Source organism: Oncorhynchus kisutch, linkage group LG23 (assembly GCF_002021735.2).
Source record: "Oncorhynchus kisutch isolate 150728-3 linkage group LG23, Okis_V2, whole genome shotgun sequence".
NCBI classification, from domain to species: Eukaryota; Metazoa; Chordata; class Actinopteri; order Salmoniformes; family Salmonidae; genus Oncorhynchus; species Oncorhynchus kisutch.
In genome coordinates, this window is record NC_034196.2 from 42,583,670 (window position 1) to 42,655,758 (window position 72,089).

Below are 72,089 nucleotides of genomic sequence, written 5' to 3' on the forward strand. Positions count from 1 at the left end.
GGCATGCAGTGTAGATGGATTGGGACATTTATGCATTGTATACTATAACCTACCTATTCAACCATTTTTTCTTAGTAGGAGACATATTGTTAATAGTGCTGTAATTATAACATTACCCAGCTAGCACATTTGATTCCTTTGGAAGTTGTAGGAACGTGCGTTTTTGGTTTCCCATTGGAATTGGGAACGAAGCCATACGTTTTTACGTTCTGAGAATGTTGATGAAAATTGCACCTGCTCTGGGATTGTACATTTCTAGGTTGCAGGAATGTTCTGAGAATGCTTTTCTATGGTTCCCTGAACGTTTTCCTGGGAGGTCTTTAGTAACGTTCTGAGAAAGGAAATTCTAGGTTATTTGAAGGTAATTAAAATAACGTTCTGAGAACAGACTTTCTATAACACTGTTAGCCTGTTTGGGTTAACTGTTTCGAACAGTCGTGGAAAAAGTATCCAATTGTAAACATAGAAAAAGTATTTGGTTTTAAATATTTTACTAGGCAAGTCAGTTAATTACAAATTCTTATTTTCAATGACGGCCTACCGGGGAACAGTGGGTTAACTGCCTTGTTCAGGGGTAGAACGACAGATTTTTACCTTGTCAGCTCAGGGATTTGATCTTGCAACCTTTCGGTTACTAGTCCAACGCTCTACCTGCCACCCCATACTTAAGTATCAAAAGTAAATGTAATTGCTCAAATATATTTAAGCATAAAAAGTAAAAAATAATTTCAAATTCCATATATTAAGCAAACCAGATGGCACCATTTTCTTGTTTTTTTATTTATTTAGCCAGGGACACACACTCAGACATCATTTACAAACGAAACGTGTGTCCACCAGATCAGAGGCGTGTGCGTCCTCTGGCGCACACCTGTCACCATCGTTACGCGCACCTGTGCGTCGTCAGACTCACCTGGACTCCATCACTTCCCTGATTACTTTCCCTACATATGTCACTCCCTTTGGTTCCTTCCCAAGGCGTCATTGTTTCATTTCTGTGTGCTGTTAGTGGTCTTGTTCCGTATTATGTTGTGTTTATTTATTAAAACACTCACTCACTCCCTGAACTTGCTTCCCGACTCTCATATCGTTACAGTATCTATTATTTGTAAACTCTGTCATTTGTGGGCTGTCATTGTAAATAAGAATTTGTTCCTAGTTTGCTAATTTTCCTAATTTGTTCCTAACTGACCGGCACATTAGACAGCCAATGCGTTGTTTCTCTATGAACGAGTGTCAATTTCAGAGTGAAAAACAAATCTAAACCAGAAAAAATGCAACTGAGAAAAAAATTATTTGGGAAAATATAAATTATATTGACAGAACATAGTGTACTACTTTCTCTTGTACACACTAAGGACCTGAGGAAGAGTTGCAGGGAGAGAAGAAGAATGTGCCTATTCAAAACTGGCTCACGCTAGAAAAGGTTGGAGACCCCTAGCTTAGGCAAACACATTCATTTTTTATTGTGTCAGTGAGATTTCAAACAATATGCTCTTCTGCTCTCGATCTATGGAATTAGTCCACTTCGCCACCAGGATGGAGTTAGCATACCATGTTTTGTTTTTTAAAACTAACACAAAGCGGTTCATTTCAGCCTACTCAAACAGACCTCATTTCAAAGCACACATTAAGATCAAGTGTGACCAATAACACACTTAACAAGATAGAGGACATAGAGTGTTTGGTTGATGTTGACAACGGAATGTACATGTTATAAAATAACATTCTTAGAATGTTCTTTGAACATTATACTGTTTTTTTTTTATGGAAAATTGTCTTAAATGTTCAGAGAACATGAATTTAAATATAACCACAAGGAAACCTGTAGAAAACATGATGTTGAAGTACTGAAATTCCCACAGAAGAACATTGCTTCTTAACATTCTCTGACCAATAAGTCAGTACTTTAAATAGAACAAATAGCGAAACGTTATAGGAATGTTGTATGTAAAATAACCATAGGACAGCCACACTCTCGCCAAGCTTTAAGAAATATATGGTTCTCAGAACATTATGTGCTAGCTGGGTATAGTCTTGTAATTATTACTCTATTGGTAGACTAAACTACAAATTATAGAATAGCTCCATCATCATCATACCTGTGTGTGTGTGTGTGTTTAGGTCTAATGCATTGCATTGGTGTTGTCGGTTTGTGTTTTTCATTCAACCAACCAGTCAGTCAGCCAAGCAAGCAACCAATCAGTCAGCCAAGCAAGCAACCAATCAGCCAGCCAAGCAAACAAATAACTTCCTATTAGGAGACCATTTTTTTAGTTTGTTCTACCTTAACTCAATATATACATTACTTCTTAGTCCAAGGATATTACATGTTCTGTTTAAAGGGTGAACTGGCTCTGGGAGACAAAACAGCCAAATACTCTATCTAAACATGAATTGATTCTCAAAAAAGTGGTATGGTTCGAGAAACATAAATCCCTTTACTTTCATATCACATCAAAATCTGCTTAACAGTAATATAAATGCAACAATTTCAAAGATTTTTACTGAGTTACAGATCAACTGACATAAGTTAATTAGGCCTTAATATATGGATTTCACATGACTGGTTAGGGGTGCCCCAACCACTAGGGAGCCAGGCCCAGCCAATCAGAATTTGTTTTTCCCCACAAAAGGGCTTTATTAAAGAGAGAAATACTCTTCAGCACCGCTCCTTGGATGATCCCGCAGGTGAAGAAGCCAGATGTGGAGGTCCTGGGCTGGCAGGTTTACACGTGGTCTGCGTTTGGGAGGCCTGTTGGATGTACTGTCAAATTCTCTAAAACGACAATGGAGTCATCTTATGGTAGAGAGATGAACATTAAATTCTCTGGTAGACATTCCTGCAGTCAGCATGCCAATTGAACTCTTCCCTCAAAACTTGAGACATCTGTGACATTGCGTCATGAGACAAAACTGCACATTTTAAAGTGGCCTTTTATTGTCCCCAGCACAAGGTGCACCTGTGTAATGATCATGCTGTTTAATCAGCTTCTTGATATGCCACACCTGTCAGGTGGATAGATTATCTTCGCAAAGGATAAATGCTCACAAACAGGGATGTAAAACAAATTTGTGCACAACATTTTAGAGAAATAAGCTTTTTGTGAATATGGAACATTTTCTGTGACATTCCATTACAACCCATGAAACGTGGGACCAACACTTTACATGTTGCAATAATACTTTGTTAAGTAGTAGTAGTTGCAGGCAACAGTATTTTTCAGTGACAAAACATTTGTGATGTGAATCTTCCGTTTACACACAGGTGTTCGGAAACGCAGATAGCTAATTAGCACAGGTAGTCCCTTCTGTCTTCCGTAAACAAGCGTTGTAAGATCAACTCAAAAATCAAATCAAATCAAATGTATTTGTCACACACACATGGTTAGCAGATGTTAATAGCTAAATGCTTGTGCTTCTAGTTCCGACAATGCAGTAATAACCAACGAGTAATATAACCTAACAATTCCACAACTACTACCTTATACACACAAGTGTAAAGGGATAAAGAATATGTACATAAAGATAAATGAATGAGTGATGGTACAGAGAGGCATAGGCAAGATGCAGTAGATGGTATCGAGTACAGTATATACATATGAGATGATTAATGTAAGGTATGTAAACAAAGTGGCATAGTTTAAAGTGGCTAGTGATACATGTATTACATAAAGATGCAGTAGATGATATAGAGTACAGTATATACATATGAGATGAGTAATGTAGGATATGTAAACATTATATTAAGTAGCATTGTTTAAAGTGATGACAATAAGGCCGTGTGGGAACCCTAACCCTATGAATCAAATCAAATGTAATTGGTCACATGCACATATTTAGCAGATGTTATTGCAGGTGTAGCTAAATATGCTTGTGTTCCTATCTCAAACAGTGCAACATCTAAAAGTAAAATAATGTAATTAAGAAATATATAAATGTCAGGACGAGCAATGTCAGAGTGACATTGACTAAAATACAGTAGAATAGAATACAGTATATACATATGAAATGAGCAAAGCAGTAAGTAACCAATATTAAAGTGACTAGTGTTCCATTATTTAAGTGGCCAGTGATTCCGTGTCTATGTCTATAGGGCAGCAGCCTCTAAAGTGCAGGGTTGAGTAACCGGGTGCTAGCTGGCTATTTAACAGTCTGATGGCCTTGAGATAAAAGCTGTTTTTCAGTCTCTCGGTCCCAACTTTGATGTACCTGTACTGACCTCGCCTTCTGGATGAGAACAGGGTGAACAGGCAGTGGCTCGGGGTGGTTGATGTCCTTGATTATCTTTTTTGGCCTTCCTCGCTGATAGGAAAGAAAAGGTACCACAGGTGATGCATGTTGATGTTGAGATCGAGCGTCGCGGCTCTGAACAAAATGCTGGGTTATGGATGTAACCTTGGTTTTAATGGGTCGCCAAACAACCTACGGGAACTCCTTCCCCTTCACAAGATGTGATGGAGATGCTTAATATCAAAGATGTTCACAGTCACGCCACACACTTACTGTACCCATGTCACCTGTCACTATAAAAGGCTGTGTGGAGTGACATACTGTCTATTACTTCACTCGAACCCCACGGAGGTGGAAGAACAACATGAAAGCTTGGCGACTTGTTACTCTTCTCAGAGAACTGAGGTTACATCCGTAACCCAACGTTCTCTTTCGTTCTTGTAACCAAACGACCTATCAGAGGCTGTGTGAAAGAGGTCGTCCGGACAACAGAGTAGGATAACTCACCATTTAAATTAAACCCAGATGAATCTCTGGGACGTCCTTGTATCAACCACAGGATGTAACGGAATATAATTACTCCAAGAGAGTAACACAAAATGAACACAAGATTTCAACTGTGGTATACACACGGCAAGCTGAAAGCTAGAACTTACAACACGAGGTGCAACAGCACCAAGAGTGGAAAGCCTTTGTATAGAACCACAGATCCCACTGATGGTTGATAAGTAAGTAAGTACAAGGTTCACGGGTACACTCACTTATCTGAGTTGAGAGAGTGTGCCAGAACCACAGATCCCACTGATGGTGTGAACATAACATTGAGTCTGTAGTACCTCATGAAAGTCATGGGTGTTGCCCAACTTGCAGCAGCACAGATAGAGTCTAGGGGAGGCCCCTCTGAACGAGGCCCATGAAGTGGCCATACCCCTGGTGGTGTGCTACCATTCCATGTGTGAAGTGGCCATACCCCTGATGGAGTGTGCTACCATGCCATGTGTGAAGTGGCCATACCCCTGGTGGAGTGTGCTACCATGCCATGTGTGAAGTGGCCATACCCCTGGTGGAGTGTGCTACCATGCCATGTGTGAAGTGGCCATACCCCTGGTGGAGTGTGCTACCATGCCATGTGTGAAGTGGCCATACCCCTGGTGGAGTGTGCTACCATGCCATGTGTGAAGTGGCCATACCCCTGGTGGAGTGTGCTACCATGCCATGTGTGAAGTGGCCATACCCCTGGTGGAGTGTGCTACCATGCCATGTGTGAAGTGGCCATACCCCTGGTGGAGTGTGCTACCATGCCATGTGTGAAGTGGCCATACCCCTGGTGGAGTGTGCTACCATGCCATGTGTGAAGTGGCCATACCCCTGGTGGAGTGTGCTACCATGCCATGTGTGAAGTGGCCATACCCCTGGTGGAGTGTGCTACCATGCCATGTGTGAAGTGGCCATACCCCTGGTGGAGTGTGCTACCATGCCATGTGTGAAGTGGCCATACCCCTGGTGGAGTGTGCTACCATGCCATGTGTGAAGTGGCCATACCCCTGGTGGAGTGTGCTACCATGCCATGTGTGAAGTGGCCATACCCCTGGTGGAGTGTGCTACCATGCCATGTGTGAAGTGGCCATACCCCTGGTGGAGTGTGCTACCATGCCATGTGTGAAGTGGCCATACCCCTGGTGGAGTGTGCTACCATGCCATGTGTGAAGTGGCCATACCCCTGGTGGAGTGTGCTACCATGCCATGTGTGAAGTGGCCATACCCCTGGTGGAGTGTGCTACCATGCCATGTGTGAAGTGGCCATACCCCTGGTGGAGTGTGCTACCATGCCATGTGTGAAGTGGCCATACCCCTGGTGGAGTGTGCTACCATGCCATGTGTGAAGTGGCCATACCCCTGGTGGAGTGTGCTACCATGCCATGTGTGAAGTGGCCATACCCCTGGTGGAGTGTGCTACCATGCCATGTGTGAAGTGGCCATACCCCTGGTGGAGTGTGCTACCATGCCATGTGTGAAGTGGCCATACCCCTGGTGGAGTGTGCTACCATGCCATGTGTGAAGTGGCCATACCCCTGGTGGAGTGTGCTACCATGCCATGTGTGAAGTGGCCATACCCCTGGTGGAGTGTGCTACCATGCCATGTGTGAAGTGGCCATACCCCTGGTGGAGTGTGCTACCATGCCATGTGTGAAGTGGCCATACCCCTGGTGGAGTGTGCTACCATGCCATGTGTGAAGTGGCCATACCCCTGGTGGAGTGTGCTACCACACAGGAGGGAGGCAAGTGAAATGTTGCTATGATTAAGGGCTGGTTAGCATGTGATGATGAAAACACACTAGGCCGAAGGGTAGAACGCAAAACAAACAAAAAACATGTTTTTAAAAAGTAATCTTGAAATGTAAAACATGTTAAAAATATATATATTTTACCTTTATTTAACCAGGCAAGTCGTTTAAGAACAAATTCTTATTTTCAATGACAGCCTATGAATAGTCATTCTGCCTGTTCAGGGGCAGAATGACAAATTTGTACCTTGTCAGCTCAGGGGTTGGAACTTCCGGTTACTAGTCCAACGCTCTAACTACTAGGCTACCCTGCCGCCCCTCCACTCTAACTACTAGGCTACCCTGCCGCCCCTCCACTCTAACTACTAGGCTACCCTGCCGCCCCTCCACTCTAACTACTAGGCTACCCTGCCGCCCCTCCACTCTAACTACTAGGCTACCCTGCCGCCCCTCCACTCTAACTACTAGGCTACCCTGCCGCCCCTCCACTCTAACGACTAGGCTACCCTGCCGCCCCTCCACTCTAACTACTAGGCTTCCCTGCCGCCCCGACATGAGTGAAGAAAAGACAGTATGTCACTCCACACTGCCTTTTATAGACAGGTTGGTTGTTTAGCAACAACCGACACGTGCAACTATGGGGCAAAACAGATGGATGGCATAGAATGTTGACAACATGTAAACTTGTTGTCTCTCAAATACATTGTTACAGTTGTTGGTTAAAAATCAAATAAAATTTTATTTGTCACATACACATGGTTAGCAGATGTTAATGCGAGTGTAGCGAAATGCTTTAGCTAGCTAGCTAGGGAATTTTTGCATGTTAGCATTGACATGAAATCAGTCAAAACACCTCGTAACAAGAAATGGTATCAAGAACAAGATTAACTAGCTGAAACGAGTCACTTACGATTCCCCACATGGCAGTTTCTTATTATTGTTGGTAGCTATCTGGCTATCCAGAACCATGGCAGTTTCTTATCATTGTTGGTAGCTATCTGGCCATCCAGAACCATGGCAGTTTCTTATCATTGTTGGTAGCTATCTGGCCATCCAGAACCATGGCAGTTTCTTATCATTGTTGGTAGCTATCTGGCTATCCAGAACCATGGCAGTTTCTTATCATTGTTGGTAGCTATCTGGCCATCCAGAACCATGGCAGTTTCTTATCATTGTTGGTAGCTATCTGGCCATCCAGAACCATGGCAGTTTCTTATCATTGTTGGTAGCTATCTGGCCATCCGGAACCATGGCAGTTTCTTATCATTGTTGGTAGCTATCTGGCCATTCAGAACCATGGCAGTTTCTTATCATTGTTGGTAGCTATCTGGCCATCCAGAACCACAACTCAAGCAGACTTTTGGGCTCCTGAGTGGTGCAGTGGTCTAAGGCACTGCATCTCAGTGCTAGAGGCGTCACTACAGACACCCTGGTTCAAATCCAGGCTGTATCACACCCAGCCATGATTGGGTGGCGCACAATTGGCCCAGTGTCGTCAATTTTAGCCGGTGTAGGCCATCATTGTAAATAAGAAGTTGTTCTTAACTGACTTGCCTAGTTAAATAAAAATAAAATACTTCTGCCCCCCATTGAAGCTGTCCTTCCATGTTTTACTGATGTTGTCAGCTGACCCGTCCATAGTGACAGGTCACGTGGATATAGTAAGGGTGTGACGTGACTGTAAAGTTCTTTGATATTAAGCATCTCAATCACATCATGTGAAAGGGATGTTCCCATAGGTTGTTTGGCGACCTGTTACAAAACACAGTAACTCCACCATACAGAAGATGCCTTTGTCCAACGACTCTTATGTGTAATGGAACTGAGTCATGATCAAAGGCTAGGTCTAACTCAGATTGTAGCTGAATATGCACATAAACTAATAACGGGGAACAAAATGATTAGGACTCATCTCTTCAGTAGGTCCTATGATTGAGTGAAGTCTGGCCCAGGAATGTGAAGGTGAATGGAAAGGCACTGGAGCAATGAACCGCCCTTGTTGTCTCTGCCTGGCTAGTTCCCCTCTCTCCACTGGGATTCTCTGCCTCTAACCCTATTACAGGGGCTGAGTCACTGGCTTACTGGTGCTCTTCCATACCGTCCCTAGGAGGGGTGCATCACTTGAGTGGGTTGAGTCACTGATGTGATCTTCCTGTCCGGGTTGGCGCCCCCTCTTGGGTTGTGCTTTGGTGGAGATCTTTGTGGGCTGAACTCTGCCTTTTCTCAGGATGGTAAGTTGGTGGTTGAAGGTATCCCTCTAGTGGTGTGGGGGCTGTGCTTTGGCAAAGTGAGTGGGGTTATATCCTGCCTTTTTGGCCCTGGGGTCTCCCGACCCCTCCTGCCTCAGCCTCCATAATTTATGCTGCAGTAGTTTATTTGTCGGGGGGCTAGGGTCAGTCTGTTATATCTGGAGTATTTCTCCTGTCTTATCCGATGTCCTGTGTGAATTTAAGTATGCTCTCTCTAATACTCTCTCTTTTACTCTCTCTTGGAGGACTTGAGCCATAGGACCATGCCTCAGGACTACCTGGCCTGATGACTCCTTGCTGTCCCCAGTCCACCTGGCCGTGCTGCTGCTCCAGTTTCAACTGTTCTGCCTGCGGCTATGGGACCCTGACCTGTTCACCGGACGTGCTACCTGTCCCAGACCTGCTGTTTTCAACTCTCTAGAGACAGCAGGAGCGGTAGAGATACTCTGAATGATCGACTATGAAAAGCCAACTGACATTTACTCCTGAGGTGCTGACCATCCTCGACAACCACTGTGATTATATTATTTGACCCTGCTGGTCATCTATGAACATTTGAACATCTTGGACATGTTCTGTTATAATCTCCACCCGGTACAGCCAGAAGAGCCTGGTTCCTCTCTAGGTTTCTTCCTAGGTTTTGGCTTTTCTAGGGAGTTTTTCCTAGCCACCATGCTTCTACACCTGTTTTGCTTGCTGTTTGGGGTTTTAGGCTGGGTTTCTGTACAGCACTTTATGACATCAGCTGATGTAAGAAGGGCTTTATAAATACATTTGATTAGATTTTTTTATTAAAAGGAAAACAATATGACAGTACATTTTTCATCAGAAGCAAAGAATTCATAGCGGGCTCATTTATAGTTCTTAACTACATGCACTGTTGATATGTCCGTCACAAAACAAAACAAACATGAGCAGGGAGGGAGGGGGGTATTACCATATCACTTCTGCCTTGGTACACTCCCTCATTCTCTCACTGCAATGTCCACAAATGGCAGCTATTAGAATCCGCTAGCTATAATCTCAGTCACCTAAATGCTCAGTAAATCAACTCGTTGGGGGGGGGGGGATTAGCTAACATCCCACAAAGGATGCATTTCTTGCGGCTGTAATTCCCGAAAAAGGGGGAGAAGAGGAAAAGAAGATTGTTAAAAAAATAAATAAAAAATCTGAATTGTTGGGCCTCACTGGGTAAGAAATCGATTAGTTAGCTTGCAAACTAGCTAGTTAGCTTAGCTGCTTAAGTAGTTAGCATCTGCTTCTCTCCGCGGTGGCCTCGAACGAGACCGCGGCTTGTAGCACTACTGCTAGCCCCCCCTGCTGCTTCTGTGGTCATGAAAAGATGCTTTTGTCTGAAAAGGAGGGACACTGTGCCGCGAGTAACAGTTAAGTCTATACGAGAGATTTAACGAGATGATGACACATTTGGAGTAATATATATATGGATTGTATATTGTTGCTAATTTTGCTTTGCATAATTAACCTGCTAACGTAACTAGCTACCGATGGTGCATGCTAACTTTGTCTTTCGTTGTCTTTTCTTTCGGAGCGAAAGATGCTAACGTTCGTTAGCTTGCTATCTTTGTTTACTAACTTAATTAACCAGTTCTACTATTACCATATTATGGCAAGCCGTGTTGGTTATTTTAATAGACTTTTAGTTACCTCGTTAAGTTAGACATGTGAATGAACACGTTAGCTAAGTAGCTAGCTAGCACTGCCTGTGTTCGTTAGCTGCCTGCCGATGTTTTGCTAAAGTTAAGCTATGTGCCAATGTCAAGGACTCACACAATCAGCTAGCAAGCATTCTCTTACCAAAGAGTAACTTTCGCTGCTAGTTAGCAGCGTATGTCTTTCTACAGCCATATATATATATTTACTAACGTTACCTAGCTAATGAACTAACTATATTTAGTTGGAGGAAGCTAGCTAGCTAGGTCTGTAGGTAGGCTAGGTTCCCAGTCAATACAGCAGGCCACTTATTTAGCTAGTTTCCTACACAGTGCATTCAGTCATACAACATTGTTGTTTTTTTTCATCCAAGGAAATTGTGCTGGCTGCACACCCAATGGAGATATTTACTCTCATGCACACCAAGCAAGGTATTCTGCAATCTTGTGCCTATTTGTTGGCAAGAAAGTGTATATAGATAAGCTATAATGGTATTCCTTTGCATGGCATTCGGGTCACTCAGAATATTGTTTAGAGGCCTCAGATAAAATAGTAAACAGCCAAGAGATGCAGGCATTTACTCTTGAGTTGAGTGAGTCTACAGCTAAGTATAATTGCAGTTTAGTCTCAAACTCTTTGTATCAGCCACCTAACTTTTAAAAACAGAAACGCATACTTCTTCCTATCTAGGCCTATGGAATGTGATTGGCACATTTTGTAAACAGTTTTGTAAGAATTAAAATGTAATAGCCAAATTGGAGTCATTAAATTCGCAAAATGCAGGGATAGCTGGTAAATTCGTTTTTGGTCTGGTATCTGTAGTCAGTGCTTGGTGCTCTGCCAAGGCATACAGAAGACGTAGTTACTGTAACTTTCTTACTATATTAATTTGTTCTGGGATGTTGTTGTTGCTGGATTTGTTCAGTTTGAAAGGTTTGATCATCTTTACTGGGGTGTACGTGTTAACTTGTCCTACATGAGGTAGGCAAGGCTAAATGCTTGAGAACCATCTCTGTGCAGAAAAGTAATTAAAATCTGATGATGGACCCTGCTAATTTTAGCTGACACTTGTTCAGCAATTCATTGGATTTAGCCTCAGATATGATTCTTACATGAAGAGAGAGGAAGTTGTGCGTCTGGTAAGTCATTGTCCGGGATTACAAATGGGTAAATAAATATGAGTTACACATTGAAAGACCTCAATATACAGATTTTAAACAAAGTAGCCACTACTTTCATTTAAGATGTGTTGGTAGCCTAGGCCTTTTTGTTTGGAATGCTGAGACATTTTGGTATTCCTCCCCTTCCATCTTGCGTGCGGTAGTTTTCTTTATGTTAATTTTAATCATATGCGAGAGGAGGGAAGCTAAATGAGGAACTGGTTCTTGAGGAAGTGACCCATGATTTCACATACCTGCTTTGAGCTAAATGAGGAACTGGTTCTTGAGGAAGTGACCCATGATTTCACATACCTGCTTTGAGCTAAATGAGGAACTGGTTCTTGAGGAAGTGACCCATGATTTCACATACCTGCTTTGAGCTAAATGAGGAACTGGTTCTTGAGGAAGTGACCCATGATTTCACATACCTGCTTTGAGCTAAATGAGGAACTGGTTCTTGAGGAAGTGACTCATGATTTCACGTAACTGTTGTGGAGCATAACATTTGGGTAGTTTCCGTTTACTACATTTGCCCAAGCAGTTGACGTAACACTTAAATTGATGTTTGTTTGAGTTTCTCTTCAGAAAAAGGGGGCAAGGAAGCCAATTGTTGGAAAGTCCTACTGTATTAGGGTATGTAGGCTGTTTTTGTTTTCTTCATCGGCAGGGTAGCCTAGTGGTTAGAGCGTTGGACTAGTAACCGGAAGGTTGTGAGTTCAAACCCCCGAGCTGACAAGGTACAAATCTGTCGTTCTGCCCCTGAACAGGCAGTTAACCCACTGTTCCCAGGCCGTCATTGAAAATAAGAATGTGTTCTTAACTGACTTGCCTAGTTAAATAAAGGTTAAAAAAAAAAAAATGTGAGGACCAAAGCTAGCCTAATGCAAGCTGACTACTTAACTCACTACCTATTCTAACTGTCCTTGCTCTCAAACTAATCTAGGCCTGTTAATGACACATTCCAGGCTCTCTGTGTGTGTGTGTCAAGTGTGTTCACTTGCTGTTCAGCTCCTGTTACTGTAAGCAGAGATACAGCGCCTAGATGGTCTCTGCAATCTTGGCAGTCGTGTTCCTCCCTGTCTCCTTAGCAATGTCTTTTTTCACAAGAGGAATTCAGATAGGACTCTGCTCGGTATGGACCTGCTTCGCCCCATTAGCGGCCACACATGTGAGTGGTATGTACATAGTGAACAACAGTGTAATGTGTGGCGACCATGGCCGGACCACCCCTGCTTGTGCATGTATGGGTGAGTTGTGCATTTGAGCTTCTTGGCTAGCCCAGCGACCCACCTAACCTCTGCTGTTGACAAATGCTGGATTCCTACATGCTATACCAGGCACTATGCATTTGTTCTCACTGTTTAGGCACATGCTTGTGTGTACGGCTATGATGTCCGGCTTCTCCTGGTTCTGTGAATGAGTGAGTTAACTGGTTGTACAGTAGCCTAATATGTCGCTGTCAGGTGCCTGCCACTAAGTCACTTGTCAGGTTGCTCTCTCTAGCCTGTCACCATCAGCTGCTTCAACTCCAGTGACTTGGGAGGGGGGTCTGTCCCCTCCTAAACCTGTGGTATACATTTCACATCAGTTGTTCCCTTTGCCTCAAACTGCTTCTGTTTACCTCACCAAGTTGACACAGCCTCTTTATGTCAGTTGTTTTGGCAAGGGAGCCGGGTAGCCAAGGAGATGCCAGGCGGGAGGGCCCCGGTTGCCTAGGTAGCCTCCAGAGTGTGTTGCCTGCTCTGTGCAAACTCCAAAGAGTTCAGCTCTCATTAATATGCTGCTATGTTTTGATGCCCCCCCCCCCCCCCCCCCCCAAGTCTCAATATTCAGCCCACTTAAAAAGAGAGGACAAAAGGGGAAATCCAACATAAAGTATGTGAAATCCTATTGCCTGGAATGACAGCTGGGATGAAGTACTACCACAGTCATACAGTAGGCTTGTGCATCTGGACACTGCTTCGACAACTGACATGAAAAATAGACCTAGCCAAGTGTTCAGTTCTCCTCCCTACATTCTCCTTTTCCCTCCGTTACGTGTCTCAGTCAGATTGGATCTGACCACTCCCTCTACAGACACCAGCGTGCTGTGCACCCAACCTCCCATTGGGTCTATAAGAAAGGATGGGATACACAAAGAAAACTGTAGACGAGCTACATTTCTACCAAATCACCACAGCTTTAACTCCAATTAAAAATGTACTGGTTTATAAAAGTAGGGAAATATGTGTTCCAACTAAGAGCTGTGGTTTTTGCAAACTGCTCTAGTGTGCCTTTTTTAGAATAGGTGACAACCCCCCCCCCCCCCCCCCCCTAAACCTTCCAGACTGAAATATGCAGCAAAAAATGTTTTGAAGGCAAATCCTGTTTCCGTTCGTCAAGGAGCCTACGTTGTTTCATGTTTAACAAAAGACCACCCAGATTAAACTCCCAAATCAAACACAGGGCAAAAGAAACCACCAGATGTGGGTATCTACTGATTTAAAAAAAGGGGAAGAATATTTGCTAACTAATGCTGTTTTTGTCTCAACTCCCATTTTGGTGAAGGCTAATAACAACCTGTTGAAAAGAGAGTAAACGGTGCACAGCGATATTGATGAGGAAGACACACTTGTTTCAGAGTAAACGGTGCACAGTGATATTGATGAGGAAGACACACTTGTTTCAGAGTAAACGGTGCACAGCGATATTGATGAGGAAGACACACTTGTTTCAGAGTAAAAGGTGCACAGTGATATTGATGAGGAAGACACACTTGTTTCAGAGTAAACGGTGCACAGCGATATTGATGAGGAAGACACACTTGTTTCAGAGTAAACGGTGCACAGCGATATTGATGAGGAAGACACACTTGTTTCAGAGTAAACGGTGCACAGTGATATTGATGAGGAAGACACACTTGTTTCAGAGTAAACGGTGCACAGTGATATTGATGAGGAAGACACACTTGTTTCAGAGTAAACGGTGCACAGCGATATTGATGAGGAAGACACACTTGTTTCAGAGTAAACGGTGCACAGCGATATTGATGAGGAAGACACTTGTTTCAGAGTAAACGGTGCACAGTGATATTGATGAGGAAGACACACTTGTTTCAGAGTAAACGGTGCACTGCGATATTGATGAGGAAGACACACTTGTTTCAGAGTAAACGGTGCACAGTGATATTGATGAAGAAGACACACTTGTTTCAGAGTAAACGGTGCACAGTGATATTGATGAGGAAGACACACTTGTTTCAGAGTAAACGGTGCACAGCGATATTGATGAGGAAGACACACTTGTTTCAGTAGCACGAGTCTCAGCTCAAATGGCACATACAGTCCTTCATTTAGCAAATGACCTCGACTCACAAAGGCCATTGACAATGGCTGCATATCAACTGCAATGAAATCTGTAATCAGTGTATTTCCCCCCAACTTTTAACCACGGTGCACACAGAGGACTTTATATCCGTGGCAGACAACTAGAAAGATGCATATCCCCTCTTACTAACCGTACAGCGTTATTGCCTTAGGTAGACATATTTGTTGACGTTTTCTCCCTTTACGATGATGATGATGATAATGATCGGGACCTGTTCGCTGGGCTTAAAAATAAATATTGGGAGCAATGATGCGCCTAACTTAATTATGAAAACCACAGAAAATATATTTTTCAATATTTGATTGAGATACAGCATATATGAATTCGATCTAGGCTATGTTTAAAGCACGTATTGTTCCCCCAAAACTAATATGTAACACTTAAAAAAATATTAGTTAACTATGAAAGCCTTAACATTTACTATTAAAATACACTCGTATAGGAATGGGTAACTGTTTACAAGTTGCTAGCTATCCCATAAAGCCATAATCGAAAACCAAATGTTTTTCTTCTTCTGTGATCATCATCAGGGGTAATGACTAGCCAGCCAGGGCAACACCAGGGGTAATGACTAGCCAGCCAGGGCAACACCAGGGGTAATGACTAGCCAGCCAGGGCAACACCAGGGGTAATGACTAGCCAGCCAGGGCAACACCAGGGGTAATGACTAGCCAGCCAGGGCAACACCAGGGGTAATGACTAGCCAGCCAGGGAATCATCAGGGGTAATGACTAGCCAGTCAGGGCATCCAGGGGGTAATGACTAGCCAGCCAGGGCATCATCAGGGGTAATGACTAGCCAGCCAGGGCATCCAGGGGGTAATGACTAGCCAGTCAGGGCAACACCAGGGGTAATGACTAGCCAGCCAGGGCAACACCAGGGGTAATGACTAGCCAGCCAGGGCAACACCAGGGGTAATGACTAGCCAGCCAGGGCAACACCAGGGGTAATGACTAGCCAGCCAGGGAATCATCAGGGGTAATGACTAGCCAGCCAGGGCATCCAGGGGGTAATGACTATCCTGCCAGGGCAGCACCGGGGCATCATCAGGGGTAATGACTATCCTGCCAGGGCAACACCAGGGGTAATGACTAGCCAGCCAGGGCAACACCAGGGGTAATGACTAGCCAGCCAGGGCAACACCAGGGGTAATGACTAGCCAGCCAGGGAATCATCAGGGGTAATGACTAGCCAGCCAGGGCATCCAGGGGGTAATGACTATCCTGCCAGGGCAGCACCAGGGCATCATCAGGGGTAATGACTAGCCAGCCAGGGCATCCAGGGGGTAATGACTAGCCAGCCAGGGCATCATCAGGGGTAATGACTAGCCAGCCAGGGCATCCAGGGGGTAATGACTATCCTGCCAGGGCAGCACCAGGGCATCATCAGGGGTAATGACTAGCCAGCCAGGGCATCATCAGGGGTAATGACTAGCCAGCCAGGGCATCATCAGGGGTAATGACTAGCCAGCCAGGGCATCATCAGGGGTAATGACTATCCAGCCAGGGCATCATCAGGGGTAATGACTATCCAGCCAGGGCATCCAGGGGGTAATGACTATCCTGCCAGGGCAGCACCAGGGCATCATCAGGGGGTAATGACTAGCCAGCCAGGGCATCATCAGGGGTAATGACTAGCCTGCCAGGGCATCATCAGGGGTAATGACTAGCCAGCCAGGGCATCATCAGGGGTAATGACTATCCAGCCAGGGCATCATCAGGGGTAATGACTATCCAGCCAGGGCATCCAGGGGGTAATGACTATCCTGCCAGGGCAGCACCAGGGCATCATCAGGGGTAATGACTAGCCAGCCAGGGCATCATCAGGGGTAATGACTAGCCAGCCAGGGCATCATCAGGGGTAATGACTAGCCAGCCAGGGCATCATCAGGGGTAATGACTAGCCAGCCAGGGCATCATCAGGGGTAATGACTAGCCAGCCAGGGCATCCAGGGGGTAAGTACCTGTTCTTCAATGTGATCTGGCTGGCCTGAAGATGAAGGGAACAAAATGTAAGTATGCAGTGTCCGTCTCGCAACGCGGCCTTCAACCGCCGTTGCGTTTCCACTCCGTTGTGGACGTCTCCATTGACATCATCAGGGGTAATGACTAGCCAGCCAGGGCATCATCAGGGGTAATGACTAGCCAGCCAGGGCATCATCAGGGGTAATGACTAGCCAGCCAGGGCATCATCAGGGGTAATGACTAGCCAGCCAGGGCATCCAGGGGGTAAGTACCTGTTCTTCAATGTGATCTGGCTGGCCTGAAGATGAAGGGAACAAAATGTAAGTATGCAGTGTCCGTCTCGCAACGCGGCCTTCAACCGCCGTTGCGTTTCCACTCCGTTGTGGACGTCTCAATTGACATGCAGGACATCCGACGCAACGAAATGGGAGTGCTTATGGGTGTTAGTGCTCCCAAAATAAAACTTCTGGTCGCCCAGGAACATATTTTGTCGCACTTTAGAGCCCTGCCTGCTAGTTGTAGTTGTGTGATAACGGCACTGTGTTTTCAATGTGGGGATTAAACTTTAAACATTAAACTTTTTTAATGTTTAAACCGTCACACCCAGACTGTCAGGTCCTCCATTCCATGTCCTATCTGTGAATCAGTGGAACCTGTTTTTGCTGCGCTGTTCGAGGCAGTGTTCTTTGCAATCTCTAATTCTGCCAAGCATTTACAAAGCAATCTGATTCTGTTTGTTATTAAGGAGGCCAGGTTACCCTTTTTACCTCTGAGTAATTTCTGTCTGGAGCATTGGAATCAGCTTTTCCTTAATACATGTCAGGACCAATGTTGTTTCTCCAACAATCCAACTAACATTTTTGTCTTGTTTTGTTAACTAGCATTTGATCAAGTTTGCTTTCAGATAAACATCAGTGAAATCCTGCTGGTCTTGTCTATTAGGCAGTGGTAAATGGTCATAATCAGGCCACATCCTCTCTGTGAAACTGAGCTCTTCTCTGCTGACGAGGTCAAAACTAGTACCCTGTCCCCTCCTACTCATATTTGTTGCACTGTTGTGTCTGCAACTGGTGAGATGGTGTTCAAACATGTTCAGGTGCCGTTTGGCTCTAGTGGCTTTAGGTGCCTGTCTGGAACATAGGATTTAATGTTCTATTCATTGTTTCTGAGGTGCTGTCTTGAATCTTTGTTTTGTTGTATGAAGTCAGATTAGGAATGAGGCTGTGGGATTCTGTGGTCTGCACAGAGGAAGGGCGCAGTTTGTGTTAGGGCCTCGGTGATCTATTTGTCAGTGCAGACTGTTGAGACCAAAGATGAATATGATTTTTTTGGATCAAATTTCTCTTGGTTTGAAACCTGTCTTCTGTAGTCTGCTGAATTGAGGAGAAGCAGAGAGAATAGTGTGATCCAAATATTTTTGTTGTAGTTTTTATCATTTCAAAAATGCTCAAACAGTAACTTCAGGAAGTATACACTTTTTTTTTTTAAAGACTTTTTTCTACATTTTGTTGTTTTACAGGCTGAATTTAAAATGGATTACGTTTAGTTTTATCACTGGCTGGCCTACACACAATATCCCCATAACGTCAAAGTAGAGTTTTTCAATATTTGTACAAATGAATTAGAAATGAAAAGTCTTCGATGTCTTGAGTCAATAAATATTCAATCCCGTTGTTATGGCAAGCCTAAGTAAGTTGAGGAGTAAAAATGTGTACCCAAGTGATATATAAGTTGCATGTCAATAATAGTGTTAAACATGATTTTGACTACCTCATCTTTGTACCCCACACACATAATTAGCAGTGAATTTCAAACACAGATTATACAACAAAGACCAAGGAGGTTTTCCAATGCCTCGCAAAGAAGGGCACCTAATGGAAGATGGGTGTAAAAATACAAAAGCAGACATTGAATATCCCTTTGAGCATAGTGAAGTTAATTACATGTTGGATAGTGTGTCAAAACATCCAGTCACTACAAATATACAGGCGTCCATCCTAACTCAGTTGCTGGAGATGAAGGAAACCGCTTCAGTAATTCACCTTGAGGCCAATGGTGACTTTAAAACAGTTACTGAGTTTAATGGTTGTGATAGGAAAACAATTAGGATGGATCAACAACATTATAGTTAAACCACAATACTAACCTACTTGACAGAATGAAAAGGACACTTTTATACAGGATAAAAAATATTCCGAAACATCCATCCTGTTTGCAACAAGGCACTAAAGTAAAACTGCAGAAAATGTGGTAAAGCAATTCACTTTTTGTCCTGAGTACAAAGTGTTACGTTTGGGGCAAATGCAACACATTACTGAGTACCACTCTCCATATTTTCAAGCATAGTGGTGGCTGCATCATGTTATGGGTATGCTTTTTAATTGTTAAGAACTAGTGAGTTTTTCAGGATAAAAAAAAGAAGCGCAATAGAACTTAGCACAGGCTACAACCCTAGAGGAGAACCTGGTTCAGTCTGCTTTCCACTAGACACTGGGAGATGATTTCACCTTTCAGCAGTACAATAACCTAAAACATAAGGCCAAATCTACAGTGGAGTTGCTTACCAAGAAGACGGTGAATCAAATCAAATGTATTTATATAGCCCTTCGTACATCAGCTGATATCTCAAAGTGCTGTACAGAAACCCAGCCTAAAACCCCAAACAGCAAGCAATGCAGGTGTAGAAGAACGGTGGCTAGGAAAAACTCCCTAGAAAGGCCAAAACCTAGGAAGAAACCTAGAGAGGAACCAGGCTATGTGGGGAGGAATGTTCCTGAGTGTCTCAGTTACAGTTTTGACTTAAATCGGCTTGAAAATATATGGCAATACCTGAAAATGATTGTCTAGCAATGATCAACAATACATTTTGACAGAGCTTGAAGAATTCTGAAAAGAATAATGGGAAAATATTGTACAATCCATTGATGCCAAACGTGAATCTAAATAGGTTAACTTTGTCATTATGGGGTATTGTGTGAATCCAATCAGGCTGTAACATAACAAAATGTGGAATTAAATCAATAAGGGTGTAAACACTTTCTGAAGGCACTGTATAATGAGTCACTGCCTGGTCTAACAGTAGGCTAATTCCAATCCCCTTAATGTAAAATGGGATCATCATTCTATGAACCTGCTGGTTCAACACTCCAATTGAATAATTTATTCTGGGGTTCATAATGGTAATGGCAGTTCGCTTTCTCTCACACTGTCTCCTGTCAGTTTTCTAAAATAAATTATTAGAAAATTGTCTTTGGATGTGATTCAACCATTGACATGGACATCACATTTTAGTTCTCTATGAATAATTGTAAAATTGAGAGTAAAAAATAAAATTTTAAAATATACAAAGAAGGTCATACTGGAAAATACAAAAGACTGCCTATTTAAAAGCTAGGAAAACATTTTATGAGTAGCTCGTGACATGTGTCATAATTTTTTTAAGTAGCCCTCATGCTAGAAAAGGTTGAAGACCCCCCTGTAATCTTTAACCACAGACAGTGTGTCTTGCTACTAGTCATTAGCACTGGGTCCATAACCATAGATCTGTGCTTAGGGGCAACTTTTACATTAGACCTGTTTTCGCTTGACCTTTTCAGCCCAATCAGACAGTTCTTGAGGCACTGAACTCTAGCTGTTTTTTTTTTTCTTCCTCAGAACTCTCCCATGATGCCTGAGGTTCGGGAGCTTTCAGACGCACTGCCGGAGTTGCCAATGGACCCCATCACTGGTGTGGGGGTGGTGGCCTCGCGAAACAGAGCGCCTACTGGCTATGATGTGGTGAGTACATCACGGAGGTGCAGGACTCAGGAAATATGTGTTAATTAAAAAGAATATCGAATCAGCCTGTTTGATGAAGGATTAGCCACACAAGCTATTCTTGATGTTGGCTTGTGATGTTAATCACACATTTATTGCGTTGATTCTTACACTGATGCTTATACAGTTGAAGTCGGAATATTACATACACTTAGCTTGGAGTCATTAAAACTCATTTTTCAACCACTCCACAAATTTCTTGTTAACCAACTATAGTTTTGGCAAGGCGGTTAGGACATCTACTTTGTGCATGACACAAGTAATTATTCCAACAATTGTTTACAGACAGATTATTTCACTTATAATTCACTGTATCACAATTCCAGTGGGTCAGAAGTTTACATACACTAAGTTGGCTGTGCCTTTAAACAACTTGGAAAATTCCAGAAACGGTGTCATGGCTTTAGAAGCTACGAAAAGTGCAAATCAATCCCAGAACAACAGCAAAGGACCTTGTGCTGGAGGAAAACGGTACAAATGTATCTATATCCACAGTAAAAACGAGTCCTATATCGACAACCTGAAAGGCCACTCAACAAGGAAGAAGCCACTGCTCCAAAACCACCATAAAAAGTCAGACTGCGGTTTGCAACTACACATGGGGACGAAGATTTGTTGTTTGAGAAATGTGTCCTCTGGTCTGATGAAGAAGAAAAAAAAGATTTTTGATGAAACAAAAATAGAACGATTTGGCCATAGTGTCCATCGTTATGTTTGGAGGAAAAGGGGGAGGCTTGCAAGCCTAAGAACACCATCCCAACCGTGAAGCACGGGGGTGGCAGCATCATGTTGTGGGGGTGCTTTGCTGCAGGAGGGACTGGTGCACTTCACAAAATAGATGGCATCATAAGGAAGGGAAATTATATGGATATATTGAAGCAACATCTCAAGACATCAGTGATAATAGATGGGTGAAATGCAGTTTAGGCCTAAATGTCCTTTAGAAATGGCACTAAAAAATAATAAGTAGCATGGCCAAGTGTCTTAAACAGCCCGATTTGAGTCAACAAATTCATGAAGTTATGTTAGGTTGCAAATCGGTCTTCCCAATGGACAATGACCCCAAGCATACTTCCAAAATTGTGGCAAAATGGCTCAAGGACAACACAGTCAAGGTATTGGAGTGGCCATCACAAAGCGTGTGCGAGCAAGGAGGTCTACAAACCTGACTCCGTTACACCAGCTCTGTCAGGAGGAACGGGCCAAAATTCACCCAACTTATTGTAGGAAGCTTGTGGAAGGCTACCAAAACGTTTGACTCAATTTAAGCAATTTAAAGGCAATGCTACCAAATACTAATTGAGTGTCTGAACTTCTGACCCACTGGGAATGTGATGAAAGAAATAAAAGCTGAAATAAATCATTCTCTACTATTATTCTGACATTTCACATTCTTAAAATCAAGTGGTGATCCTAACTGAGCTAAGACAGGGACTTTTTACTAGGATTAAATGTCAGGAATTGTGAAAAACTGAGTGTAAATGTATTTGGTTAAGGTGTATGTAAACTTCCGACTTCAACTGTAGGTAGATATGTAACGAGTCACAGATTTTTTTCAAATGTTTAAGATGCAAGTGCATCGGATCCCAAACAAATGTAGAATGGTCTGAACTCTTAACTCTTCTTGAACTGCACTGTTGGTTAAGGGCTTGCAGTAAGTAAACATTTCACGGTCATGTCTACACTTCTTGTATTCAGCAAGTGTGTGACAAATAAAGTTTGATTTGATTTCAATCTTCTTTTTTAGCTCATTACCGTTTTTCTGGCTTCTGAAAATACCTAATTTTTGTGACAACTGATGTGTCCTCTTTCCTTCGGTGTCAAACTGCATGTACCTGTGTTAATTCATTAGTCTACAAATAGTTTTGCCTGGTGTCCCTTATGGCTCTAATCTGATAGTGGTAGTGTGGGGGTAGATGCCAAAACTCCCTTATGGCTCAGCTCAGGTGCCTACATACATACATACTCACTCACTCACTCACTCACTCACATAGAGAGTCAGCTCAGACGATCCAGCTCATGAGCTCCATCAGCAACAAATTTTAGTGTGACGAATCGCGCACCAACTCGTTTCAAATAAAAAATGTATGGTTCCTGTATCGGAGCCCATGTATCTAGATACGTATTGAATCATCTGGAAAGGGAAAGATGCACATCCCTAGGCCTAGTTGTACTTTTGAATGTGAAACAACATCCTGCAGTTTGAGTCTCCTTGAGCGTTGCAGCCTTGTGTTTATGATTCAGAAGGTGGCCATCTTGTTAGCCTGTTGAAGTTCTCTAGGCCTCCACACTGATGTAGCCTCTCGGCTGTGCCTCATCCTTTCTGCTGGCACCCAGAGGACCTAGGCCTAACTCCCAGTGTGCCCAAGTTGAACTGGAGAAATTTGCAGGTGCAAGTTTACATGGACACAGGCTCACACTGCAGGGTGGATGGGCAGCAGAAAGTCTAGCCCTGTGCCACTGGCACTTGGGAAGGCAGGAGTTTGTTTGTGAACTCAGCAAAGCTCAAACCAAACATCGGACTAGCGTAAGCTGGAGGGCATCTATCGCATGCCTTCCTTTACCAACAACAACGATATCTCCTCCCTGGGTATGGAGAAATTTATAAGAAAATTGATTTTAGATTTCAGTGCAGCCTTTGATATTATTGACTATAACCTGTTGGAGAGAAAAAAACCGTATGACTTTTCAACCTCTGCCATATCGTGGATTCCGAGCTATTGATCCAATAGAACTGTTATTTTTTTGTAATGGAAGCTTCTCTAATGTCAAACATGTAACGTGTGGTGTACCGCAGGGCAGCTCTCTAGGCCCTCTGTGTGTCCATGTCTTCTGATGATTCAACCACATACGCATCAGCAACCACAGCTAATGAAATCACTGAAATCCTTAACAAAGAGTAGTCTGTTTTGGAATGGTTGGCCAGTAATAAACTGGTCCTGAATGTCTCTAAAACTAAGAGCATTGTAATTGGTACAAATCATTCCTTAAGTGCTAGACCTCAGCTGAATTTGGTAATGAATGGTGTGGCTGTGGAACAAGTTGAGACTAAATTACTTGGTGTTGCCTTAGATTGTAAACTATCATGGTCAAAACATATAGATTCAATGGTTGTAAAGATGGGGAGAAGTCTGTCTGTAATAAAGAGATACTCTGCTTTTTGACACCACACTCCAAAAAGCGAGTCCTGCAGGCTCTAGTTATATCTTATCTTAATTATTGTCCCGTCGTGTGGTCTAGTGCTGCAAGGAAAGACCGACATTAGTTAAGCTGCAGCTGGCCCTGAACAGAGTGGCACGTTTTGCTCTTCATTGTAATCAGAGGGCTGATATAAATACTATGCATGCCAGTCTCTCTTGGCTAAGAGTTGCATCACTTATCTTTTATAAGAAACATTAATGTGTTAAATCTCTAATTGTTTGCATAGTCAACTTACACACAGCTCTGACACACACACTTACCTCACCAGACATGCCACCAGGGGTCTTTTCACCGTCCCCAAATCCAGAACAAATTCAAGGAAGCGTACAGTATTATATAGAGACATTATTGCATGGAACTCTGTTCCATCTCATATTGCTCAAATGAACAGAAAACATGTTTGTTTTTGTTTTTTAAACAGATAATGCAACACCTCGCAGCACAACGCCTCTCCCCTATTTGACCCAGATAGATTGTGTGTATACATTAATATGTAGGCTACGTGTGCCTTTTAATTATTTATTTTTTAGTTCTGTTCTTGTCTATTAATTATCTGCATTCAGTAATTCTTTGTGTTGGACCCCGGGATGAGTAGCTGCTGCTTTTGCAACCAGTAATGGGGATCCTGGTAAAATACAAAATATGGAAATTAAATTCAGCATTCTGCACTTCTGTAACTATTGACAAGTTAGTTTCTGTTCTGAATACACATCGTTAAACATTCCTTTATACTCTCCTAGTGCTCTCCAGCCTCGTTCCCCGAGTGCTCTCCAGCCTCGTTCCCCGAGTGTAGTCATTGACTCAGGCTTGTCATTGATGGTCACGCTCTCCTTCTCACCATCTCAAAGGAAAGGCACCCGCTGACTCATTGCCACGGAGAAGAGACTAATTTCTGTGTGCGGGCAGATGGCGCAAAGCCACGACCCGATGTCACGAAAGTCTGGGAGTGGCGCATGGATCCGAATATCCCCCAAGATTCTAACAGCTTGTGATTGGCTGTTGGCCATCGTTACCAGCTGCCACAGTGAACCCTTCCCTAGTAACAGTTCTTCTCAGCCTGGTCCTCTGCTGCTTGAGTTTTCCATTCTTGGGAGGCCCCAAGATGTGAATTTCTCACACAGATTCAACCACAAATACCGTGGAGGTTTTCCAATGCCTCGCAATATAAAAAGCAGACATTGAATGTTCCTTTTGAGTATGGTGTATGGTGAGTATTAATTACTTTTTGAGTATTAATTACACTTTGGATACAGGTGTCCTTCCTAACTCAGTTGATGGAGAGGAAGGAAACTTCCCCATGAGGCCAATGGGGACTTTAAAACAGTAACAGAGTTTAATGGCTGTGATAGGAGACAACGGAGGATGGATCAACAACATTGTAGTTACTCCACAATACCAACCTAATTGACAGAGTGAAAAGAAGGAAGCCTGTACAGAATAAAAATATTCTGAAATATGCATCCTATTTGCAACAAGGCACTAAAGTAATACTGCAAAAAATGTGTCAAAGCAATGGTTGTCTAGCGATGATCAACAATCAATTCGACAGAGCTTGAAGAATTTTTTTAAATAATGGCAAATGTTGCACAATCCAGGTGTGTAAAGCTGTTAGACTTGCCCAGAAAGACTCACAGCTGTAATCGCCGCCAAAGTTGCTTCTACAAAGTATTGACTCAGGGGTGTGAATACTTATGTATATTAGATTTTTTTTAAATAAATAAATGTAATACAAATTTGTTAACATTCTTGTTAGTGAGCATTTCTTCTTTGCCAAGATAATCGATCCTGGTGTGGCATATCAAGAAGCTGATTAAACAGCATGATCATTACACAGGTGCGCCTTGTGCTGGGGGCTCTAAAATGTGCAGTTTGGTCACACTGCTACAGATGTCTCAAGTTGAGGGCGCATGCAATTGGCATGCTGGCTGATGACGTCAACCAGAGCTGTTGCCAGATAATTTAATGTAAATTTAACCACCAACATCGTTTTAGAAAATTTGGCAGTACATCCAGCCGGCCTCCCAACCACAGACCACGTGTGTATGCCTTCGTGTGGGTGAGCGGTTTGCTGATGTCAACGTTGTGAACAGAGTCCCCCGTGGTGGTGGGGTAATGTTATTGGCAGGCATAAGCTACGGACACTGAAAACAATTGCAATTTATCACTGGCAATTTGAATGCACAGAAATACCATGCCGTGATCCTGAGGCCGTTGTGAGACCTTCAGTTTGTGATCAACAGATGCATAGCTGTATTTCCAGTCATGTGAAATCCATAGATTAGGCATTAATTCCTTTCAATTGACTGATTTCCTCATATGAACTGTAACTCCAGTATAATCTTTGAAATTGTTGTTTTGCTTTTGTTCAGCATATTTGAAGATACAAAAAAAAAAAAATGCATACTAATTCACAAAGTAAGTATCTTAAAATGCAAATACTTAAGCTAAATATGCTGGTCTAGTGCCTAATGGTAAACAGTAGGCCTAGAAATTCCTGTCATGTGACAGGATATACAGTAGATATTGAGCGGCACTGAGAAAGGTGGAGAAGAGCACACTTTGAATTAAATGAGTTATCCTGAAAATATTCCTCGGTTGTTAGTTCTGATCCATCCTTAGAATATTGTGATTGTTGTTTTGGCCTACCGGCCCTCCACACCTGGGCAGAGATCTAACAAAACTCCTAGTCTTGTTAGCTGGCATTTGCGCTTTTAGTGTGGACTCTTCACCTAGATAGTCCAGTCGTTGACTTGTTTATTGATTTTTTTTTCAACTTCCTTCCGCCGAACTTTTTTGAAAGCAGCTGGATGAATTTGCGTACAGCTAGTCTATTGCTATCCAATCATAGGTCTGTACGTCTCCTGTCTTCAATGGGATTGGCACAGTCTCTACTTCACTCGTAATGTTTGCGGCTACAGCTCTGCAAACACCACACTCTGACACACTAGTGAATTTGTTCAGGGTTGGATTTTTACCTCTGAATGCCAACAATTTTATCTGATTATATTATCAGGACTGCAGGAATGTGTTATTCCTGTATTGGTGCGTTTGCCCCCATCAAATGTACTTTTTAGCAGCACAGGCTATCTGTTCAAGGGCACACACACACACACACACACACCATACTTGTTCAGCATGTTCCTTCAGGCGTGCTCATTCAAAACTGCTCAATGACCCTTCCATGACCCCTGAACAGAGGCTACATATACAGCACAACAGAGGGCTGGCTTAGCATATCAACCCCCCCCCCCCCCCCCCCAATATACACAGACACACAGGGTGGCGTCCCTCCAGACTAGTGCCCAGTCCGTGTCAGGGTGGCGTGACCTCACTTCTCTTTGTCACGAGTACCCCTCGTCCTTAATCTTACACTGGATCTCTCCCATGGGCCCTCAACAGGATGTGGTGGGCACTGACCCTGGAAAAGAGGCTGAGAAAAGATGTCTTGTACGTTTCCTAAACCACCAACTTCAAACCCCAGGCACTTTCTCTCTTTCTCCTTCCATGTATGGTCCTTGCCAGTTGGTTAGTAGTACTCGGTCCATTAACTGGCTCGCTCCATCAAAACTCATTTTTGGAAAAGCAGTCCCCCACCACCACCACCAATGTTTTTTATCTCTCTGTGGTAGAGAAAATATCATTGTAGAGGCTTCGCTGACCTCTGGTCTGACAGGGAATCTACATTTCTCACTGATAGCCAAGTATAGACACTTCCCTCTGAACTCAATTATACATCATTGGGGTGGCAGTGGCTTCCAAACCAGCCTTGGTGGACCACAGAATTCCTGTTGCCACGGAGAAACCCAAGAATGTGTTGCTTTTGCGTGAGGGTCGCTTATCCTGCAGGTCGCTTATCCTGCAGGTCGCTTATCCTGCAGGTCGCTTATCCTGCAGGTCGCTTATCCTGCAGGTCGCTTATCCTGCAGTTTTTTTTTTCTTCTTCTCTCAAGTTAACAGGCACTGCTGGATTGGCTGGATACAGAAGACCTACTTTCATGAGCAGTGGTGTAACAGCCCAATATCCCACAGGTTCAAATATCCTCGGAGTTACTGAGAGGTGGATCCCTCAATTCCCGTTTGCTTAATCCAATTTTTTTGACATGAGTTTAATGTCGATGTTTAGTATTTGTGTTCACGTCTTTTCAAGTGTTGTGTTTTGACAATAAGTGTCTTTTTCAGTCTGGAACTTAAGGAAGAAAACTGCTATTGTCTGTCTCCAAGCTTGACCCGACCTCGTGTCAATCAGCCAGTAAAATCCTTTTATTTGCCAGCGTCAACAGATTCATCACAATCTTCCCTCAATGGTGATAGGTCCACACTGACTAGCGACGCCCCTCTAAATGTCTGTCCCTCTCCCAACCAACAGGTCTCCCAAACAACAGATGGTCTTGACGCTGACTTGTGGAAAGACGGCCTGTTCAAATCCAAGGTGACACGCTACCTCTGTTTCACCAGGGTCTTCTCTAAAGAAAACGTAAGTGATGAAAGTCTACGTACATTAATGATACCACACTGACACTAATGCCCACTGTGATGAAAAATCTGTGTTCCTGAATGGTTTGTCTATACTAAATCAAATCACAATTTATTGGTCACATACACATATTTAGCAGATGTTATTACGGGTGTAGCGAAATGCTTGTGTACCTAGCTCCAACAGTGCAGTAGAATCTAAAAATACACTACAGTACACACATCTAAATGTAAAATAATGGAATTAAGAAGTATATAAATGTCAGGAAGAGCAATGTCAGAGTGGCATTGACTAAAATACAGTAGAATAGAATACAGTATAACATATGAGATGAGTAAAGCAGTAAGTAACCAATATTAAATTGACTAGTGTTCTATTATTTAAGTGACCAGAGACTCCATGTCTATGTCTATGGGGCAGCAGCCTCTAAGGTGCAGGGTTGAGTAACCGGGTGGAAGCTGAATAGTGATGGCTGTTTAACAGTCTGATGGCCTTGAGGTAGAAGCTGTTTTTCAGTCTCTCGGTCCCTGCTTTGATGAACCTGTACTGACCTCACCTTCTGGATGATAGCGGGGTGAACAGGCAGTGGCTCGGGGTGGTTGATGTCCTTGATGATCTTTATGGCCTTCCTGTGACATCAGATGCTGTAGGTGTCCTGGAGGGCAGGTAGTTTGCCCCCGGTGATGCGTTGGACAGACCGTGCCACCCTCTGGACAGCCCTGATGTTCAAATAATTACTGTAGGGAGGAGGAACCTGTTTCTCAACACAACAATACAATAAGCCACTCTAATCAGAAACTCAAACAGCATGCATGACTCCCTCTCTGTGATGGGGAAAGAGACCAAAATATCTCATCTGAAGCACCTTGTTTTCTGCCAGCTTTTTTGTACCATAATTTATGTTACCTGACAAACATATTCTGCAAGAGTCACCAGTTTCTCCGCTTAGGCTAATTAGCCCCCCAAAATTAATTTGATTTATGTAACGCTTTACCAGGTGCTATAACATATGTCAAGCACCTTTTATCCAAAGCGACTTAACCATGTGTGCGTACATTTTTCATACGGGTGGCCCCGGGTATCGAAACCACAACCCTGGCATTGCAAGTGTCCTGCTCTACCAACTGATCCATACAGGACCACTATGGTTGGAAACTTGCCAAATATTAATTAGAGTAACAAAGGCTAAATCTACCCTGGTGGATCATGGAACTGTGATACAGATTACCTTATTTAGCCATAGAGCCTGTTGGTAGAGAACTGTGATACCAATTACCTTATTTAGGCGTAGAGCTTGTTGGTAGAGAACTGTGATACCGATGACCTTATTTAGGCGTAGAGCCTGTTGGTAGAGAACTGTGATACCGATGACCTTATTTAGGCGTAGAGCCTGTGGGTAGAGAACTGACATACCGATTACCTTATTTGCGCGTAGAGCCTGTGGGTAGAGAAAGGAGAACCGTTTGACCAACTCCATGGAGAACATTGGACAGCGGTCCTTGGGCGTAGTTGACAGGCGTTCTCACAAAGGCTTTCCCAAACAAACATCTCCGAGTTACAAAAGATTTTCTCCTTCGCCGCAGGGATGTTATTCTGGAATGATTCCAGTGTTCCATTTGACTCTTTGACCTTGCTCTGGATTGTTTAAAAAACAGGGTCTGTAGCACCGTTATCAAATCAGGAATTCCCTACTCATACTGATGTTCTTTTTCTTATACTTAGTATGATACTTTTTGAGATGATGGCTGCTTTGTGAGGTCTGTTTTTTAAGTAAGTCCAGTTTGAACAATTCCTGTACGAACTTGATCTGTAGAGTTGCTGTGAAAAGCACAGGTCTGTAACATACAACTTGGTCCGATCACTTGATGGGGCCAGTTGATACACATCCTGGAAGGTAGAAACCAATACACTGATGATATTCATTCTTGACAGAAACACAATTGAAGTCTGAAATAAATAGCCACATAGCAAACAATTACCCCCCCCCACACACACACACACACACAACCCCCTCCCATGTCTGTCCATCAAGCCCAGACTAACTTCCGTTTAGTTTCCTGCCAGTTTGAGGTGTGATCAGATGTGACCGTGCCATCAACAGAAGCTATTTTGTCTGCCAATCAATACGGCCCGCAGCGTAATTGTCTGTGACAAAAACAGATACTGTGAAATTAGTCCGCAAAGTGTGCAACGGAACCACAGGCGTTAGTGATTTATAACCCTCTGTGGAGGTAGGGAGACGTCTTCTCTGTCAGGGAAGAATCCCCCCCCTCCTCACCACACTGCTAACACTTCTTGCACATACACAAACATTCTACTGCCACTGTCAAGGCTTTGGAATGAACTGTTGACTGATCATTAGCTAACGTGGATGTGGTTTCTATGGCTCTCTCTCTCTCCCGCTGTCTGTCTCTCTCTCCCGCTGTCTGTCTCTCTCTCCCGCTGTCTGTCTCTCTCTCTCGCTGTCTCTCTCTCGCTGTCTCTCTCTCGCTGTCTCTCTCGCTGCCTGTCTCTCTCTCTCGCTGCCTGTCTCTCTCTCTCGCTGCCTGTCTCTCTCTCTCGCTGCCTGTCTCTCTCGCTGCCTCTCTCTCTCGCTGCCTGTCTCTCTCTCTCGCTGCCTGTCTCTCTCTCTCGCTGCCTGTCTCTCTCTCTCGCTGCCTGTCTCTCTCTCTCGCTGCCTGTCTCTCTCTCTCGCTGCCTGTCTCTCTCTCTCGCTGCCTGTCTCTCTCTCTCGCTGCCTGTCTCTCTCTCTCGCTGCCTGTCTCTCTCTCTCGCTGCCTGTCTCTCTCTCTCGCTGCCTGTCTCTCTCTCTCGCTGCCTGTCTCTCTCTCTCGCTGCCTGTCTCTCTCTCTCGCTGCCTGTCTCTCTCTCTCGCTGCCTGTCTCTCTCTCTCGCTGCCTGTCTCTCTCTCTCGCTGCCTGTCTCTCTCTCTCGCTGCCTGTCTCTCTCTCTCGCTGCCTGTCTCTCTCTCTCGCTGCCTGTCTCTCTCTCTCGCTGCCTGTCTCTCTCTCTCGCTGCTGTCTCTCTCTCTCGCTGCCTGTCTCTCTCTCTCGCTGCCTGTCTCTCTCTCTCTCGCTGTCTTCTCTCTCTCTCTCTCTCGCTGTCTGTCTCCTCTCGCTCTCCTGCTCTCTCTCTCTCTCTCTCGCTGCCTGTCTCTCTCTCTCTCTCTCTCTCGCTGCCTGTCTCTCTCTCTCTCTCTCTCTCTCGCTGTCTCTCTCTCTCTCTCTCTCGCTGTCTCTCTCGCTGTCTCTCTCTCTCTCTCTCGCTGTCTCTGTCTGTCTGTCTCTCTCTCTCGCTGTCTGTCTCTCTCTCTCTCGCTGTCTGTCTCTCTCTCTCTCTCGCTGCCTGTCTCTCTCTCTCTCTCGCTGCCTGTCTCTCTCTCTCTCTCGCTGTCTGTCTCTCTCTCTCGCTGTCTGTCTCTCTCTCTCTCTCTCGCTGTCTGTCTCTCTCTCTCTCTCTCGCTGTCTGTCTCTCTCTCTCTCTCGCTGCCTGTCTCTCTCTCTCTCTCGCTGCCTGTCTCTCTCTCTCTCGCTGCCTGTCTGTCTCTCTCTCTCGCTGCCTGTCTGTCTCTCTCTCTCGCTGCCTGTCTGTCTCTCTCTCTCGCTGCCTGTCTCTCTCTCTCTCTCGCTGTCTCTCTCGCTGTCTCTCTCTCTCTCTCTCTCGCTGTCTCTCTCTCTCTCTCTCGCTGTCTCTGTCTGTCTGTCTCTCTCTCTCTCGCTGTCTGTCTCTCTCTCTCTCGCTGTCTGTCTCTCTCTCTCTCTCGCTGCCTGTCTCTCTCTCTCTCTCGCTGCCTGTCTCTCTCTCTCTCTCGCTGCCTGTCTCTCTCTCTCTCTCGCTGCCTGTCTCTCTCTCTCTCTCGCTGCCTGTCTCTCTCTCTCTCTCGCTGCCTGTCTCTCTCTCTCTCGCTGCCTGTCTCTCTCTCTCTCGCTGCCTGTCTCTCTCTCTCTCGCTGCCTGTCTCTCTCTCTCTCGCTGCCTGTCTCTCTCTCTCTCGCTGCCTGTCTCTCTCTCGCTGTCTGTCTGTCTCTCTCGCTGTCTGTCTGTCTCTCTCGCTGTCTGTCTGTCTCTCTCGCTGTCTGTCTGTCTCTCTCGCTGTCTGTCTGTCTCTCTCGCTGTCTGTCTGTCTCTCTCGCTGTCTGTCTGTCTCTCTCTCTCTCTCGCTGTCTGTCTCTCGCTGTCTGTCTCTCTCTCTCTCTCTCTCTCTCTCTCGCTGTCTGTCTCTCTCTCTCTCTGTCTGTCTGTCTCTCTCTCTCTCGCTGTCTGTCTCTCTCTCTCTCGCTGTCTCTCTCTCTCTCGCTGCCTGTCTCTCTCTCTCTCTCGCTGTCTGTCTCTCTCTCTCGCTGTCTGTCTGTCTGTCTCTCTCTCGCTGTCTGTCTGTCTGTCTCTCTCGCTGTCTGTCTCTGTCTCTCTCTCTCGCTGTCTGTCTCTGTCTCTCTCTCTCGCTGTCTGTCTCTCTCTCTCTCTCTCTCGCTTGTCTGTCTCTCTCTCTCTCTCTCGCTTGTCTGTCTCTCTCTCTCGCTGTCCGTCTCTCTCGCTGTCTCTGCAGAGTCATTTAGGTAATGTGCTGGTGGACATGAAGCTTATCGACATCAAGGACACTCTGCCTGTGGGTTTTATTCCCATCCAGGAGACTGTGGACACACGTAAGCACTGATCTTCTCCTCTCATATCCTACAGCTCTCCTTCTTTACCTCCCGGGTCTATTTTAAGCTTCTCTGACTAATCATCAAGGTAGTCAGTGCTACATAACAGCATGTGATTTTATTTAAAATTTCCCTACAAATGTGAAAAGCAAATCATATGTTTTTGTGAGTCAGACTTTGTGGACTCTGGGAGAGAGGATACTAGTTTTGATTATTTATAGATCGTAACATGATCAGAGACCTTTTACAGTGCACTGACTCTCTTTTCTCTTCATGTCTCTCTTTCTTTCTTCTCTCCTCTCTCTCCTCTTTTCTTTCCATGTCTCTTTCTTTCTCCTCTCCTCTCTCTCTCTCTCTCTGCTTTCTCTTTCTTCTCTCCTCTTTATTTTCTCTTTGTCTGTCACCCTCCTGCTTCCTCTTTGTCTGGCTGTCTGTCTCTTTTTTTTTTGTCTGTCTGCTGGCCACACACAGAGGAGCAGGCCTTCCGGAAGAGGAGGCTGTGTATCAAGTTCATCCCGCGGGACTCCACAGAGGCAGCCATCTGTGACATCAGAATCCTGGGCAGGTCCAAGCAGGCCCCACCGCAGTACACTTTCATAGGGTTAGCAGCTGTGATGTTATTAACATGCCCTGCTTTTTTAGATATCGTAGAGCCAGATGATGTAGAGCTAGGGTTTTTCTGAGTAAGCCAGCCACCAGGAAATGGGGTTTAGTTTACTTATAAAATGGGAGGGAAATTGGGGTTTCACACAATTTTGAGTTCCTTCAACAGGTTATGAATTGAGGTGAACAGGCGTCAGAATGTTGTACTTCTAGTCTGTCTACGTGGTGTGGCTGTATGCAGGAAATGGATGATGATGCTAAAAGAGGCTGTGGTTGTGTTCCAGAGAGCTCAACAACATGGGGATCTGGTATCGCATGGGTAAGGTCCCGCGTGCCCAGGAATCTTCGCCAACTCCAACCACCAATAACATCCAGAACATCAACTCGACGGCCAACACCACACCAACCCCAGCAGCCCCTCTGCCTAAGTATGCTACGTTTTCCATATCGTCTCATTTTATTTATTTTATTTTACCTTTTTATTTAACTAGGCAAGTCGGTTAAGAACCAATTCTTATTTTCAATGACGGCCTAGGAACAGTGGGTTAACTGCCTTGTTCAGGGGCAGAACGACAGATTTTGACCTTGTTAGCTCTGGGATTTGAACTTGCAACCTTTTCAGTTACTAGTTCAACGCTCTAACCACTAGGCTACCTGTCGCCTCATTCAGGACCTCTTGCGTGTGTGTGGTGTGTTCCACTTCCCATAATTCAGAGTGGTTTCTATTTCAAGTCTGCAGCCAAGTAAGTTAACAGAACAGGCACGTTGTGTTGAAACTGAGTTTACTCAAGAGAATGGGGAAAATGAACTGCCTATAGCCTGCGGCTAAAGAGTAAGACAAAGAGAAACTGTGTCTAAAGCTTCTGCAAGAGAAGGAGAGGAAAACTAGTCAGCAGCTAGAATAGTGAGTTTTCTTCACATCTGAAGTGTACATGTATCTTCTCCCGACTGCCACCAGGACCCGTCTTGGTGTGGTTTTCTCCCGACTGCCACCAGGACCCGTCTTGGTGGTTTTCTCCCGACTGCCACCAGGACCCGTCTTGGTGTGGTTTTCTCCCGACTGCCACCGGGACCCGTCTTGGTGTGGTTTTCTCCCGACTGCCACCGGGACCCGTCTTGGTGTGGTTTTCTCCCGACTGCCACCGGGACCCGTCTTGGTGGTTTCCTCCCGACTGCCACCGGGACCCGTCTTGGTGTGGTTTTCTCCCGACTGCCACCGGGACCCGTCTTGGTGTGGTTTTCTCCCGACTGCCACCGGGACCCGTCTTGGTGTGGTTTTCTCCCGACTGCCACCGGGACCCGTCTTGGTGTGGTTTTCTCCCGACTGCCACCGGGACCCGTCTTGGTGTGGTTTTCTCCCGACTGCCACCGGACCCGTCTTGGTGTGGTTTTCTCCCGACTGCCACCGGGACCCGTCTTGGTGTGGTTTTCTCCCGACTGCCACCGGGACCCGTCTTGGTGTGGTTTTCTCCCGACTGCCACCGGGACCCGTCTGGTGTGGTTTTCTCCCGACTGCCACCGGACCCGTCTTGGTGTGGTTTTCTCCCGACTGCCACCGGACCCGTCTTGGTGTGGTTTTCTCCCGACTGCCACCGGGACCCGTCTTGGTGTGGTTTTCTCTAACAATGGTTAACCACTGGAGTTGCGCTCCTATCTGAGGGTGGTAGTTGTTTTGAGATTTAAATTCTGTACTACTAGGTCATGCTATATAAATGGACGTTCTGCTATATCCCCCAGAGGAAAAAGCATTACACCATGATCCCACTGTCCGTGCTATCTGGGATCCTTGGGATGACCCTAACCTTAACCACAGGAACGCATAGAGACCATTGGGATTCCTCTCACACGGTTGCTCTCAGACAATGCTGCACTGCACTAGCAGCGCTTCCCCAGCCAGGCTAGCATGTAACTCCACTGGACTAGCAGCACTACCCCAGCCAGGCTAGCGTGTAACCCCACTGGACTAGCAGCGCATCCCCAGCCAGGCTAGCGTGTAAGCCCACTGGACTAGCAACGCCAGGCTAGCGTGTAAGCCCACTGGACTAGCAACGCCAGGCTAGCGTGTGAGCCCACTGGACTAGCAACGCCAGGCTAGCGTGTGAGCCCACTGGACTAGCAACGCCAGGCTAGCGTGTGAGCCCACTGGACTAGCAACGCCAGGCTAGCGTGTGAGCCCACTGGACTAGCAGCGCTACCCCAGTCAGGCTAGCGTATAACTCCACTGGACTAGCAGCGCCAGGCTAGCGTGTAACTCCACTGCACTAGCAGCGCCACCCCAGCCAGGCTAGCGTGTAACCCCACTGGACTAGCAGCACCACCCCAGCCAGGCTAGCGTGTAACTCCACTGGACTAGCAGTGCCACCCCAGCCAGGCTAGCGTGTAACTGGGGGCTGGATTCAGGATCGTTAGGATCGTTATCCTAAGCGTTGGTAGCATTTATAGTTGCTAGCATTTATAAACGCGGTAGCCAGAACCCTGAATGCTTATTGCTTGCAAGACATAAGACAATATATCATGGGTATGTTGCAAAACTACTTGTTTACTGTTCTAATTATGTTGGTAACCAGTTTATAATAGCAATAAGGCACCTCGGGTTTGTTGTTTTTTGGAACCAATCATTTTGTTCTGAACCAGTTCGAACTCCTTTGTTCTTTTTTTAAACCTTTGAAATCTTAAAAAAACTAAACATTTAGCTCTACATTAAATTGGGGGAGAATTTTTTTTTCCTAGTCCCCGCCAAAAACGCAACAAACCGCCTATACAAATCACTCTCTGTCGATCAGAATTTTTTTCGCGGCATCTGCCTGCCTGCTGAACATCTTTGCCAGTGAGTGTGCGCGCGGTCTAAGGCATTGCATCGCAGTGCTTGAGACGTCGCTACAGACCCAGGTTCGATCCTAGGCTGTGTTACAACCGGCCATGAACAGCAGTCCTATAGGGCGGTGCACAATTGGCCCAGCGTCGTCCGGGTTAGGGGAGGGTTTGGCCAGGTCTGCTTTACTTGGCTCATCATGCTCTAGCGACTCCTTGTGGCGGGCCGGGTGCCTGCAGGCTGACTCCGGTCGTCAGTTGAACGGTGTTTCCACTGACAGATTGGTGCAGCTGGCTTCCGGGTTTAGCGAGGGGGTGTTAAGAAGCGTAACTTTGCGGGTCATGTTTCAGAGGACGCATGACTTAACCTTCACCTCTCCCGAGCATGTTGGGGAGTTGCAGAGATGAGATGATCGTAATCACGAAATTGGTTAAAAATTACACATAATAATTATGAATAAGAAATACCTTATTTACATAACCCCTTGCTCTGAGACTTGTAATTGAGCTCAGGTGCATGTTTCCATTGATCAACCTTGATGTTTCTACAACTTGATTGGAGTTCACCTGTGGTAAATTCAATTGATTGGACATGATTTGAAAAGGCACATACCTGTCTATATAAGGTCCCACAGTTGACAGTGCATGTAAGAGCAAAAATCAAACTATGAGGTCAAAGAAATTGTCCAGAAATTGTCCATAGAGCTCCGAGACGACAGGATTGTGTCGAGGCACAGATCTGGGGAAGGGAATAAAATGTTTTTTGCAGCATTGAGGGTCCCCAAGAAAAGTGGCCTCCATCATTCTTAAATGGAAGAAGATTGGAACCACCAAGGCTCTTCCTAGAGCTTGCCACCCAGTCAAACTGAGGGAGACTGTCCTTGGTCAGGGAGGTGACCAAGAACCCGATGGTCACTGACAGTGCTTTAGAGTTCCTCTATGGAGATGGTTGTCCTTCTGGAAGGTTAGCCCATCTCTGCAGCACTCCACCAATCAGGCCTTTATGGTAGAGTGGCCAGACGGAAGCCACTCTTCAGTAAAGGGCAATTGACAGCCTGCTTGGAGTTTTCCAAAAGGCACCTAAAGGACTCTCAGACCATGAGAAACAAGATTCTCTGTTCTGATGAAACCAAGATTTAACTATTTGGCCTGAATGCCAAGCGTCACGTCTGAAGGAAAGCTGGCACCATCCCTACAGTGAAGCATGGTGATGGCAGCATCATGCTGTGGGGATGTTTTTCAGCGGCAGGGACTGGGAGGCTAGTCGGGATCGAGGCAAAGATTAACGGAGCAAAGTACAGAGAGCTCCATGATGAAAACCTGCTCCAGAGTACTCAGGACCTCAGACTGGGGCAAAGGTTCATCTTCCAACAGGACAATGACCCTAAGCACACAGCCAAGACAGCGCAGGAGTGGCTTCAGGACAAGTCTCTGAATGTCCTTGAGTGACCCAGCCAGAGCCCAAACTTGAACCCGATCGAACATCTCTGCAGTGACGCTCCCCATCCCATAAAGCTTGTAGTATCATTTCCAAGATGGCTCTAGGCTGTAATTGCTGCCAAAGGTGATTCAAGTACTGAGTAAAGGGTCTGAATACTTACGCTATTGTGATTATATATTGTGTGTAGATTGAGGGGGGGGGGGGCAATTTAATCCATTTTAGAATAAGGCTGTAACGTAACAAAATGTGTAAAGTCAAGGGGTCTGAGAACTTCCTGAATGTACTGTATGTGTATCTGAAATGTCAGATGTTAACATAATGTATAATATTAAAAACAAAAACAGTGTTAAGTGAGAATTAGGCTGTAGTGGGGGGGAAAGTGGTGGAGATACATAAGGCAAAAAATGTAACTACTGTAAACAGTACCTAGATTTTAATTTAGTTCAATGACCACCAAGCTACTGCAAAATGTAGTTGAATCACTAGTTGACCCCAACACTGGCTCCAACATACTTACAAAGTGGTAGCGAAGGTTAAAACATCTTTTCTTTTTCTTTTCTGTGTGCCTGACAATATTACTTAAATTCGCTCCAAAAGACTGGATTGTTACGATGCATAATTGTTTCATTTCCCTTGTCTCCCCACAATGTTCTCTTCTGTAATTTACTAAAGCATTTCATCACACCACAGTCAGAACCTTGGCAGAGAAACAAGAGGAGTGGCATCTTGTTCCCCACAATGATGATAAATTGGATTCCAAACTCCAGTGGCCACTGTAATCCAATCCCTAACCACCGCAGTCAGTTTTTCTGTGCTTTGTTCACTGAGTAACTTATTGCCTATATGTCAATTGAGTCACCGGTCTAAAGCCTTGTAGCTTCTCTGAGATGTGGCTGATTTTTCTGAGTTTAATAAATGCAGTTTTTCATTTGAGAAGAGTTTGACAGCCACAGAAGAACCATGGAAAAACCATTGTTACCAAATTTGCACTTAAACACTTATTTACTAATTGCCTCATACCACTCAAAAAGTGCTTCGTTAGATTCGTTTTTTTTTACCTACTGCGTGACTTTATACACAAAAGATCTCCGCTAAACATAGAATTAATGTGTTTATTTGTCTCTGTGACCACCGATAATTTCACAGTGAAGTTGACTACAAATACAAAGTTGCCAATGTCTTTGTTAAAACAAGTGAAGGAAAAAAAAGGCTGTTTATTCAAGATAAATAGCATACAGTATAGGCCTATATAATCAAATATTTAAATTACATTTCTTGTTCATTCAATTGAGTTCTGTTTTGCTAATTGTAGGCTCTCTGTAATTTATTATAATTATAAATGTCAAGGTAAGATTTGAATGGCAAAATCTGATCCGTGAGCAGTGCTGCCTTTTTATTTCGATCCTGTCAGTATCGACACTATGCTCCCAACGCACTTAGCGAACGTTCTCCCAACGCACTTAGCGAACGTTCTCCCAACGCACTTAGCGAACGTTCTCCCAACGCACTTAGCGAACGTTCTCCCAACGCACTTAGCGAACGTTCTCCCAACGCACTTAGCGAACGTTCTCCCAACGCACTTAGCGAACGTTCTCCCAACGCACTTAGCGAACGTTCTCCCAACGCACTTAGCGAACGTTCTCTCAACGCACTTAGCGAACGTTCTCTCTGCGTGGTGTTTCAGGAAAGCCGTTGTAAGGAAAGATGCATCGTTAAAACACTTGTAAAGCCTATAAATTCCATCGCTATCGGGAAACCGAGAGTTGTAGATGTTCGCTCCATCTCTAATCTAGCACACTTGATTCTAATAATGAACTGTTTGATCAACTGGTTAGTTTCAGCTGGGGGGGGAGCAAAAACCTACATTATGGTAGCTCTCTGGGAACCGGGTTGGAGAGCCCTGCTATACACTATTCAAAAGCTTTTCATTTTGATCAAAAGCGACTGTTCTGGTTTCTGATTTTGACTCTAGACGCAACTCCTGAGTACGTTGGTCGTCCTGGTCCGAGAGAGTAGACCTCTCAAAAGCAGATTATTTACTGCATTCATTTCTGGATATTGATGGATGTTTTGTCTAGTGTGGCCAAAGGCAGGCATACTCAGAAAGAGCACCCGAACAATATCTGTCAGGTCAATCTGTGTTTGTGAAATATCACACCCGCCATCGGAATCCTATCACCGACATAATTCCCCTCCACTTCCTCAGTCAACCTTTTTGAAAATGAGCTGGAAAGGAGATCTTCATTAAAGCTGTCCGTGGCCCAATGCCTAGATTAACGATTGTCGTCAACCCTTTTTTTATAAAAAAAATCCTCCGCTGTTCTGTCTGAGAGGAGCGTATCCACACGCTGATGGAATTGAATGAGGTTAAAAGGTCGACCACCATCATGGCAGAATAAACCCGAGAGAGCGAGAGAGAGAGAGAACCAGACGTCTGTTTGTAAATATCGCTGACTGTTTTGGGGCGACGAGGAAGTCTCAAAGTCTTGTTTTGGTATCAATCGCTTCTAACTGATTTTTATCTGTAAAATCTCTCTCTCTCTCTCTGTCTCTCTCTCTCTCTCTCCGTCTCTCTCTCTGTCTCTCTCTCTGTCTCTATCTCTCTCTATCTCTCTCTATCTATAACAAAAAAAAATTGGACACATTGATTACTAAACATGGCTTTTAAAAAATCTGTTTGTCCCCTACAGACATATATCCATGACACTCCCCGCCAGTTTCAAAAGGCAAACCACTACCAGACCAGATTTTGAACACCAGAACTCCAACCTGTACGCCATATCAGGTGAGCTACTGTCTACGTTTCTTCCCAATATGCATATATTCAATGTTGTGTTGTTGTTTTTCCCTTTCAGCCATTGCATAATATTCATTTTGAATTTAGTGTTATACTCCCCTTAAGGAGTGTATTCACTCAGTTTACTCTGAAGTCACCTGTGGTAGCTACCCCTTAAGGAGTGTATTCACTCAGTTTACTCTGAAGTCACCTGTGGTAGCTACCCCTTAAGGAGTGTGTTCACTCAGTTTACTCTGAAGTCACTTGTGGTAGCTACCCCTTAAGGAGTCTTTGGATGTCGTACGATGGACATGTTATGGATTCAAAGAGAGTCATCGTGTGGTGAGCCCCCCCCCCCCAGTACTGGGCGACTCAATTTTTCCATACTCTATCATACATCTAATTTTCACTTAATGAGCTATGCATTACCACTCCCGGTACAATCTAATAGGGGTTTCTTTGTACTCGTTATCATTGGCACATCGAAATAAACTAAACGCTTGAGTAGACGCAACACTGACACATGGAATCTCCCCTGGAGTTGCCCGTAGGAAACCCTTTGGGTAAAGCAGGATATTTTTTGAGTTTTACCCAAAAGTTTTCCTTCTGTTCTCTAAACTCCGGGTGACCCCCCCCCCCTGTACAGTTGAGAAAGGCTGCGAAACCAACCAACCAATGACCGCGCCACTCATCAACACTGCAGTAGACATCCGTTTGCTTAGACGGATCTCTTTCATTACTCCCACGTTGTTTGAACGGACGCGATGTCGGTCGGGAGAGAAGCCTAGTAACCAATTAAGACGAGACATAACCGTCAGTCGGGTGCCGGCGCCGGTCCCCTTTTGGATAGCCGCTGAAACAAATATCAGATATCAGCCATTTTAAGGAGTTGCACCTGCCCTTTTTTAAAATGATTTTATAATTTGCCCCTAATAATTGTAGCTCCGAGAACTCGGCGTCGCTTTCCAATTAAAACCCACGCTGGCTCCTTGACGGAGGTCGCAGTAATGACACCCCTGCAGCATTAGAGGCTGAAACTGACAGGTGAGTCCCCGAATGAATTAAACATGAGGTGGGTTACAATGAGAAGCGGAAAAGCCTCAGACAGAAGTTGTCTTTTGAGGGGAGGAAGGGGGAAGGGTATTCGAGGCTTGTAAATGCTCAGTGTAATTTACATATTCATCTCTTTGCCGTTCAGCCTTATCGAGAGCTCACCCCACTCCTGGTGACGTCTCTAAAGCTAAAATAGCAGTGACAGACGAGGGTGCGCTTCATTTTCCCCAGGATTTATGACTTGTGTAATTTAGGATATTTTATTAATACGCTTAGACGATTGATCCCCCCCCCACCCCCCCCCTCGTCACTCTGTGTGGAATACGCTTAATAGTTCCAGATGACGCCTGGCTCACTGATTATGGAAAGGACTTTTATTCTCTACTTTTCATTTCCTCCCATTATTTTTTGCTCTTTAAAAAAAATGTAGTTTCATCCTTTCGACACAAGTTTTAGTTCACTATTTACACGGTGAAAAGGATCGCCTTTTGACAGTTGAGGTTTTCAGTCAAATCCATCCGGATATTTGGGATCATTTAGAATGGAGGAATAAAAACAAATGACATAGACAAAGTATACATTTGAGGCACCGTGGGCTCTAAGCTTATTATCCAAACACATCCCCAAACTCCTCGTCTCAAATCCTCCTCTTGGTTTTACACTTTATTAGTCAAAGAGCACAAGTAGTCAACAAGCTACATGACACAACCCAGATGTGCCACAACAGGTCTCCATCACCTTCCGTTCAGTATGCCCCATTGGCCCTCACTACATCTCCCATAACCCCCTGTTTTCAGGTTGCAAAATTCTACTTACTTTCCCAAAATTCTGGTTTACCAGAAGTCCTGGTTTTGGTTGGAGAATTTCTATATTCCTTCCTTATTCTCATCATTTCAGTTTTCTTCCAACCTGAATTTCTGGAAAACCGTGGAATTGTGGGAAAGTTACCGTAATTTTGAAACACTACCCCTGTTGCAACACATGGCCTGAGGAGATGGCGACATACAGTCCATCCATCCCATGGAGGAGTGTGGCCGTGCTATACATCCCCAGCTAATTACAGCCAGATGAAATTATGCCCTCCACATCCAAGCCATTTAAAGACAATTTATAAAGATTCATCATCCTAATGTCCCTTAAAAGATCTTCTGTGGGTTATTTAAGTAAGTTATTAATGAGCTTCTAATGCTCTGCTTGAAGGAAGCGGCCTTCCTTCCTTGTCTCCTCTCCTTAGTTGATCTGAAAGGGGTGGGTTCTATGCCCTACAGAGTTTTAAGGTCTGTTAGGAAGGACGAGGCACTAGACAAGGAGGTTGAAGGACAAATCTGTTTTTGTTTTGGATGAGATTTATTTACATTTTGTATTATATTGGAGGAGTAACATCATACAAATTAACAATTGACCTGTGCCAGCTTGTCACGTGTCAACAGGTTTAAAAGGGATTGTTGAATGCATTTAGGCTCTTTCATTGGAGAATTATCTCTCTCTGTCTTCACCCCATCCTCACCTCTAACCCCTGGCCTTCACCCCATCCTCACCTCTAACCCCTGGCCTTCACCCCATCCTCACCTCTAACCCCTGGCCTTCACCCCATCCTCACCTCTAACCCCTGGCCTTCACCCCATCCTCACCTCTAACCCCTGGCCTTCACCCCATCCTCACCTCTAACCCCTGGCCTTCACCCCATCCTCACCTCTAACCCCTGGCCTTCACCCCATGTCATCCTGAACCTCTAACCCCTGGCCTGCACCCCATGTCATCCTGAACCTCTAACCCCTGGCCTGCACCCCATGTCATCTGTACACGATTTTAAATAAGATTTCAATTTCAGAAGTGTGATACATGCAATCGTTGATGGTCAGAAGGCCTGTCATTTTAAATGTGGTGAAGACTACATTACCGCAGAGGGAAGGTTGTAATTAACACTTTAGTCTGACGTCTTCAGTTTAAACACACACCCTGTTTTATACTCATTCGGCTGAACCAAAAGCCATACACTGGGGTCAAACTGAAACTTTGGTCAAAGAAAACTATGCAGGCCTGAGTTTTTTTTGTTGAACGATCATCACAGTTCCACATTATAGCTAAGCCTTCACGCCTCAAGACCAGGAATTTGTCCTCGGAGTTAAAGAGCTATTTAAATAGAGTTTTAATCTAGTGTATATATTTGGTTTCTTTGGAGATGTATTGGGACTTGAGGGAGGTTGATCACAAATCAGGCAACAGTCCCAGTGGCCTCGACGGAACCTTCTGACAGAGGGTTTTAGGTGTTAATACATCATTTTAGGGGTTGGTTATATTTGTCCTGTTACAAGTTTATAATGGAAATGTATTTTTTGCATATCCCAACTCCTCCTGATACACCCTCAGGGAGTGAAGTAACATCTAGGGTCACCATTATACAGCGCCCCTGGAGCCATTGAGGTTAAGTGCCTTGCTCAAGGGCACAGCGACAGATTTTTCACCTCGTCAGCTCCGGGTTTTCAAACCAGAAACCTTTCGGTGACTAGCTCAATGCCCTAACCTCGAGGCCAGACATTTGTATCTTGTGGCCGTAATGAGTCTTCTTTGTCTCTTTCAGCAATGGATGGAGTGCCTTTCATGATCTCTGAGAAGTTTGCCTGCGCTTCCGATGATGTGAGTCTGTCTTTCGGGTTGGTTCACTCACAAAATGTAATCTTGACTGTTGAGCATCATAGTTGTGAAGAGAAAACAAAATGTAATCTTGACTGTTGAGCATCGTAGAAGTGAAGAGAAAACAAAATGTAATCTTGACTGTTGAGCATCATAGTTGTGAAGAGAAAACAAAATGTAATCTTGACTGTTGAGCATTGTAGAAGTGAAGAGAAAACAAAATGTAATCTTGACTGTTGAGCATCGTAGAAGTGAAGAGAACTAAATGCAACGGGCAATATTCTTGCCTCTGATGTAGATATCAGCTTGATAAGATTGTTGCTCAGTATGTGTGAAACTGGTTGATGAAGAGTAGGCACAGACTGAGAGAAGAAGTCTGTGTTCCATGCATTCAACATGCTCGCTCAGCCTGTCAACTTCCTGTCCTGTCGGCCATCTGTATTGCAGCTGCAGCAGGTGGATCTGATGGGCATCACAATCAAGTCGCTGACGGAGATTGAGAAAGAGGTGAGTACACCGTCTCACCCCAGGCTAACTCGTACTAGCCTGGTTCCAGATCTGTTTGTGCCGTCTTGCCAACTCCTGTGGTCGTTGTCATGCCGAACACCATAGGAGTTGGCAAGACTCAAACCGCCATGTTCACTGACATATGACATCATCGACTGCCTTCAAAACGGGTTCTAGCATTTTGATAGAGGCATGGTGATCACACTTCTTGTTGATTATGTAAAAGGGGCTTTACACGTGGAGTTTAGAGGGGCTTTTCAGGCAGAGATGAGCCCTCTCTCTGAATTAAACCACACCCAAGCCTCTCTCTGTCAGAGCACTGAGCATTGCCACGGGTGTGTTTGTCCCTCTTTTAAAAAATGAATAAAAATAAACGAGCAGACGTTGCCCCTACCTAGTGTGCGAGGGCTCAAAGTAAGTCGTAGTGTCTAATCCACATGATCAGTGGAATGGAAGGAACCCAGAGAAAATGAGTTCAATAAGTATGGAGAGGAGGTGCATAGCTTATTTGTTAGTGCTTTGTGAAGGCAGCATTTTCAGCAATGTTGTTCCTCTGTATTTCTCCATCTGTCCACTAGAGGCCTGTAATTTTACCTATTTCGCCCTCTACTCTCTACTGAAAATGTGCAGTTTGCCCTGTGGAAGGGTTTGCATACAGTAATTAAGGGAAGACATTTTGAGTAAATGAAAAGGCACGATCCAGTGATGAGAATGGATCCTGTAATCATATACAGCAGCCAATAATATTTTTTTTTTGGGGGGGGGGGACTGGTGCTACATGCTTTTCTCCCCTCATTGCTTCGGATGGTGTCGGTTCCAGCCATTAGGCTCCCATTTCCCCAATGACTAGAGGAACTTGCGAACATAAGTAATTGGTGTCTCTTAAGTGTTGATTAGCCCACAATTTGAGTTGACGTCTTCATCCTGTGGGGGGGGGGGGGGGGGGGATGGACGAGGGACGAGGGAGATGATGGACGAGGGACGAGGGAGATGATGGACGAGGATGGACGAGGATTGATGAGGAGGGATGAGGGAGAGGAGGGATGAGGGAGAGGAGGGATGAGGGAGAGGAGGGATGAGGGAGAGAGGGATGATGGACAAGGGATGAGGGAGAGGATGGATGAGGGATGGGGGAGAGGATGGATGAGGGATGGGGGAGATGATGGACAAGGGATGGGGGAGATGATGGATGAGGGAGATGATGGACAAGGGACGAGGGAGATGGATGAGGGAGATGGATGAGGGAGATGGATGAGGGAGATGGACGAGGGAGAGCGGGATGATGGACAAGGGAGAGAGGGATGAGGGAGATGGATGAGGGAGATGGACGAGGGAGAGCGGGATGATGGACAAGGGATGAGGGAGATGATGGACAAGGGATGAGGGAGATGATGGACAAGGGATGAGGGAGAGATGGAAAGGGGAACAGACATAAAAACAAATGTCTTAACCTGGAATGTCGGCGAATGAACATGGCAGAGAAACAATATTGTCTCAACCACATACCCATTGGACTGGGTGAGTCTCGGTTGAGACGATAGACCGGACCGGCTGAGTCTCGGTTGAGACGATAGACCGGACCGGCTGAGTCTCGGTTGAGACGATAGACCGGACCGGCTGAGTCTCGGTTGAGACGATAGACCGGACCGGCTGAGTCTCGGTTGAGACGATAGACCGGACCGGCTGAGTCTCGGTTGAGACGATAGACCGGACCGGCTGAGTCTCGGTTGAGACGATAGACCGGACCGGCTGAGTCTCGGTTGAGACGATAGACCGGACCGGCTGAGTCTCGGTTGAGACGATAGACCGGACCGGCTGAGTCTCGGTTGAGACATGGGTTAGTTTCAGTAAGGTAATAAATAAAGGGTCAGGGTTAAGACCACTACAAGATGCTTTGTTGAATCTTGATCTGCTGTGGTACCATACAGCATGTTGTATGTATGTCTGTTCTCTGCTATTGCTTTTCAAGCCATGAATTGGTTGGTGAACCTTAATCCTGTGGTATGGAGGAGATCTGTCAACTAGTAGTCACACAGCATCACCTAGTGCCCTGCTTTCTTACCACACAGCAAATCAACTGAAATTATTTCATTTTAAACTTGGAATGTAATCTCTTAGTTGAATTAGTTCAGTTTGTTGTAATAGATATTTTTTTGTGTGTGGGGGGGGGGGGGTCGTTCAGGTATTACAACACACTGTTGGCAGTCCTCTCTTAACCCAAAACACTATTGAGCTCTCTTAATTCAACATTTTAATAAGCATTTGTTTGGATTTAAATGAGTTCGTTTTGATTCCAGACCTCAAGCATCTATATCAGTGGGGAACGACATTGTATTTTTGTGGCGGATAGAATTTGTGCTGGTTTTCGACCACAAGGGGGAATACTTTGACCAAAAATCCAGTCAGAGACGGGTAACTGCATGAGACTAATGGGTGGCCCTAACAGTTTTCAATGGTGTGTTAAACAAACGCACTAAATATGCTTTATAAATGTATTTAATGTTGTCCTGATGATAGTTGATGACATGTTATCTTTCTTTCCATCTCTCTCCATCTACCTTTTCTCTCAGTACGAGTATAGTTTCCGCACAGAGCACAGCGCAGCAGCGAGGCTTCCCCCCAGTCCCACACGGATCTCCCTGGGCTCTGAGGCCTGAGCCCCCCCCCCCCCTAGTCCCACACAGTTCTGAGCCTCTCCCCCCCCCCAGTCCCACACAGATCTGAGCCTCCCCCTCCTCCCCTCCAGAGAGACCTGAGCCTCTCCCCCCTTCTCCCTCTTCCCCTCCAGAGAGACCTGAGCCTCTCCCTCTTCCCCTACAGAGACCTGAGCCTCTCCCTCCTTCTCCCTCCTCCCCTACAGAGATCTGAGCCTCTCCCTCCTTCCCTACAGAGAGGTCTGAGCCTCTCCCTCCTTCCCTACAGAGGTCTGAGCCTCCCCCAGTCCTCCAGCAGGAGAGGAGGAGAGACTCACACTACTACTACTACTGAGAACCATCCCACACAAACCAAGCCAGAGAAAGAGTGCGACAGAGGAAACTAGGTCTCCCTCTCTCCCTTTGGCCTGCCTGCCTCCCTCTACTCCTCCCCGCCTCCTTCCACTCCTCCCCGCCTCCACTCCTCCTTGTCTGCCTCCCTCCACTTCTCCCTCCCTCCCTCTACTCCTCCCTGTCGGCCTCCCTCTACTCCTCTCTCCTTGTCTGCCTCCCTCCCTCCCTCCCTCCACTCCTCCTTGTCTGCCTCCCTCCACTCCTCCTTGTCTGCCTCCCTCCCTCCCTCCTCGTCTGCCTCCCTCCACTCCTCTCTCCTTGCCTCCCTCCCTCCTCGTCTGCCTCCATCCCTCCACTCCTCCCTCCACTCCTCCCTCCCTCCCTCGTCTGCATCCCTCCACACCTCCCTCCACTCCTCGCCTGCATCCCTCCACTCCTCCCTCCACTCCTACCAAACAAAACAATAAGGTCATTGGGACAGCTTGGTCCACTGTCCAAATGGATGGTCCTTTTTCTTTTGAAAAAGAAAAAAAATGAACAAACAGAAGTCCTTTGGTTGCCCAGTCGTTTCTTCTTCTTTGTTTTTAAAGTTCAGTACTGCTTATTTGAGGAGGGAAAACGATCCATGGTAAAAAGGGGACCCGTTGATGCATTAAGGCTTTCACAGACGTGTGATCGAGACGAGCTCCGCTGTGCATTCAGGATGGAAAGACCTGTGAACCTGATGGTTGTGTGATTTTGGACCCTTGGTGGTTAAGGGAGGAGAGAGAGAGAGAGAGAGAGAGAGAGAGAGAGAGCAAGGCTTGCCCATTCAACCCATGAACCATAATGGCAGAGGCACCAGTTTAGTCTAGAAATGCACATTTGATCCATCCCTACTTTCGGGAAACTTTAAAGCACCCACAGAGACTTGGGATGGTTGGAACAAACCGTGCTCTATAATACCCTATTGGATATAAGCAGTGCGTAACCCACTGGTCTCGCCTTCGTTCCATTGGTCGTCTGTGGATATTTCTGCATTAAAGAGCAGCTTAGCCAGTCGTTGACTACAGTCCCCACCCACCTCCCTGTACACTAGATGTAAGCCCAGGAAGAGGAGCCAGCTTACATGTTACTGTAAAATAAATGTCCCCCAACAATATTGATTTGGACAGTTCACCAAATGCTTTGAGATTGTTCTTTTCTCTCGTCATTCTTTGTGAGTCATTTCAGATGTTCTTACTCTTTGCCTCGGCTGTTGTGTCACGTTTCAACGACTCCATCGATGTGCTTTCTGGTCTGAGACACTCCTTGAATTAAAATCAGAACCACTAGTAAATGGACTGTTACAGTCGGTAAGGTCTTGCTGTTAGCTGGACGACACACCACTGTTTTTTGATTTTTGTGTGTTTTTTTGTTTTTGTTTTTTCAAAGCCAGATGTTTGCATCTGTTACCAGTCTCACTGTGGCTTTACTCAGTCTTTTGGTTTTAGTATTTCTTATCTTTTAAAATATGTATTTTCTATTTCTCGCGGAATGAGTTTGACAGAAACGTACTGCTTAGTTTTGAAGGAGCCAGTTACCAATGAGAGCCCTGTCTTTCTCTAGTCAGGTTACAATGTTCAGCATTGTGATAGTATTCATTTGCCACTTTCATTTTCTTAATGAACAAAATAGATTTTAAAATGTTTTAATTACGTGTATAATATTGTGTTTTGAACTAAATGGGATGTTCTTGTATCAAGAAGAACACACTTAATAATTTGGGCTCAAGTAATGGGCTTTTGTTTCACGCATAAAGCTGATATGTGTGGTCTTCTAAACGGTCTGCTTTTTTTTGTATTTTCAAAAACGACTAATTGTAATAATAATTTAATAAAGTGTTCCTGAAGTTTTGCCTGTCCATTGGCATGGCAATAACACCCCCATCTCCTCAGTTTTCTCCAAACTCTTACACAATTCCCTCTAAACCTTGGGGTTGTGTTCACCATATCAAAAAATGTTTTGCGACAGGGAACAACTGAAAGCTGTGTTCAGTTTAGTACCTTCCGGTTTAAAAAAACGTTCTCTCTCTGTTGAACACGACCCACCTTACACACTCCAAACTATCAGGAAACACACATCTTCTGCGATAGTGTTTTTTTCAAACACTATAGTCTCTTTTTGTTTGTTTTTTGTCTTATTGCCTCAACTGTGCTTACAACCAACTGTGATCAAACCACTCATTGATACGACTTTGTTTGTTGTTGTTGCTTGTCATTCTTTTACCCACACATGCTTGATATTGATGGTATTAATATTGAGAACGTTTTTTTTCTACAACAGTATTTGTCTTAAATGGCATCCAGAGTTGCTCTTTTTCGACATAAGCTTTTTAAACACTGCCTAGAAAATCATGTCAACTCTGGAGAACCTTTTTTCTTTTCTAGCATTCCTGGTACTGATGTATTCTATCGCTGTAGTTTTTAAGCATCCAGTTTCAACATCATTTAGTTGATCTTTCTATGCTTGGCAGAAGTTGTTTCCTCAGAGCAGCTCTTGGTGCCCTTTGGGGGGAAAACAGCCCTTTATTTTCTCTTTGTCTAATTGCTCATTTAAGGCCTGAGGAGTATTCTGACCCTTCTCTCCCCAGAATAATTGACCAATACATTTCAGTGTTGTATTTTTCAGAAAATCAAAAAAAAAGGTCAAATCAATGTAAAAAGAGATGGATTGTGTTATTGCACTGCCTATATATTGTGATCATGCTAGTAGCTTAGCTAGTTCAACTAGACCAAACGTCCATTCAAAAACGATGCTTGTAAAATGCTCCCACGTTACGGCTTGTTTTGTTCTGCCTGCATCATGGTAACCTACACCTGTACTTCTACATCTGAACTGTGGCGTGTAAATATCTTCAGATGGTCATGATAAAAATACATTGTTAACTAATATGATTTGTCTGTGTATTAACATTTTAATGTGAGATCAAGTTCAGTCCTGTATTGTTTTCAACGTGGACTCCTTTTTTAAGACAGACGCGGATTCCTTTCAGCTATGAGAGACTGTTCAACCAGCTGTAGCTCAGCTGTGATTTTTAAATGTTGTTTTTGATTTGCAACTCTTCTCTCCTGGATGGAGTTTGGGTTATCCTACTTTGAATGATTCTCATCCCACCATTAAACAAAACTTAAGTTGACGACGAGAAGCTTCCACTGTTTATATTATTAGTTAACACTAAAATATACATTTTGAGGATTTAACTAACAATCGAACCACCCAAACAACGTGAAGCTCTGTACTACCGGAGGTAGAGCCTGTACGATTTGATGTTTTGTTTGTCTTCCTGCGAACTCTTAATTTTTAAATGCTTGTGAATTCATTATGGCTCTGAGGATCCTGTTGGTGATAACTGATGTTTTAAAAGGTCAATTTTGGACCAAAAAAAAGCAACAAAAATACATTTTACAACTGTATACCTGATCAATGCACGATCATACCAGGTAATTTACAAAATGGAAATGGATAAATAAGATATTTCGCTACAGACGGGTACATTTCTTACGGATCTCAACAGCTTCCGTCCAAAAACAAATCCTGTCAATACATACTGGAGGAGTTACTGACAAGCTAAGTGTGGCTAGCTTAGATAACGAACTAGCTACGTCTGGAGGAGTTACTAACTACGAGTGGCTAGCTTAGATAACGAGCTAGCTACGTCTGGAGGAGTTACTAACTACGAGTGGCTAGCTTAGATAACGAACTAGCTACGTGTGGAGGAGTTACTAACTACGAGTGGCTAGCTTAGATAACGAACTAGCTACGTGTGGAGGAGTTACTGACAAGCTACGTGTGGTTAGCTTAGATAACGAGCTAGCTACGTGTGGAGGAGGAGTTACTAACTACAAGTGGCTAGCTTAGATAACGAGCTAGCTACGTGTGGAGGAGGAGTTACTAACTACGAGTGGCTAGCTAAGTCTGTCGCTGCGCTCCTTGACCAGAATGACACGTCGATGAACCACCAAAGGCACACCCCATTTCTGTTTGAAAATTGATAAAGATTTTTTATATGACCAAAGTCGGTCTTTAAAAGACAAACCTTGTATCCCAGTTGCAAAACCTAATCTGTTAGGGATCAAACAGTTCAAATCAATATGGACCTATTATTATTATTATTATGGCAGTCTTATGTTAAAATGTTTACCCTGTGTGTCATTGAGGTGTATTTGTTTGTGTGTGATTACACACAGAGTACCAACCAAACTACTGGTGACTAATCCACAGGACCAACCTTTGTATTTACTGTTTCTCAGAAGCATCCTACATTTGATTTCAATTTCAACCCACTGCTCTTCATTACTTCCTTCCATTCTATAAATGTTATTTAGAGTTTTTTTTTTGGTGGTCGGTTGGCTCCCTCAATCATTAGTTATCCGGCAGTGTGCAAACATGCGGGTTCTCTCATCTCGGTACCACCCCAGTCGTTTTAATGGCGACCTAGTAAAACAACAGAGAGAGACCTCTTAACTAGCTACTTCAAAACCCACAAGTTACTTTCCTCTCAAGATGTGTCGGCAACAGAGAAATCTGGCACGCACAGCCCACTGTCACCAAATTGTACCTGTAACGGAAGCAATTTCTCCTTTCCTTGGATATAGACTACTTTTAATCCCATTTTTTGAGATATTTACCATCTTTATTAAGACATTTAATCAGAAACGCGGAGTGCCTGTCAAGACCTCTGTTGTCTTTGACTTCTGATTCCTCTCCATTTTATTTTTTTTGTCACCAAAAATAGAAATCTTCTTTCATCTTATCCGATGTGAGTTTCTGCAGAGAATGGACTAGGGTCCCATGGAAATGACATGGAAGTTTGTCAGGCAGACTTTTGCATGTTGCTTGTATGCCAGCGTACTGGGTTAAGTGTAACGGTACCATGGATTACTATAGTCAATGTCAAGTCAGTGCATCTCTTCAAAATGATAACTAATTATAAAGAAAAGTAATTGTATCATTTGTATTAATTTATTTAACATTGTCTTTTAATATTGACAAATCAGTGTTTGTTTGTTTGTTTGTTTGTTTGTTTGTCTGTATTAACACATTTTGAATAAAACTTTTAAAATGGTGGCTGATTTTGTCTCTGATTTTAAAACGAGATATGTTGACTAAATTTAACAGTAAGATTACAATTATATCCAGTGTTGTGACAGTATTTTGTCAGACGACCAGGTACAACCCGCCCCAGCACATTATGTTTTTTTCTGTAATGCATCATGGGGGTGTTGTGGTCTTTCGTACACTTCTAGAGAGAAAGGGGTATTGTAATAAAGATTTCACTTCAATTCAACTACATCGGATTACACCTTGCACCACATTGTACATTGTGACACTTGTTTCATTTTAAAAACATGGTTTAAACTTTCATTTTGATGTCATGGTTGGTCGGCCATTGCATCAGCCCTTGCATCCAGTGCTCTCTCTGAATTTGAGTGGTTACTTTTTCTCCAGCCCCATTCCTTAGCTTTTTTTTAACCAAAACTGGTGCTTTGACTGCATTATTGTTTGAACTGCAGATTGCAGCTTTAAAATCCAGTGTGAAAGTTGTCTCAATGTCTTCAAACTGAACTTGGAGCAACGGATATCAAAACTAACTACAAAATACAAAATGGCATCTCACTTTTAATCTTGTTCCCTACTACTTAACCAGAAGGCTCCCATTTAGGTAAAAAAATAAAAAAATCTCTCCCTTTCATCCTTAAGGTTTCTGCTGGTGGCCATGTGAGGCCGATTAGGACGATTGGGTTGTGATGACGCAAGGTGTGAGCTGATCCCTCCCTCTGATGGGCAGATGTTGAGGAGAGATGACCGGCCAGGCTCCGGCGTTGCCTTGCCTTGGGAATGTCATTTAAGTGGCCGGAGCAGGAAAACAAATGGATTCCTTTCTGGTGAGATCAAAGGAGCGGCCATCGCACAGACTCCTGGGGAACCTGCCTCCTTAACTACCCCCCGAGGAGGGTGGTTGTTTGATGGTTGGGGGTGCGATGGAAGGGGTCAGGTTTTGAGGAAGGTTGTTTCTGGCTTGTTTTTTTTACTCCCTCAGGACCAGGTTGTTGCCGGGTGACGCTCCCTCAGGACCACGTTGTTGCCGGGTGACGCTCCCTCAGGACCACGTTGTTGCTGGGTGACGCTCCCTCAGGACCAGGTTGTTGCTCTGAAAATGAGAGGGATCCGTGATGAAGTGGCGTGTTGTCTGACACGACGGTTGAGGGCCAGCAGGTGGAGTTCCTCTGAGCCACTGTCATGGAAGATGGCATCCTTTCTCCGTCAAAAGTTTAATAACTAACTTTTGACTGACATAGTCGGACAAGTAGTAATGGAGAAAACATCAACAGCATAGAAAATAAGTAATTGTATGAATGTTTAAAACCTTCAGGCCGGTATTCTGTGTGTCTTTCAGTGACATCCAATGATTTTAATTGATGAACCCCCTGAGAGGTTATTGAGTCATGACACCTGAGATCATTCGAGGCAATGCCATTCTTAGTTTAAAGCAGGGCTGGCCATACATTTGCAGGAAAGAGTGGCCAGGATATGGCCAATTGAAAAGAGGTCTCACGACAGGTGTGCTGACACTGCACACCCTTGGAGGTGCTATGCTTTCTGGACATTTTATAGCCGTCTTTCTCCTTTCATCAGAGCCAGATGTGCTCCGTAAAGGGCTGAGCATCCACAAGGGAAACTAGGGCTGCCAACATGGAGACGCTGACGGTTCAAGGGGGACAGGAGCCAACAGCTATCAGTTATTAATGAAAAAGTAAAGCGGTAATATCTGGCCAGCTTCCACAACTAAGAGTTGTGAGGCCACAACTAAGAGGCCAAACGTCTCTACTGTTTTGTGTTTGTCCCACTGCTGTCATGCTGCAGCAGGATGAAGCAGGTCCATGCAGATATCTATCGCTGTGACGTTTAGCACCGTGGCTGTATATCTGCAGTGTTTTTATTTTTATTTAACCTTTTATTTAACACGGCAAGTCAGTTAAGAACAAATTATTATTTTCAATGACGGCCTAGGAACAGTGGGTTAACTGCCTTGTTCAGTGGCAGAACGACAGATTTGTACCTTGTCAGCTCGGGGGTTTGAACTTGCAACCTTCTGGTTACAAGTCCAATGCTCTAACCACTAGGCTACCCTGCCGCCCCGGCAGTGTAACGCGTGGCAACGTCATATCCAATGAGTCTCAGTTCAAACTTTTAAAAGGGATAGTTTGAAAAAATATACAGTGTCTTTTGGAAAGTTTTCAGACCCCTTGACTTTTTCCACTTTCTTACATTACAGCCTTATTCTAAAATTTGATTGAGTTTTTTAAAAACAAATTTAATCGACACACAATACCCCATAATGACAAAGTGAAAACAGGTTTAGGCATTTTTGCATATATATTTTTTAAAAACAACATACCTTATTTACATAAGTATTCAGGCCATTTGCTATGAGACTCTAAATTGAGCTCAGGTGCATCCTGTTTCCACTGATCATCCTTGAGATGTTTCTACAATTGATTGGAGTCCACCTGTGGTAAATTCAATTGATTGGACACGATTTGGAAAGGTACACACCTGTCTATATAAGATCCCACAGTTGACGGTGCATGTCAGAGCAAAAACCAAGCCATAAGGTCAAAGAAATTGTCTGTAGAGCTCTGAGAGAGAGAGGATTGTGTTGAGGCATCTGGTGAAGGGCACCATTCTTAAATAAAAGACGTTTGGAAACACTAAGACTCTTCTTAGAGCTGGCCGCCCGGCCAAACTGAGCAATTGGGGGAGAAGGGCATCGGTCAGGGAGGTGACCAAGAACCTAATGGTCACTCTGACAGAGCTGCAGAGTTCCTCTGTGGAGATGGGAGAACCTTCCAGAAGCACTCCACCAATCAGGCCTTTATGGTAGAGTGGCCAGATGGAAGCTACTAATCAGTAAAAGGCACATGACAGCCTGCTTAGAGTTTGCCAAAAGGCACCTAAATGACTCTCAGACCATGAAAAACAAGATTGAACTCTTCGTCCTGAAAGCCAAGCATCACATCTGGAGAAAACCTGTCACCATCCCTACGGTGAAGCATAGTGGTGGCAGCATCATGCTGTGGGGATGTTTTTCAGCGGCAGGGACTGGGAGACTAGTCAGGATCGAGACAAAGATGAATGGAGCAAAGTACAGAGAGTTCCTTGATGAAAACCTGCTCGAGAGCGCTCAGGACCTCACACTGGGACAAAGGCTCACCTTCCAGCAGGACAACAACCCTAAGCACACAGCCAAGTACACACAAGGATAGGTAGGAATAAAACGGGTGGAAAAATAAGAGGTAGTGGGTCGGTTAGTTGGGAAACTACATTTTACACAAAGAAAAGAGAAATGCTTCTATGCTGACATTTCATTTCCATGGCAAGATGCGAGGGGTCTGTCACCTTTTGAGTGAGTGACTCAAATAGTGCCTCTCTCTCTGTTTCTGTGTCTCTCTCTCTCTCTCTGTGGTCGGGATGAGTAAGACAGAAGAGATGGATTGTCAGGATGTTCTATTGTCAGTAATTACTCTAAAACTAATGCGATGGCCATCTCAGTCTCTGGACTTGAAAACCTGTGTTTGAATTGAAGAAGGTAGTTCCTAGGTGCAGGCGAAGGATCTGGATGGATGCTGTATTAAACGGGTACCAATCATTTTGACCCTTTTTTAAAAGATTTGGTTTATTACTTCTTTAACAAAATCTCTCTCTGAGCGATTGTATTCGTAAAAACAAATACTTTTTTTTTTGGGGAGCATACAATATAGCAGTATTTATTTATTTTTGCTCATTATTCAAGAGTGTCGATAATTATGGACCTGGCTGAACATCATCCAGGTTTTGTGCAACATGTCACACACACCTGGATGATGCATGTCAGTCACTTTGCCAATATGTTCACCACACATCTTAGCACAGTAGCAAGGTTAAGAGTACATCTTCACAATTGGCAGGGATGGAAAGACTAGCTTTTTAAAGTTAATCTTATCAAAAACACATTGTAATGAGGTTTACTCGCTAGCCTACAAGAAAAATAAGTTTACGAGTGAACTAATTATTGAGTAAAATTAGTCATCTAACTAACCCTTTCTCAAATCGTACAATCAGGCCTGTAAGTAATTGTGATTCCTCGTTACCACTGTCATACCGTCGTCATGGAAAGAAAGTGGGTGAATTGCTGTCACAAGTTTACAATGAGCTCCAAAGACAGCAGAGTGCCATTAGCTTGTATCTTTTATGGTTGGTGGACTCTTTTGAAGCTTGCGTTTTTCTATTCGTTCCAGAACACAGCAAATCCCCTTAGTTTTCATAAAGAGCAGTCTGTTTAAAGCGAGCCATGGGGTGTCTCATCACAAAACAACATCCAAAAAGGGCTGATATAAGAACTAAGCTCATGCATACATCAGTGAAAAGCTAAGGTAAAGTTCTAGTCAGAGGCTGATGTTATGGACAGATACCAGGGCTTCTGAGTGGCGCAGTGGTCTAAGGCACTACATCTCAGTGCTAGACGCGTCACTACAGACCCGGGTTCGATTCCAGGCTGTATCACAACCGGCCGTGATTGGGGAGTCCCAAGTGGGGCGCACAATTGGCCCTGCGTCGTCCAGGTCTGGATTTGGCCGATGTAGGCCGTCATTGTAGTTAAGAATTTGTTCTTAACTGACTTTCATAGTTAAACATTTTTTTAAACGTAGTTGTAAAATGAATGTGTAATTGCACGCTAGATTGCATAATATATGGACATATTCAATAGTTTCTCTGTTATAGTGCGATGTAACTTTCTGATAGATATATATATATATATATATATATATATATCTTAAGGCCATAATGTTATGTGTTTGATCATACCTTTCTTAATGTTTATTTTACCATTTTTACAATACTATATTTACATAGTCTAGTACAGTGTTTCATCTGAGTTTTATATATAGGTTTAATGTTGCTTGTTGTGAAAAGTCTTGCCTAGAGGCATACAGACGTTTTAAGTGTTCGCTTTGTCTCTACATGAAAGGTACGACGATTTGATGATTACCAGAGGATAGTGACAAATGACAGCATTCAATGCAAGTACAGAGGTACATGAGATCATTGGCATGGCTCAGAGGAGCACAGAGGTACATGAGATTATTGGCATGGCTCAGAGGAGCACAGAGGTACATGAGATTATTGGCATGGCTCAGAGGAGCACAGAGGTACATGAGATCATTGGCATGGCTCAGAGGAGCACAGAGGTACATGAGATCATTGGCATGGCTCAGAGGAGCACAGAGGTACATGAGATCATTGGCATGGCTCAGAGGAGCACAGAGGTACATGAGATCATTGGCATGGCTCAGAGGAGCACAGAGGTACATGAGATCATTGGCATGGCTCAGAGGAGCACAGAGGTACATGAGATCATTGGCATGGCTCAGAGGAGCACAGAGGTACATGAGATCATTGGCATGGCTCAGAGGAGCACAGAGGTACATGAGATCATTGGCATGGCTCAGAGGAGCACAGAGGTACATGAGATCATTGGCATGGCTCAGAGGAGCATAGAGGTACATGAGATCATTGGCATGGCTCAGAGGAGCACAGAGGTACATGAGATCATTGGCATGGCTCAGAGGAGCACAGAGGTACATGAGATCATTGGCATGGCTCAGAGCAGCACAGAGGTACATGAGATCATTGGCATGGCTCAGACGAGCACAGAGGTACATGAGATCATTGGCATGGCTCAGAGGAGCACAGAGGTACATGAGATCATTGGCATGGCTCAGAGGAGCACAGAGGTACATGAGATCATTGCCATATTCAGAAAACCACCAAAGCTGAATTTACAAATCTGGATAGTCCAAACAAATAACAAAATGTCATATGGACAGAATATAGAGTTAGCCTACCTGGCCACTGTTTGTGCTATATACATATACCAACTTTACTGCCATTTTCCAAAAAACAAACAAGTTAATACCTGATATTAGCATTTTTCAATTTCATGCCCAATTCATCCCAAGGTATTGTCTCTGCGTCGATAACTTTTGAAGTTACTTTGGTGTTTGGTTGGGAAATGCTAATGATAGTGGCAGTGTCTAAGAAGAAGCTGAACATAGAATGATAGCCTCTAGTAGCCAAAAGGCTGTATTAGCAGGGGCAGCGCCGCTGAGGGATTCCACCATTCTAATATAGTTAACTGGGTGGAACTTTCAACTTCATTGGCTGATCCCTCCCTGGTGACCATGTTGGAGTCATGTCCAACCGGGTCATCAGGAGGGATCAGCCAAAATCATGAAGAAAATGTGCTACATTTAAATTGAGATCACAGACACTATAATGGCACAGATACAGTTAAGTATTCAGACCCCTTTACTTTTTCCAGGTTTTGTTAAGTTACAGCCTTATTCTAAAATGGATGACATTGTTTTTGTTTTTTTCTCATAAATCTACACACAATACACCATAATGACATCACAATACATCACATAATGACCAAAGCAAAAAACAGGTTTGTAGAAATGTTTGTAAATGTATTGAAAAAAAAAAAAAAAAAATAGTTGAAGTCGGAAGTTTACATACACCTTAGATTTAAACTCAGTTTCCCGATTCTTGACATTTAATCCTATGCTAGTAAAAAATTCCCTGTCTTAGGTCAGTTAGGTTCACCACTTTATTTTAAGAATGTGAAATGTCAGAATAATAGTAGAGTGATTTCTTTCAGCTTTTATTTCTTTCATCACATTCCCAGTGAGTCAGAAGTTTACATGCACTCAATTAGTATTTGGTAGCATTGCCTTAATTGCTTAACTTGGGTCAAACGTTTCGGGTAGCGTTCCACAAGCTTCCCACAATAAGAGGAGGAATGGGTCAAAATTCACCGGACAGAGCTGGTGTAAGGACTCCTTGCTCGTATAAGCTTTTTCAGTTCTGCCCACAAATGTTCTATAGGATTGAGATCAGGCTTTGTGATGGCCACTCCAATACCTTGACTTTGTTGTCCTTAAGCCATTTTGCCACAACTTTGGAAGTTGGTCATTGTCCATTTGGAAGACCCATTTGCGAACAAGCTTTAACTTCCTGATTTGATGTTTTGATCTTCACACTTCAGCGAGCAGACCTTTCTAATCGACCTGGCCGGGGTATCATGGAAGGATATTGATCTCATCCCGTCAGTAGAGGATGCCTGGTTATTTTTTTTAAATGCCTTCCTAACCATCTTAAATAAGCATGCCCCATTCGAGAAATTTAGAACCAGGAACATATATAGCCCTTGGTTCTCCCCAGACCTGACTGCCCTTAACCAGCACAAAAACATCCTATGGCGTTTTGCATTAACATCGAACAGCCCCCGTGATATGCAGCTTTTCAGGGAAGCTAGAAACCATTATACACAGGCAGTTAGAAAAGCCAAGGCTAGCTTTTTCGAGCAGAAATTTGCTTCCTGCAACACTAACAAAAAAAAAAGTTCTGGGACACTGTAAAGTACATGGAGAATAAGAACACCTCCTCCCAGCTGCCCACTGCACTGAAGATAGGAAACACTGTCACCACTGATAGCCTGTTCAACCTCTCTTTCGTGTCATCTGAGATTCCCATAGATTGGAAAGCAGCTGCGGTCATCATCCCCCTCTTCAAAGGGGGGGACATTCTTGACCCAAACTGCTACAGACCTATATCTATCCTACCCTGCCTTTCTAAGGTCTTCGAAAGCCAAGTAAACAAACAGATTACCGACCATTTCGATTCTCACCATACCTTCTCTGCTATGCAATCTGGTTTCAGAGCTGGTGCACCTCATCCACGCTCAAGGTCCTAAACGATATCTTAACCGCCATCCATAAGAAACATTACTGTGCAGCCGTATTCATTGATCTGGCCAAGGCTTTCGACTCTGTCAATCACCACATCCTCATCGGCAGACTCAACAGCCTTGGTTTCTCAAATGATTGCTTCGCCTGGTTCCCCAACTACTTCTCTGATAGAGTTCAGTGTGTCAAATCGGAGGGTCTGCTTTCCGCACCTCTGGCAGTCTCTATGAGGGTGCCACAGGGTTCAATTCTTAGACCGACTCTCTTCTCTGTATACATCAATGATGTCGCTCTTGCTGCTGGTGAGTCTCTGATCCACCTCTATGCAGATGACACCATTCTGTTTACTTCCGGCCCTTCTTTGGACACTGTGTTAACAAACCTCCAGGCAAGCTTCAATGCCATACAACTCTCCTTCCGTGGCCTCCAATTGCTCTTAAATACAAGTAAAACTAAATGCATGCTCTTCAACCGATAGCTGCCTGCACCTGCCCGCCTGTTCAACATCACTACTCTGGACGGCTCTGATTTAGAATACGTGGACAACTACAAATACCTAGGTGTCTGGTTAGACTGTAAACTCTCCTTCCAGACCCATATCAAACATCTCCAATCCAAAGTTAAATCTAGAATTGGCTTCCTATTTCACAACAAAGCATCCTTCACTCATGCTGCCAAACATACCCTTGTAAATCTGACCATCATACCAATCCTCGACTTCGGCGATGTCATTTACAAAATAGCCTCCAATACCCTACTCAACAAACTGGATGCAGTCTATCACAGTGCCATCCGTTTTGTCACCAAAGCCCCATATACTACCTACCATCGCAACCTGTACGCTCTCGTTGGCTGACCCTCGCTTCATACTCGTCGCCAAACCCACTGGCTCCATGTCATCTACAAGACCCTGCTAGGTAAAGTCCCCCCTTATCTCAGCTCGCTGGTCACCATAGCATCACCCACCTGTAGCACGCGCTCCAGCAGGTATATCTCTCTGGTCACCCCCAAAACTAATTATTTCTTTGGCCGCCTCTCCTTCCAGTTCTCTGCTGCCAATGACTGGAACAAACTACAAAAATCTCAAACTGGAAACACTTATCTCCCTCACTAGCTTTAAGCACCAACTGTCAGAGCAGCTCACAGATTACTGCACCTGTACATAGCCCACCTATAATTTAGCCCAAACAACTACCTCTTTCCCTACTGTATTTATTTTAATTTTATTTATTTTGCTCCTTTGCACCCTGTTTTTATCTCTACTTTGCACATTCTTCCACTGCATATCTACTATTCCAGTGTTTTACTTGCTATATTGTATTTACTTCGCCACCACTGACTTTTTTTTTGTCTTCACCTCCCTTCTCACCTCATTTGCTCACATTGTATATAGACTTGTTTATACTGTATTATTGACTGTATGTTTGTTTTACTCCATGTGTAACTCTGTGTCGCTGTATGTGTCAAACTGCTTTGCTTTATCTTGGCCAGGTCGCAATTGTAAATGAGAACTTGTTCTCAACTTGCCTACCTGGTTAAATAAAGGTAAAATAAAAAGTCCTTTGCTGTTGTTCTGGGATTGATTTGCACTTTTCGCACCAAAGTATGTTCATCTCTAGGAGACAGAACGCGTCTCCTTCCTGAGCGGTATGACGGCTGCGTGGATTCATGGTGTTTATACTTGGGTACTATTGTTTGTACAGATGAACGTGGTACCTTCAGACGTTTGGAAATTGCTCCTGAGGATGAACTAGACTTGTGGAGGTCTATACATTTTTTCTGAGGTCTTGGCTGATTTCTTTAGATTTTCCCATGATGTCAAGCAAAGAGGCACTGAGTTAGAAGGTAGGCCATAAAATACATCCACAGGTACACCTCCAATTGACTCAAATGATGTCAATAAGCCTATCAGAAACTTCTGAAGCCATGACATAATTTTTGGGAATGTTTCAAGCTGTTTAAAGGCACAGCCAACTTAGTGTATGTAAACTTCTGAACCACTGGAATTGTGATACAGTGAATTATAAGTGACATAATCTGTCTGTAAACAATTGTTGGAAAAATGACTTGTGTCATGCACAAAGTAGATGTCCTAACCAACTGTTCAAAACTTGTTAACAAGAAAGTTGTGGAGTGGTTGAAAAACATGTTTTAATTGACTCCACCCTAAGTGTATGTAAACTTCCGACTTCAACTGTATATTACATTTACACAAGTATTCAGACCCTTTACTCAGTACTTTGAAGCACCTTTGGCAGCGATTACAGCCTCCAGTCTTCTTGGGTATGATGCTACAAGCTGGCACACAGGTATTTGGGGAGTTTCTCCCATTCTCCTCTGCAGAACCTCTCAAGCTCTGTCAGGTTGGATGGGGAGCGTCCCTGCACAGCTATTTTCAGGTCTCTCCAGATGTTCGATCGGGTTTAAGTCCGGGCCCTGGCTGGTCCACTCAAGGACATTCAGAGACTTGTCCTGAAGCCACTCCTGCGTTGTCTTGGCTGTGTGGTTAGGGTCGTTGTCCTGTTGGAAGGTGACCCTTCTCCCTAGTCTGAGGTCCTGAGCACTCTGGAGCAGGTTTTCATCAAGGATCTCTCTGTACTTTGCTCCGTTCACCTTTGCCTCGATCCTGACATGTCTCCCAGTCTCTGAAAAACATCCCCACAGCATGATGCTGCCACCACCATGCTTCACCGTAGGGATGGTGCCAGGTTTCCTCCAGACGTGACGCTTGGCATTCAGGCCAAGAGTTCAATCTTGTTTTCATCAGACCAGAGAATCTTGTTTCTCATTGTCTGAGAGTCCTTTAGGTGCCTTTTGACAAACTCCAAGCAGGCTGCCATGTGCCTTTTACTGAGGAGTGGCTTCCGTCTGGCCACTACCATAAAGGCCTGATTGGTGGAGTGCTGCAGAGATGGTTGTCCTTCTGGAAGGTTCTCCCATCTCCACAGAGGAACTCTGGAGCTCTGCCAGAGTGACCATCGGGTTCTTTGTCACCTCCCTGACCAAGGCTCTTCCCGGGCGGTTCCAAAGAATGATGGCGGCCACTGTGTTTGGGATCTTCAATGCTGCAGACATTTTTTGATACCCTTCCCTAGATCTTTGCCTCGACACAATCCTGTCTCAGAGCTCTACGGACAATTCCTTCGACCTCATGGCTTGGTTTTTGCTCTGACATGCACTGTCAACTCTGGGACCTTATATAGACAGGTTGGTGCCTTTCCAAATCATGTCCAATCAATTGAATTTACCACATGTGAACTCCAATCATCATGTTGTAGAAACATCTCAAGGATGATCAATGGAAACAGGATGCACCTGTGCTCAATTTATAGTCTTATAGCAAAGAGTCTGAATACTGTTTTTTTTACATAAATAAGCCACCTTTTCTAAAAACAGTTAGTCATTTTGGGGTATTGTGTGTAAATTGACGAGGACAATTGATTTAATCCATTTTAGAATAAGGCTGTAATGTAACAAAATGTGGAAAAAGTCAAGTGGTCTGAATACTTTCCGAATGCACTGTACAAAGATTAGTCCTCCATCTGGCTCTAGTAATAACAAGGTAGGAGGAAAAATATTACATGTTGTTGTGATTTGAGTAGATTGTCCCTTTTTAATGGCATATAGCTGGGCTTTCACTGCGGGTACGGATCTTGCACATATCCCATGCACCAACATCAGTGATCAGGTAGTCTAATGTTTGTCATGTATAAACAGCACATTTTTAAACTGCAATATGTTGTACATTCAATCAAATTACCCTGAATGCTTATTTGTTTGTTGTTGAAACCACCAAAACCATGTTAAGACTGTGGCGGGATGATTTTCCATGCTACTTTAAAAGGACTCCATATGTCCTATCCTCCATTCGAGTAAAGTCAAACACCATAAACTAGCTTGGAAAGAACAAGAGTCATTTCTCTCTCAGTGGATTAATGTTTTTACAACCGCTTTGATGAGACACACGACTGATGAAAATGTAATAGATTGTGATCCGCATGTGGGCCATATCCTAATAAAATTCCCTCATCATATAGCTGCACCGTACCTAAACACAGTATTGCATGTGAACAGAACACAGAACACATGCCGGAGGCAGCAATATGTCTGATCTTAACAAGGATCTCTCTCCTTTGCTCCTGTTTTACAGGGAATCTGTTGTCAAATTAGTCATTCCCAGTTAATTGGGTCTTCCAAAAACGATTGACTTGGCGTCTGTGAAAACCACCATGACATTTGTCTCTTAAAGAGCAACAATTGAAAAAAAAAAAAAAAAAAAAACTCCTCTGGTTGAATACAGCCTGTGGCATCAATATGAGTCAAACCTTTATTCTAGTGTCAAAATGTACAAAAAGGTGTAAATAAGATGATAATTTTGGTCATAAACTCAGTCTCGTCCAAAGCAGAGATTTGTGAGATAATTAGGGAAAAAAAGGGTATGTTATGGAATGAAGGGTACGTAAACAGTTTTTCTTGGGTTGGGTTTATTTCAATCCTGCCCACAGCTGGCAGAACCCAAGTAATCATACATTCGGAGCGCAGCTGCATGCGATAGGCTATCCAAAGTCAAACCAACTTTGTCATGTCCAGCCAGCTGAAGCTAATACGCGAAAGAAGTTGGCTAGCTTGCGAGCTAGTCTAGGCGACTTCCAGACGCAAGACCTGATTAGACTGTAGGCCTTTATCTAGAAGGGTGAGGGACTGTAACTGTGTACTGTTTTGGCAGAGTGAATGGACAAACGCTTCCCATGTGCAAACACAACAGACACCACATTTAACCATAGCCTCCATAGATCTGTCTTTATACTATGGTCCTTGCTCTCCGGGATCCTTGGGACGTCCCTAGCCCATTGAATTTGACATTTTAAATGGTCACCGACTGATCACGAGCAGCAATAGTTCTGGTACCTAGGTTTTTCTTCGCTTGTTTGTGTCACTGGTCATCTGGACAAATCCCGATTTCGCAGGTGTTAGTATCTTTCGAATTTTAGAAGGGGAGGGGACATTTGTCCCGTAACCATGTTCCTAGCTCGTAACTTACAAATCGAGAGGGTGGAGGTCCTCATTCTAGAATCTCTTAACATGTATTGACCTAGAACATAGTCAAGCATCTGACCCAATTACACAAGACTTCAGTTCTGGGTTTACTGAGATTTTGTTGCTAAAATGGAGTCCCCCAAATAGCAAGTGACATTGAAAGGTGCCATTGAAAGCCATTTAGGGACTTGTATGGAGGTAATTGATAGGCAATATATCCCAGTACAGGGGAGCTCTTGAACTTGACTCAGGCTAACCTCCAATCACGTGCTTCTAAGCCTCATTAAAGTGGATGCCTTTTTCAAAGAGAAAGCATTCCTCTCTAAAGTGAAACAGGCAAGGAAGCCCCCAGCAGTAACCAAAAGGCTCATTAGAATGGCGTGGGCTATGGACAGCTAGCGTTCACATTAGAGTCTCTCACCTGCATTTCAGTCAGGCAATAGTTTTATTTCACCGTGGCTAAACAAAAGACTTGTCTTGTACATATGTTTTCAGAGTTCATAGCTGATCAACAGCTTTCCATCTTCGAGGGCAATTATTTACAATTATTTAGTGACTGGATTGGGACCCTTGTAATGATTTATTGTTCCGTTTTGCAGAATACTGAAGAGTAGTTTGCAAACACCTAATAAGTTTTAATGAGAGGGAGTGCTCCTAATATGACATCCTGAGAAGTTAAAGCTAGATGTTCATTTTGACAAACAATACGTTCTGTTTTACATGCTTGTTTTCATCCACGGTGAAAGCTGTCACACTATACAGTACATTTGCTTTTCTTGAGGATTGGTTAAGGTAGTTCAAGCCTTTACATTAGGTTTTAAAATGGATCGACTTGCAACACAAAATGAATGACATGTCCCCCCCCCCCTCTCCTTTCCTCAGCCTGATGCCTGTGATGCTTGAGTCATGTCTCATCAAATAGCAAAACATGTTTACCTGCCATTCAAGTTGTTTCTTCTGTTCAGACATTTGAGCATTGCTCTGTATGTAACACTGATAGGTTTCAGATTGAAGTGTTAAGCCTACAAAAATACATTCATTCATTCATTCATTCATTCATTCTAGTTAAATGTCATATAGCTGGATTTAATCCAGATGTTATGTATGCAATTGTATAGCATACTTTCAAAACAGGCTTATGCTATAGTCCATGAAAGATAAGTTGTGCAAGCACAAACATTTTAATGATTAATTGTCCATACAAATCTAATGATCATGTATAATTTTTATCCCCCCATAACATATTTCGGCTGATTTTATTTGTATATTAAACAACCCTTTAATTGTAGACCTCTCACAATTACACAGCACATAAGCAAGGTATTATCTATAGCCCCCTTAGCTATTATTTCCCATTTAGTATTAAGACAACTTTAAGGTAGAAGCCCTACTGTTAGTCAAGTGTATCTAGTTTAGCGCACAAGGTTTACAACTCCCAGAGGACAAACAGTAAACATGTTATTTCTCTGCATTGCCTATTGAGAAGGGCCATAAACCTGGTAAAGGGACTAACATAAGAGATAATTACTGCAGTTTAAGCAACTAATAGGTGCCCAATAGAGTGAAATTGTGTATACTCAAGGTGTTGATTTATAGGTTCATCACTTTATCCTCGTGTGTGTGTGTGTGTGTGTGTGTGTGTGTGTGTGTGTGTGTGTGTGCACACCAATTACATACAAGTTCACTTACATTTTTAATTGAATATGCAATTGCTTTTCTTTAATAATATACAGCGATTGGTACATACATTTTTGGACTATTCAATTCATAAAATGTACCCTTGATTCTTGAAGAAAGGTATCATGTATCAAGAAATGAATCATGAGCTTAGTTCAACTTGTGTACCCCATCAGAACCCAACATATATACACGTTTGTTCAGTGTACAAATATAAGTTTGTCAACGATGTAATTGTACAACAACAACAACAAAAACAATTGTATAGCCTCAAAACATGTTTAAAACTATGTTGATATCATGGATGGTTATTCCTTGCATCCATAGCTTTGTCAATGAATTTGATTTGAGAGTGGTTGCGTTTGTCAACCCAGTTCCTCGGCTGTACCAAAGTGTTGGGGTGGCCAACTCTTGTTATAGTTTGACCTGCAGATTACACCTTTTTAAGGTAGAATTATGATTCACAGTGAGTTGTTTCTTTGTTTCTAGATATCCTGTGATAAAGAGAAACAATCAACCGTGTAATATTGTAAATCTGTCCACGCACAAACTATAAAGCACAGACCTAATGTTGGGATAGATTAAAAGAGGAAAAAGTGGGATACCTCGTCAGTTGTAGAGCTGAATGCGTTCAACTTGAATGTGTCTTCCGCATTTAACCCAACCCCTCTGAATCAGAGAGGAGCGGAGGCCTGCCTTAAATCGACGCCCAAGCTACTTAAAAGGGCAATATTATATATTCAAGGTAATTGTATGGCTACTTTTAGCGAAAATATTGGGTTTATCTAGTTAGCCTACAGAATAATTATGTCGATAGTATCTTTAGGCTTTGTTTTCACACCAAATGACCAGCACATTTTTATAAAAATCGATTCACCTAATTTAATTGCTATTGGTCCTAATCGCTTGAACATTATGAGAATATAACTTTGTTAAACATTTAATTTTTTTGTAATAAACTTTTTAATTTATTATTTTAGTATTGGAACAGGTAGATTTGACACGAGCCTTAGAAAACGAACGTTCTCTCTTTGCAAAGAAACATGCTAAATTCAAGTAAGGTGGGCTATTTTCATTATTAACAATACCAAAGATAGGCATTGCCTCTATCGAGAATCAGGTAGTGGCAACAGAATATCACATATACAAATTCCAGATGTAACAGCATTTGGCTTAAACTCAACATGAATCAACTGTTGCATGTAGGCTATATCCAAATTTAGTTTGACTACACTTTGGAAGTTGACTTAGCCCTTTTTATATTGATGAACCATAGCAAAGCCAACATTTAAACTGTAAAGCGTGCCGGTTTCTATGGTAATAGACCTGTTTATTATTCGATCATAAATGTTCCGTTTATAATATCAATATGAGACATGCCTCGAATTTTTCTCAATTATTTATACTTAGGTATGCGTAAAATGTTCAAGCCTGCTCGAGATGTAATCGAAAAAGATGTAATCATGCCCTCCTTTTTAGCTGTTTTACCTCTCCTGGTTGTAGCTGTTTTTACAAACGTAGGCCTAAAAGGTATTGCATATCTCCCAAATTGTGCATAATGTTATTTATCATTGATCATTAAATCGTAAAAAATAGATACAGAATTGACTTCATTTCCAATAAGGGCTATTATTTACGAAATAAAGTATATTTTAAGCCCAACAGCATTATCCGAAATATAATTACTGTACTCTTGTTAAACTTTCCAAAAAACGAAAAACACCTGTGAAGGCTTCATCAAACGAACTTCATCGAAGCAATAAGACTCCAAATATAGGCTTGGATTAAAAAGCGGAACGTTTGGTTTTATCCCATCTGGTTAGCTATCACTGGATTTGGAAGTCATCCAAATTGATGGTAAACGCTTTTCAGACCACAGCCGAACTATAAAAAAAAATGTAAATGATTGAATTATGCTTACCAATACCATCCTTGCTGCTCCTTCTGACACAGGAAGGATACGTAGAAGTAGGTTAATGCAGGTATATTCAGTATAGGTCGTGTTTTGTTCCCAGTATTCAGCCCTGCAAGGAGCACGTGCCTCACACCTGTTCTACAAAATGATCTCAGATTCGTTGGGAAGTGTTCACAAATATTGCTTTACAGACGTTGGGGTTTCACCTGGTGAAAGTGAAATGTAGCCTACGAAATTATAATATATTTTGGTTTTCAAGTCATGTATAAGGCTACATACTTGATGATAAAGCATATCTATATTATAAAGTAGCTGGAAGGCCTCGTCATTGTCGACGAGCCATATGTGTTTGGGGACATTGCTTATTCACATTAGCCCATTGCCTGCTAACCATTGACATGTGATAGATTTAATTGCGTTTCGAAGTATTTTATGGCCATGGTGCAAAGCATTGCTTTTATGAAACACTTCGAAAGCCAATGACATAGTCTCTAACTTCTAACCCAACATTATACTAGGCCTATATGTGGTTAGAACATTTGAACTCAATAGACGTAGGTTTATTGGCATAAAAGGCCAGACTATGGTAATAATTTCACGTTAGAAGTAGGCCTGAGCATATCGTGTTGAATAAATCTAGTTCAGCTGGGCTTTCGCGTTCAATGACAGTCGTTTTAAACTAAAGAGATCGATATAATGGCCAAATTCATTAAACGTTCACATCAGTTTCGTCCTCCTTTTCAATGAGAATGTCAACCGAGCTATTCGATAGACTATTTGAAGCCATCCATACATTACAACCATTTTTTAAATCACGAAAAGATGTGCATGCAGTCACTGACTGAAACCGCAGCTTCTTCAACAGCACTGGTGCACTACTGATCGTAAACACTAGGGGTCAGTATACTCCAAAATATCAAAGCACTGAGACAGGGGCATTACAGAAGTCTTAAAGGTCATGAAGTTTTGACTGCAATTTTCTGCAGTTGCTCTTCACCAACTTCACATATTTAGAGCCTCCTCTGCATTGTGGGAGGCTCTAAATCAACCAATCATTATAGTGTTTTTGTTTGACCCACGCCAACGTGACCAAAGACGTGACTGAAACAGGAACTGATTTTGCGCCATTCATGTAGGCTAATACATTGGATATACAAATGCATGTGATATTTGAAGCTCTCTCACCAAATGATAGTACAATGTACACACATCGTTTTTGAGTGTGAGATATGGGGGGTTGGAGACATGTTTATTTCGACAGTACAAATTCCAACTTGCATAAACAATGGCAACACTGAGTCTTGCTGTTGGAAATCCACATCAGTGTTTACCTTGGGCAATCACAGATGCACCGCCCCTAATTTCCAATAGTAGCCAATCCAGCTTCAACCCCACAGCATAGGCTAGCTAGCCTGTCACTAAAACCAATACTACCGCCCTCTACTGGCCGTGGTTAAGCTACCACATACTGTACATGTCAACTCCTCTTTTTCTTTCCAAGATTCCTTTCCTCACTCCCTTCCCTCCTTTCCTTTTCTCTGCTAGTTGTGGTTAATCCCTACCACATACTGTACATGTCAACTCCTCTTTTTCTTTCCAAGATTCCTTTCCTCACTCCCTTCCCTTCCCTCCTTTCCTTTTCTCTGCTAGTTGTGGTTAATCCCTACCACATACTGTACATGTCAACTCCTCTTTTTCTTTCCAAGATTCCTTTCCTCACTCCCTTCCCTTCCCTCCTTTCCTTTTCTCTGCTAGTTGAGGTTAATCCCTACCACATACAAGTGAACTCCTTTTATTTTGTAGATTCCTGTCCTCCTTTCTTCACTGACTTTCCTTTCCTCCTTTCCTAGATCCCTGTATTTTCCTCCTTCCTAGCTTCCTCTCACTTCCTTCTCTAGCTCCTTTCCTCCGCTACTAATCCCTTTCCTAGTTTATTTTCCTGGAGTTAACCATGGCCAGTAGAGAGATAAAGGAGCTAGTCAAGGCGATAGGGAAGGCGGAAATGGAGGTAGGGAAGGAGGAAATGGAGGTAGGGAAGGAGGAAATTGAGGTAGGGAAGGAAAAGTGAGTTAGAAAGTGAGGATAGAAGGAAAGGAATCTAAGAAAGAAAAGGGTGTGTGTGGTAGGGATTAACCACAGCCAGTAGATGGTGACAGTATTGGTTTTAGTTACCGGCTATGCTGCTGGGCTGCAGCTGGATGCATCTCCCAACTTCACTCATTGACTTTCGTCTGCAGTTGGTTGCTTCAACCTTACCACTCAAACATCCTAAATTCTTGACATATTTATTGCAATATCGTGCATGCGGCACAAGCCATCCTCTATTGTCCTACCCTGTTCTGTTTTACAGGCTAAGCTGTTTGTCATTTCAGTTTAGGATGCATTTATTCATATAAAATAGATTTTCTGATGTTCTCTAGAGAGTAGGCAGGCCCATCTTTTCATAGCACTGATGCAGGGAGTGAAAGTTACGCTTGTTTAGGCTACTCGTTACAAAAGTAAAATGTATTTAATAATTATAATAGGCTAATCATAAGAATAATACAATGTTATTATTTAAAAAGTTAACGTATTTGTCTTCGATATTCTACGTTTTTGTATTGTTTTGAGGAGTATCTGACTGAATCCGAACTCTATCAATCTGGCCTCTGGACTATATCATGGGACCTCATGAAGAATGCTGCAATCGTTCAACTAATAAGCCATAATAATTAGCCTAATAATAATAATAATAATAATAAAAAGTCAACAATAGAAAGTCAATTTTAAAAAAAATAA

General features: G+C 43.6%; 1 protein-coding gene across 3 annotated transcripts; it reads left to right on the forward strand.

The window, feature by feature from the left end:
- Positions 1 to 9,730: 9,730 nt before the first annotated feature.
- On the forward strand, positions 9,731 to 53,706 carry mvb12ba (multivesicular body subunit 12Ba). Of its 3 annotated transcripts, none has more exons than XM_031802427.1 (10): positions 9,731 to 9,958; positions 20,583 to 20,705; positions 28,312 to 28,419; positions 32,965 to 33,061; positions 33,533 to 33,662; positions 33,949 to 34,092; positions 40,607 to 40,701; positions 44,327 to 44,382; positions 44,827 to 44,886; positions 47,457 to 52,958. In XM_031802427.1, the coding sequence occupies exons 2-10, from the start codon at positions 20,592 to 20,594 to the stop codon at positions 47,541 to 47,543; spliced, it is 891 nt and encodes a 296-aa protein (XP_031658287.1). In that variant the 5' UTR covers positions 9,731 to 9,958; positions 20,583 to 20,591; the 3' UTR covers positions 47,544 to 52,958. The 3 variants fall into 3 exon arrangements, with proteins under 3 accessions (XP_031658287.1, XP_031658285.1, XP_020314094.2); XM_031802425.1 differs by lacking the exons at positions 9,731 to 9,958; positions 47,457 to 52,958 and adding exons at positions 9,998 to 10,152; positions 53,595 to 53,706; XM_020458505.2 differs by lacking the exon at positions 9,731 to 9,958 and adding an exon at positions 10,000 to 10,152.
- Positions 53,707 to 72,089: the final 18,383 nt, after the last annotated feature.

What these genes read in the sequence shown, in the direction of transcription:
- mvb12ba (XM_020458505.2), top strand. Translation starts at nt 10,102, where the DNA reads ATGAAAAGATGCTTTTGTCTGAAAAGGAGGGACACTGTGCCGCGAGTA. An exon ending in CGCCTACTGGCTATGATGTG is followed by an intron (nt 20,706 to 28,311) that starts GTGAGTACATCA and finishes CCCAACCAACAG; the next exon opens with GTCTCCCAAACAACAGATGG. An exon ending in CAACCTGTACGCCATATCAG is followed by an intron (nt 40,702 to 44,326) that starts GTGAGCTACTGT and finishes TGTCTCTTTCAG; the next exon opens with CAATGGATGGAGTGCCTTTC.